The sequence below is a fragment of the Diabrotica virgifera genome, chromosome 9 (genome assembly GCF_917563875.1).
Source record: "Diabrotica virgifera virgifera chromosome 9, PGI_DIABVI_V3a".
In the NCBI taxonomy this organism is placed as follows: domain Eukaryota; kingdom Metazoa; phylum Arthropoda; class Insecta; order Coleoptera; family Chrysomelidae; genus Diabrotica; species Diabrotica virgifera.
This window is the reverse complement of record NC_065451.1, coordinates 118,181,610-118,253,698: the sequence shown is the minus strand read 5'-3', so window position 1 is coordinate 118,253,698 and position 72,089 is coordinate 118,181,610. Positions and strand designations below refer to the sequence as shown.

The window sequence follows — 72,089 nt, the reverse complement described above, 5'->3', positions numbered from 1 at the left end:
TGACTTCTGCATGCCGCTTTCGATTTTTAATCGATAGATAAATATTAATATTGAATAATTACAAAATCGGTAAAGTTTTGATTAATTTTATATGAATATAATTGCAAAATACTACAGAATTTCACTTTTTGGCATAAATTTTATTAATAATAACGTAAATTATGTACAATATTATTAATAATTAAAGTAAATAAATTTTAAGTTCACTCAAATACATAATCGATTCTTGCTATCGACCACTTACATTGAATCTCGGTTAATTTGATTAATCGCGGCAGGTAAAGTAAAATTCTTCTTTCAGTACAATAAAGTGTTACTTTACTGCCGCAAATGAGGGCAAATGAGTACAATAATGAGTGACTTTAGTGACGGTTGGCAATAAAATAATTTTATTAAATAAAAATAAATTTTTGGCGTAACAACATAAAATACTACAGATATAAGTAAACATAAAACACCTATTTTATAAAAAAATCACTTTTCACGTCTTCAATTCGGAAAATATTTTTTATGTCATACCGGTTTAATATTTTGTATATTTATTACTTAGTTACGAACCACATAGTCGTATCGAACCCGCACTGGCCCAAAGTATATGTCTCCAAAGTATGCCAGTAGTACGGTCTCATTTACGCATTCAGTATTATTTTCTGCCATCCATTGTTGAAATTTAGCGTATTCCTTGTCGTACGTTTCTTTGGATTTTTTCGTTGGCAGATTCTCAGTCGCCTTTTTGGTTTTTTTGAAAATGTCACATAGAAAAACTTTGTTTACGTTAATAACAAATTGCTAACCAACATCACTTTCCTAGAAACGGTACTAAATACCTGCTGCGATACAATATTACTTCTAATTAATATAAAATAAAATTAAAATTTTATTGAGGCAATGAACCGGTATGGCATAAAGTTTTTGTATGCACCACGTGCATTATCAGATGTTTATACCCTCGGGCGACATATAAACTCTCTGGCCAGAGACTCTCGACTTTATAAGCTTATCGCCCTTAGGGTATAAACATCTGTTTAATGCCCTTGATACATAAAAAATAACTATTATAATATGGTGAATATAAATTTCATTTAGTATTGACTAGTCTATAGAGATGATCGATAAACTTGTGAACCGCTCTTGACTGATGGCCGATCTTAAAATAATTATTTATAAATTTGAGTTTAGAAAAAGATCGTTCAGCAGTGGCATCAGGTATGGGTAGAGTGAGCGGAATGCGAAGAGCTATTGTTGGGTAAACTGCAGTAAATTCCTTTAAAAATATATATTTTAAAATGTTACAAACATCATTATTTGATTCTTTTAACAAAGGCTGAAGCTGTATAATTTCTTCAACCATCGTCTCCCACTATATCTAAATGATCATTAAATCTCTTTTTTTACAAATTTCTACACAAAAGTTTTAATTGTCAGTTTTCTGTACTATCGTTCAAATTATATAAAAATTGGAAAGAATCAACATGTTTTTCCAATATGTAAAGTCTTTAATTTACTGCAATTAATGCTTGGTCGTGAACACAATACAAGAAATTAACCTTGTATGACATTCACAAGGAAGAAGTTTTCCTGTGAAATTTTAAGATCCAAAATCGGTTTGTCTTTATGTTCGTAATCGAACTGTCTGCTTTTAGGAACAGTTTATCTGCAGTTTCATTTGCTGTAGTAATAACATCATCAAATTTGCTATCTGCCCCAAACTCGAGCAAGAATTGTTTTAACTTTTGGAAAGCATTTAAGGCCAGCTCAATATTCATTGTTATTGATTGAAAAATTTTGCTAACTTTCATCAGAAGTTCATACCATGTGTGGACTGAGCATATGAATGTAATTGTTGCTATTTGAAGAGCAGACATTCAATTCGCACTTTGTCCATTTTTACATTTTTCAGGAAATAATTTAAAAAAACATACACAATATGAAAACATGTACTTATTTATTATTAGTTTGCCCTATTTATTTATGTCATCAACAAGGTTATAAGTTTTTCAAAAAAAAAATTTATGGACAAAATGCCATGTGATTGTCTTTAAAGAAAAAAATATAGTTTGATTGTCCCTAAATGATTAAAATAGAAATATGAACTAAAGATGCATTTTCTGTGTGTTTGGAAAGCAGTACAGGAAATTAAAAAAAATCATATGTCATGTATGTTGTCTTTCAGAAGGCAAATGTAAAGATTGTTACTTCATTCCTGCTGACCTTTTGCCCTTTAGTGTCGATAGAATAGTATCTACCCATTGTTCTACTAAGATTTTTTTAAATCATAAACGTTTTCAGTCTGGGCGTGGATGATGGAATCTGCTTTGTTTGTAATACGGTATATGATATAATGGAATATGGTTACTGGAACCTATTGGGAAGCTTCCTTTAGAACCTAAGAGAATGTACTCTTAAGCATCCTTTCTTTTTCTTTCTCTATAGTTGAGTTGCCCTTGTTTTGAGTATGTCCTGTTAAATATTCATGGTAGATTGTTGAAATTGGTAATACATTAACAGCATATAAGTTTATAGCACAAACATATATTTTTTGATTCTGTCTACAGCAGTTATCAGAATAAAATATTGGTGTTTCTTACTCTACACAATGGTCTTTTAGGTAACTTAATACAAAACTACCAATATCATTCGAACCACCGTTAGCTTCATGCCACATACATAGTTTCTTTATTCGTAATATTGTAAACGATCAAATTAAAAGTACTTAGCTTACTTTTATAATAAAACGCTGAAGACTTTCCTGAAGGAGTTGGTAATACAACTTCTATACAATATAACAATTTTTTTTTCTGGATTTTTTCTTGATTGTTCTACATCATTCTGTTCAGTCCTTGCGTGTTCTTTGTGTCTAATGTGAGCTTTATATTCCTCATCCATTAAATTTTTTTCTTGTGGAGAGCAATTTTCATATTTCTGGCTAATATTACATTGATCTTCTGTTGGTTTGAATAGACCAATGTTGTACTCGGTATTAAATGCTTTTACATAAATAGGCTGTTAAATAATAAAATAAGCACGATGATAATATTTCATTTGCTCGTTTGTGATACTCATTTTCAGTCCAAATAAAGGAGGTCGCGTTTTGGGCCCCCATTTTTGATTTAGAATGACCAGTAACTGCACAGAAATTGTTCAAATAAATCTGTCTGCTGTCGTGAGTAGCTTGGTCAAGAATTTTGAAAAGAAGTTGATTCTTCTGACAGTTAAAAGAGAGAATCAGTAAATCATTTACGTTTTTTCAGCAATTCATAGAATGCTTTTAACCTTAATTAATGCTTTCTCTTTTTTCAACCATTAAATTATTTTTTTGAACAGTAAAAACTTTGATCCTTTCGGTCAATTCAAGACAAGTAGAGCAAACGTCTACATGGGGTGAACCAAAACTCAAATTGTAATTTCTGTTAAAATGGTAATGGAAATAACATTATTTAACTTCCATGTCTTCAACCATGTCTTTTAATATATCATGTTTTGCCTGCATCATTCTATTCTGGTTTTGCCTGCTAAAGGACACTTCACCTCTACACAACATTTGTTGTTTACTATTCCATCAATACTTACACCCAACCATGAAACACTTGATGGTACAATAATTCCAATACGTGCAACTTTGTTGACTGATTGTTGCTGATAGGCGTTTAAAACATCTCCTTCAAATTTTTTTCCATTGCGAGTTGCAAGGTTGCCCTTGAAGCGAGTGTCCAATAGTGACTTTACTTTCAAAACCCAGTTCGGATTTTTATTTTTATAATATGTCTACACACTGTAGCAAGTAGTACCAGTAATCCTTATTCTTCGAGCATCCCGCCGCATTTCACCAGACTGAGGATACCAGACTCAGAGTACCAGCCTACGTAACTTTATGCCATTGTCATGACCAACAAATATTTCTTTATTATAAAACTGTACCAAATCATTATTCAGTTCTATTGTGAAATTTAAAATGTTTTCAAACATGGGCAATAGCTTATTGTTTCTAAAAATGTCTTGTAACATGGCTAATTGTAATAAATTATCACTTTCGGACACTTCCACTACTTTAAGATTTTCACTTTCTGACAAACTTAATTGCAGTTCTGATCCTTCTGCACCAGAAAGTAGAATGTCTAAAACACTGGCCTCGGCATTACTATCGAGACGACTTTCTAGTGCTTCTTGAGACTCAGTTTTCCCCATGTGGCAGAAACCATTTATAGGAATTGCTTTTTCATATACGGTGTTCTCTTTCTTCAATTTTCCCCATTGTTGCGTCGTATCCGTGCTAATTAAGTCTTACAAGTTCTGAATGGAGCATATATAACAAAAATAACATGTATTGTCAATTCTTACAAAAATAAATATGTATTTTTACCGAAAAACAAAGAGCAAAACAGAAACAATGTGTTTACAATTCCCAGAGGCTCCAGCTTTACAGGAACACTTGCAATCGAAAGTATTTTTCGAATCGTTGAATTTATTATGATTTGTATTTGATGGGGTAATCTCTTCAGATTGCTGGTTTGCAAACAAAACATAAGTTTAACCTCAGATTCACTTTTTGATAATACTCCGCACATTATTATGTGGTTGGCATCGAGAACTGCTTGTCCTTCTATTAATGGTCTTTTTGAATCACCCACAATATTAATTATATCCACAAAAGATATCTCAATTATATCCGCCATATTGATACAACTGCAGTGGCCCCTATAGTCGATTGAGTTCACGAATACCAAATGTGCATTCAATAGCTCCCCTTGCAAAAGATAATCTATAATTAAAAATCCTCTTTGTTCTATTAAGGGATCTTCTTGAAAATGGATTCATAAAATGCTTACTTAAGCGGAATGCTTCATAACTAATTAATACATATGGTATGGACTGACCATTTTCTTCAATAGGAGAATTATCGGGTAGCTCTATTTGATTTCTGTTGAATAACTGTTCAAATGCGCTTTTTCAAAAATTCCCCCATCACTATTGCGTCCCATAGAACCCACATCTACAACTACAAATTTATAATCCACATCCACTACACTGAATAAAACTACAGAATGATATAATTTGTAGTTAAAATATAGTGAACTACGATTACTTGGTTTTCGAATTCGGATATGTTTTCCATCTACAGCACCTATACAGTTAGTAAAATATTTTTTCATTCTAAATCCTTCTACAATAGTACACCAATCTTCTTTTTTTGGGGAATTTTAAATATATATCTTTGAGAGACTCATATATGAGTTTTAACATTTTGTCAATTATAATTGTATTTGGACTTAAAAATCGATATGTGGCCGACGAAAATGACCCCCCTGTTGCCAAAAATTTAAAAGAAAAATAAATTGATGACGTATAAATATACCTGTATAAAATTTTATGAATTATATTGTGATTTTGTATTTACTGATTTTAGATACTAACATTATAGTAACAGTAATACGTTTTAAAAAGCCAATAGTTTTCCTACAGTTTGTATATCCAAAACAAAAATTAGGTTCTACCAATAGGGCTTTTCATTCACAGTCATTTGTTTCGAGCTTCTGTCATGTGTCACATAATACTAATATATCTACGTCATACGTTATTGGTAATAACAATGATAGAAACCAAAGACGTATGGCGTAGATATATTAATATTATGTGACACATGACAGAAGCTCGAAACAAATGACAATCGATGAAAAGCCCTATTCTACAAGTTTTTGGAAACAGGGCTTGCCCATGCGATAATTTTGAAATTTTACAGAATCATTTAATAGAATGGGATGTAACACAAAGAATTCTCCTTGTTGGTGTCTTTTTAAAAAAATATCAAGCACTTAAACTGTCCTACGCCTACGAGGACGTCTACATATCAAATAAGGGATAAACACTTTATCATTAGAATTATTGCTGCTAATTATATCCATAATTCAATTGTCTACAATAAGCCCCCTAAAATGAAACTACAAAAATGTGGTTATGTTGCTAGGTTACTACACCCTCCTGACATGACGGTCGGTCGATCAATGTGAGTTTAAAAAATAAAATACAAAAGTGGGTTGTTCGCCGTCGAACGGTTGGTCGTGGTCGGTCGGGCAGTTTGATGCCTACCTATTTCTTGATCCCGTGTTTCTCAGTGACGTCATCATGTCGCGTAGCATAATATAAGGTTTGTTCTAGCAAACAGTCAAACTAGTCAGAAACCGTCAGCAAACAGTTGGTCAGTGAGAGAACATAATAAAGTCACCAGTGCTATCCCCTCTACTCGCGCTGGTCGACTATTCGCCGATGGTTTCAAACCGTTTTAAACTGATGCTAGAACAAACCTAATGTTTTCACATGTTAAGCCAGTAAAAATGAGTAAACGCTTTTCGGAGAGAGAGCAATTGCCAATTTTATCTGTTAATTCTTTATCTATATCAACCCTCAAGTGCTAAAGAAGCTTTGTCACCTCTGATTTTTGAATTGAACTGTAGTATGTATGTACTTGAAGATTATCTTTTTCATCCTTAAACAAGCGTTTTTTATCAAATGGATAGAATAACACCGGTTGCCATAAGGAAGAAATGTTTTCCTGGCTATAAAGACTTATTTGCGAGCATTAGATGGTATATTGACAATATTAGTTGATTTGCCACATAAAAAGGAATATTTATGTGTCGAAATGGGACGAGGAAATGTCAATTCTATACACTACTCTTCTTCTTTTTTAAGACGCTCTTCATGTGCGAACTCTGATACATTACTAGAAGATTGTGACAAAGTTGTCGGTCCTGAACCTTGACTATGGGATGGTGTACTTTCTGTACATTGTTCTTGTTGCGAAGAACCCTCTTTTTCCTTTAGTTTTGGATTTAAAAATTAAGACGTTGTATAGCAAGATTTGCAGATATAATCACCGAGTGCCCTATTTAGATTCAAAACTACGAGACATTCTCGTACTTATTGGAAATACCTTTTCCTATTTGGATTGCTATGTTTCTCACCACAACTTTCATCGAACTCGATTTGAATCATAAGAAATGTTGGTGGGAACTATAAGGTAACTATTATGAGAAATTATTAAAAAATAATTTTTATTTTATTTCTTCTTTAATCTATTGACTTTTTTTGAAACCAGACTACTATTTATTTATACAGTAATGGTGGCATATATGGTATATATCTTCGACGTTTGGTTAATACTTTAGCCCGTTAAAACTACATTTGGTTTGGTTCAATAAGTTGAGTTCTTGGATGATAAGTAAACGCGCCTTTATAAACTCAAGTTTATTGGTTTGAATACATAAAAATCAGTCACAAATTGAAATAGTTTTCACATCCGCATTTGTGATGCTAGTTATAGCGTCTTCGTGACCAGTCTCATTGTCGCGAGGCCGTGTCTTCCTCCTGGGGTGGAACGGCTCCCGTCGCTCCGTCAACGTTCGACGTCGACCTAGTATTGTGTGTGGATTCTGATTTCTTACTTTTATTAGTCATTCTTTTATATATTTATTATTATGAATTTTATTGAAACGGGACCATAAAATGACGATATTAATTATAGAAATAGCGGTAAATACCTGGGAATATGTACCCAACACAAAAAGTGCCCTTACATAGACGTGCCCCGTGAGCAGTGGTCGAGGGACTGGCTGGTTTCGAGCGACATACGTTAGCTGGTCGCCCAAAAGGCAGTCCAGAACCAAAGCCTCTATCACAGCGTCTCGAGAGAAGGGTCACTTTACCAAAAATATCAGTTTAAAAATAATATCAAAAATATAAGTGTATGGAATTAATTATATCGAAGTTTCAAAAAATGCATAAAAATGTGCCAATGGTGCAGAATAGAGTATAGTATGTTGAAATCAGAATTCAGTTAAAATATTTGGCCCTTTGGACCAGCAGATAAAAAGTTATCAAAAATAAAGTAAATACACAAGTATAAGTATGTCATCAATAGGGGTTAAAGCTACTAAATTCACCCTAGCCCGCTATTGTGCTCTGTAGCTGGATGTGCGGTTAGACGCAGGGAATCCAGCTACTTTTCTATGTCCTTTCAGTAGGATGTTGGTGCTTTCGAAGATGAGAAGCGTTTGGCTGGTTCTGATAAGAACACAGCCAAAGCTCTCGCTTTCTTACATTATCAAATCTTGATGTTTTCTTACATTTTGAAGACAGAAGTAGTAGAAATAATAACAACACAGTTTAGTTGTAGAAACAGAACTGCAGCACAGAGTTCTTGTTGAAGGGCAACACGTGCCCGCTAAGTAGGCCACATGGCCGCCACGGCGTAGGCCGAAGCCCCACGAGAGGCTCAAGTGCTCGTGAGAGTCGAAGAAGTAAGAGAGGCCCTCGGCTCACTCACTCACACTCGCTGATCATCCCAACCCCTAGGAACATGTGTGTACCGCTGCTAGTCAGCGGGACCCACATGTCCGAAAATCAGACCGGTCACGCTCCAAAAGAGCGAGTCATTTTGGATCGGTACCTATCTGACCCCCAGGTTTTTCCTCCACCCCTCCCCAACGTGTGACATACGCTTGGAGGCTATGATCTTTACGTCGGGTGATTTGAGAAAAAGAAACACCCTCAGTTTTAGCATGGTTGTGGTTAGGCCACCTCACTGTAGGGGTAGCTTTGTAGCTTTTCTCCCTATTTACATTACTGATTCTACTTTGGTGTTGACATGATTTTGGACTGAAGTCCCTAAGAGTGTGTCTCCCCTCGGAGAGACACCAACCTAGGTTGGTATCCCTCCGCGAGGAGCCGTGTGGTGAGCTCGGTCACTCAGCTGCCGAATTGGTAAAATGTAATTTTGTTCTCCTCAGCACCTGGGCACCCGATAAGTCTGGCCATCGAGCCCATGGCCAACGCCCATGACCTCGATGCTCAGAGTTTCGCGACGACTAGGTCTCTCATTCGACCTGCCTTAGGGGCCTGAAGCCTAAGTGGCTTGTACAAGGTGACCTGAGGGGTCCCTTGTACCATTAATATTGAGTATGAGCCGTGTGGGCACGGTCAGTGTTCACTAATCTTCAAGGAATAATTAATATTGACGTGGTTGCAAGAATAAAGGGTATTTTGTTAGTTTTATAGATTTTTTTGGGGGTTAGTATATTTTTATGTATTTTTTTGGTGAGCACGATCTGGCGTCCAATCATCTAACATCGATTGGGCCCCAGAGCATGATCTTTTTTTTTCTACCTTTATTGCGCGGTGGGGTTTGACTACTCTGTAACCATCTCAGACATCATCTTCTTCTGCTGGGACTTGTCTATATCCCTGTAATTGCTGTTCAGGCCGTCTATGTACCGTTCTAACGTTTTCGTCATAATTCGTTAGTTCCCTTAGCCACCTGTTGGGGTGATAATATAATAATAATAATTTATTCAACAATAATAGGTACAATCTTTTTAGATATTTACAGCTAAAGTGAATAAATTAACCCGAAGGTCTCCGAGAGGTGTTTCGGTACACCTGTTTCGGTAAATAGGATATAAAATAATAAATAATAACATATTAACGTAAATAACTTATATGATTTCTTATACTGGTGAAGATGTCATACGCTTTTTCGTCCATGGTCCTTAGGATTTTTTTCTGGTTTGTGTCCCGGTATATGTACCGCAGTGGTACATATTTGGGCACGTTTAGGGCTTCTCTGATTATATGGTTTTGGCTGACTTGTAATTTCTTCCTGTTGGACTTGTACGTATGTCCCCAGGCTGCTGATGCGTATGTTAGGGTGGGCAGGATTATGCTGTTGGCTGTTTTGTTTTGATGTTTAACTTGCTTTTCCTTCCAATTATTGGGGCTAATTGCTTCCTTAATACTTTTGCTTTATTTACCGTTAGCTTTATGTGTTGTGTGAATGTTAATTTTCTGTCTAGCGTTACGCCTAGATATTTGGCTTCGTTTTCCCATTCTATTTGGTTATTGTCCATGCTTAACTCTGTGTTCGGTGTTCCCCATCTTTTACGGAACATGACGGCCTGAGTTTTATCTGGATTTAGTGCAATCTTCCATTTTATGCACCATCGTAATAATCGGTTTAGTTCTCCTTGTACATGTCTTGCGGCCAGGTCTGGGTTTCTGCTGCATGCTGCTATAGCAGTGTCATCTGCATATAGGCTTAGGATCGTTCTGTTACTTTTAGGTGTGTCTGCAGTGTATATGGTGTATAGGTATGGCGACAGCACGGATCCCTGCGGCACACCCGCCTCAGGGGTTCCGACCCCGGACAGAGTGTCCCCTATCCGAACTCTGAACCTCCTATTGGCCAAGTATGAAGCCAGAAGACATGTCATCGCCCCACTATACCCATAATCGTTCATTTTGTAGATTAGTCCTTCGTGCCAGACTCTGTCAAATGCCTTACTGACGTCGAGAAATGCAGCTGCTGTGTACATTTTCTCGTTGAAGCCTTTCGTGATGTATTCTGTCAGTCTTAGTACTTGGAGTTCGCAAGAATGTTCTGTTCCAAATTCCAGTTTCTCCGTGTAGAGGTGGAATCGGTTTTCTGTCGTTTCTAAGTACTGCTGATACTTTCCAGAATGCAGATTTATTTGGATTTAAGCTTTGGATATATTGGTCCCAGCAATCACTTCGGTGCTCTTGTAACTGTTTTTTGACCTCCCTGTCTAATTCATTTGCAATTCTTTTGTCTTCTCTGTTTCGAGTTCGTTGTGCTCTTCTTCTTCTTCTGTTCTTCTCTTTTATTAATTCTTTTAATTCGTTTGATATTTCTCTGAATCTTCCTCTTTGTGTAGCTATGTTTTCGGTTCTGGTGCTGACTTCCATTGCATTTTGTATTGTTTGTTCTAGTTTTATTATGCTTTCGTCCAATTCGTTTATGTCATTTATTGTGGGTATTGCTCCTATGTTCTCACTCACCACTCTTCTGAAATTTTGCCAATTTATTGTCTTCTTTTTACGTGATTCTACTTGGTTCAAATCTATTGCCCCAAGTGTCATAACTATTACGTTATGTGTGGAGTCCCCTTCGTTTGCCGATATTATCTCGTGTTGTAGTCCCACATGGTGAAGAATTGCAATGTCTAAGTATGATGGGATATCTCCATGAAAGCTTGTTGGGTCTGTGGGTCCAGTTACAATAGTGTTATGTTTGTTCTCGAGATAGTTACAGAGCCGTCTGCCATTACAATTAGTTAGTCTGTCGAACCAGTTGGGCGACCTCGCGTTTAAATCACCGATAATCACAGTGGGCTCGTCTGAGTCCAGGATGAGATCAAGATCCTCTCCCAGTACTGGCTCAAGCGGCCTCACATACACCGAAGCAATTTTCAGCGTCTGGTTGGCCGCAGTGATCCGCACTAGGGTAGCCTCCATGGTGACCAGGCCATCTGGTGTTGGAACTTGGTGGTGTTCAATTCCTTTTTTCACCATAATGGCCGTGCAACCGGATCTCCCTGTCCGGTCAGTTCTATAGGTGTCATAGCCCGGGAATTTGGTTTTCACTCTCTCGGTGAGTTTAGTTTCCTGCAGTGCCATGACATCTATTTCGAGTCTGTTGGAAAACTCCTCTAAAATGTTAATTTTCGAACGTAGCCCGCCCGAATTCCATGACCCAATTTTATGTTCGTCCAACTGGTTGTCCAACATTACTGGGTGTTAGAGTGTTTGAGCGCATCGAGGGCAACAGTCATTGTTTGGAACATGTTAGCGAAATTCTCCATAGCGGCATGAATTACGCTTACAAGTTCCTGTTGATTTGGGTTATGCGGGGCGCTTGTGGGCGCTCTGGTGTTTGGAGTTTTAGCTTGTGTTAATGTGCACCGCGAACTACAATGACAAGACCTAGAGCCGTGGTAGAAGTTCTGACAATTATAACATTGCAGTACATCTTTTTTAGTGCGAAATGCATCTTCGATGGTGACCTTCATGAAGAGAGGCCCTCGGTAGAGATTCGCCGCTTTTTATAGCTTAGAATCGCTACCGAAAACAATGAAGTTTGTGGGTGGAGCCTAAGCCGTGTAGAAACGCGTGCCATTGGTGACAAGTATTTCTATCACTTGGATAGGATAAGTATCAATCAGAATATAGTATGTATATAGAAATACGTAGGTATCAATGCATTATCAGACCTAGGTATCGTAAAAAGCTAAATACAACTAAAAGCAAAGAAATAAAATAGATTATTGTACCTAGGGAGAGAGAAGCGATTAATACTACAGTTTAACAAACAGCCATCGTGTTTCTGTGTGGACAGAACACGCTGACAAGTAGTGCCTGAAAGTAAGTGAATAAATATTTAATACAGTTAGATGCAAAAAGGTCAGAAGTCGAACATTCGACTTCTGAAGTGTGCCATAGAGTTTGGCTAGTAGCTTCGCCATCTTTGATGAGTGGCTAAAGTGTTGCATTAGCCTCTCGAAGAAAACTTGATGATGCAATTTTGGGGTTGCATGGTGGTCAGCCCAGGCGGCTGCATATCAGGCCCTGCTCCAATATGAACGCCGTCCAGTAACGTTCATCGAGACCCATTTCTAAGAGATGATCGGTCGCCAGTTCTTGAAATTTCTCGGAGCTCTGGTGCTCTTCGCCCGAAAATTTTTGCAAAGCTGGCCTCCATTTGGGAGGCTGTTTTGTTGAGCAATTAGCTTTTGTAATATTTCGCAACGGGTATGGCACCCGTTAAGGTTCCATTGTATTATAGATCTGAATTTTAAGTATTTAAGGATTCTTGAGAGGATAAGAGTTCGTTGTCCATCGGTGTCGGTTTATCGGTTTATTCAACTTTTTTAGCATTAAGGGTATATAGTGTCAATATCATTATATTGTATCCTGTATATGCATTTTGTGGAGCTGCTTCAAAGAAATTTAAAGTTTGGTTTAAGTTCAGTGTAAAATTGTTTTTGTTGTCTTCAAACATTTGTTGTAATGGATGCATTTCATCGTGAATGGATTTGACCGGTTTTATTTTCTTCGCTTTGAGTTTTTGAAATGTGGGTTGTTTTCCAGGTCTTCGTGCGTCGGTGTGGATTCTGACATTTTTCGTTTAATAGAAACCGTTGGGGTTTTTTGGGATACCGTTTCAGATGTTTTCATTGATTCAGTATTCTCTTTGTTTTGCTCTTTGGAATGTCCACTGACATCTTGATTACCTGGAGTTGTGCTTATGTTTTGGTAAGATTTATCATTAAACACAAGAGTATTGGTGGCTTCTGTGCATTGGGTGAAATTCTCTACTGAAGTTGGCTCATAATGTGGTAGAAGTGGGCATATTGCAGCTAAGTGACCTGTGTGTGTACAAGAAAAACATTCGAGGTTGTCAGTTGCTAAGAAAATTATGTATGATGTATTATCAAAATTTATGATAAACGAAGCTGATAATGTTGCAATATTTTCTAATGGAGTAATATAAATTTGTTCGCAAAAAATTAAGAATATGACTAAATTCTGGATGAGAGGCATTTATTTTAAAAAAGTTTTATAGGAGTTAACAGATTTAGGCCTAGCTTTATCAGCTCTGCTTCTCAAAATAGAATGTGGCATGCTAGGGCATACATTGGATAAAGGAATTCTCTGACGTGGAGTGATTAGTTTGCGGCAAGTGAGGATTTGATTGTTAATTTTAATTGAACCATAATTTTTTGAAAAGTTATCTACAACTTCTTTTGAAAAGTAAATGCATATTCTATTTTGCGAAATTCGTGAAGCGAAGCTAATATCTTTAGGATTCACAATATTGCCCAAGGCTATTAGATAATCTTCAATTTTTACGTCGTCAATGGAAGTAAATAAGATGGCTTGTTGTTTATCAGGGAATTTTGATGATGTTTGATTTTTTGTTGTAATTGATGCGTATTATTGGGAATTTTGTTGGGTTGGGTGTGGTATGAAGATATTTAGATGGGGATTAGGGACATAGTCCCCTTGTTTTTCGTTATCCATTATTTAAAATCCACATTTATAATTAAAGTTTTGGGTTAGTGCGGTCCTGTCCCTTGAACAACTTGATATTTCAACTTATAATAGTTGAGTTTCGGCAGTAATTGTTTAAATATATGTAAACAAACTTTGTTTACTTACAGCTTTTGTAGAATTAAACGTTGATCTGGATGAACTTGATTAAATCACTGTTTTTATTCACTACAATAAGTTTTACTTTTGCGGTAAAAACTTTAATCTTTATCAAAATGGGTTTTAATTATCACCGTAAGTATAGCTATGCTATCGATACGATGTTTACTTGACGGAGGTCAGAACGAGAATCCTTGGTGCTTTTTGATTTCAATATAAAAGCCATGTTAATACATGATTGGTTGATTGGTTATCTTTATACACACCTACATTATACATATCTTTAAAAATCTCTTCCAACGTCTGACTAAAGAACAAACTTTCTGTGGCACATGAAGATGATGCCATATATTTAGCTTTTGCACTAGATAGTGACATTACATTTTGCTTCTTAGTTGTCCAAGAAATAACATTAGTGTTAAGCTTTATAGCATAACCACTAATACTTTTTCTGTCGATTTGATTGTTTGCAAAATCGGCAACAACATAGGATACTATCTTTAATTCTACCTTTAACAAATCGTAAGACATAATTTTCGGTAGATTTCAAAACATTTTTCAAGTTTGACTAAAATATGGCATTTTTGAACCTGTGTTGAAGTTCCCTTCTTTTGATATGTATTTTTCAATGTTCCTATCATCCCTTTTGCTGAGGTAATTGATTTAATCATTTCCAGTACATTGTCATGCAAACATTGCACAGTTAGATTACGGGATTTGACATCGTTTTTCTTATACATTTCTCGAGCGATATCATCTGCGGGTTCATTTTGGTATAGTACAGCTAAGACAACACCCTATTTCAGTAACAATTTTATTCTGAATAGCCAGTTGGAGAAATTATTTCCATCAAAGGATTTGATGTTTACAAAATTGTTTCCGCCATTTTTGTCGTTAAGTACCGTACCATGTTTTGTCACTACTTTTGTTTTCTGATTACCACTATATAAGCTTCTTAAATTTCCACAATTCTGGGCCCATATTCTTTAGGGATGCGTGGTGGAAAAAGTCTGCTTATAGATGAAATACTAAGGAAACGATACGTTGACAAAATAAACGTTTTTATATACATTGCTGGTTACAAAGTTCTCATAGGTTCTGTTTGTTGACATTGACACTTGTCACTTATGTCACCAACCTAACAGGAGGTGCCAACACTTAACAGATAAAAATATACAATATAGAATTGTACTACCAACAGTACATTGATCCAATGAAATATTTATTGGTAGTATCAATGACTTTTTCATAATACCAATGAATTATTTAGTGATTCTATGAATAAATTCATGTGATTAATATCTTGTACGCTGGACGAGTTGTAATGTTTCTAGTCATTGAATTTGCATTGAATTTAATTTTTGGTTCAGTGTAGCAAGGGCGAGGGATGGGTGGGGGATCAATTACTAGTGTATGGGCACACAAGTCAGGGAACCTTTGATCTAAATTATTCACATATTCAAGAAACATAACATTTTTATACTATACGCCGATGATATTAACATTAGCGAAAAATGAAAATGCAAACTGCGTTTTCTTTTTTATATGTTACACTCAAACTCCGAATTTGGACAAAATTTTTTTGGTCCGAAATTTTTACTCACTTCGCCATGTGGACAACGTGAATTACTCACGTCGCGAAGTGAGCATTTTATACGGACATTGGCCGAAGCGAAATACCCAGAACGATTTGTGGGTAAACGAAATTACTCAATTGCCGAAATAAACACGTTCACCGGAGATTGAGCAAGACCATAATACACATAACCCGACGTGGGTAATCTATTTATCCGTGTCGGGTTGTGGGTATTTGTAATTTACGCAAACTCCAAAAATCAAATTTTTCCTGAAATCCCATTTATTTTGATTTAAAAAAAAAACTAAACGGTAAAATACAACAAGTATATTATTGTTGAAAATAGAAAAAAGTATTAAATCTTTCCATACATATACGTCTTTTATATGTGTCTTTTTCGTACATGTACCACTTTCAACGTTTATTAGTTTTTTTCAGAAAATATTCACTGTACTTGTTAGCACAAGAAGGGCTACCGTGACATTTAGAATTGCATTTTATGTTTGACTGTACACATTTGCAAGATTTCCCCGAACAGTTCTTGCGTCCACATCTGATGAAACCTTCTTTAGACCCGGATGACATCATTACTTCTGTATGGACTATTCCCCGGGTACATCGATGTTATTAATAAATTTATTAGGAGCTACCTGGAACTCGCTTCTAGAAAACTGTTTGTCAAGAACTCCATGCTTTGTATCAAAGGTATAGGAATTATCTTTCTTATTTATTACAACAGCCGTCACATTTCTTGGAGCTTGCCCCGGTCGACATCAGGAATTGTAACGTTACAAACGTCACATCTTTGTTATTTTATTTTAAAATAATTATTTTACTTTATTTTCAAATAATTATTTTACTTTATTTTCTTTAATATTTCATTACTAATTATTTTCTTCTATTTGTTTTACCAGTTTTCTTCGTTAAAAACTCGTTGGCGCCCACTTTTATTATCTTCTATTTAATATATATATCTTTTCATCTAAAATCTAAATCATCGTAATGAACGTACCCCGTATATTCTTACTCTGTAAGTAACTGTCTTTCAATACGGAACATGCCTGCTACTTTATACGTACTTGGTCGTAATTTCAAATGTCGTTTTCAATGACAGTGTCACTTCATCCCTACTCCCTGACACGTTGCTGAGAATGGAAGGGAAGAATTATTCCTTAAAAAGGCATTTAATTTGAAAATTAGACTTATTTTCCATCAACACTTATTCTCTTGGGTTTTTGAATATAAATCACATTTCTCCCTTCGGGAGCCACCTGCCTTCATCACCGGTGATGCTACTCTTCAGGCAAAGACGACAGGATGCATCACAACTAGACTGCAGCGACCAACACCACCAGTAAACTAGAGCTGCACTGACCTGAGGCCGTCCATCTAGCCCAGGTCAAGAGAAGTCAACAGCAGTACCATTCGACATCAAGAAGTTACCATCGAACCAGATACCAAAGCCACAAGTATAATCTACAGATTGTTAGTTTTTGGCAAGAATTTTAACATAATTGTTAATGCACGTAATAAGTCATATTTTTATTAATCTTTATTGAACAATAAACATGATTAGTTAAAAATACTGTTTTGTTTGCTTTCATTCCCAATTTACATAGTTCATATCTAAGATTAGGACAAGACGAACACACACCTCAGAGACTGAGCTAAGCTGAGGGTGTAGCGATAGCTATCTTGGATGACTGAGGTAATATTTTCGAATATTAGCTGGGGTAGTCCATCGTCTTTTTTCGTTTCAGAATGTTTACCAAAACGTTATCGCCGACTGAAACTTCGCTACTTGAAACTTCATCATGTATGTGCTTACCATATTCAAAACAGCTGTTTGCTTTGTCACAATTAATATCACAGAGGGTTAAGTTATCGCTGGACATAATATGTAGTTTTATTCTCCGCGTTGTTTGATTTCTACAGTCCTTGTCAAAATCTCCGAAGCATCTTTATACACAGTATTTATTTCTTCGTTATATTCTTAAGTAAAACCTCTTTCAAGCTTAGAGATCTCTCCTTCTAGTTCTTTCTCAGTAGTTAATTTTTTTACGACGTCGGCTGTCAAAGGGGAATCTAATAATCCATTTTTCTGCGGTGAACCAAACATTGGCTCATGCTCTCTCATTTTGGCATAAATTGGTGCCACACCTAGACTTCCCCTAATATACTCATTTTTAATTTTATCCTTTTTTGTCACTCCACTCATCCATCTAAGGATTCTCATTTCTGCCACATGCATTCGTTGTTCCTCTTTCTTTTTCACTGCCCAACATTCAGTACCGTACATCATAGCCGGTCTTATGGTTGTTTTATAGAATTTTCCCTTCAACTTCATTGGAATTTTCCTGTCACACAGCACACCACTCGCTTCCTTCCACTTCATCCATCCAGCCCTAATTCTACTGCATGCATCTCCATCTATTTCTCCATTATTCTGTAATACCGATCCCAGGTACTTAAAACTATTGCTTTTTATAATCAGTTCACCATCCAAATATACCATGTTATTTGTAGTAACGCCATCTTTAAATGAACATTGCAAATACTCTGTCTTTGTCCTACTAAGTGGTTTAAACCACTGTTCCAGTTTTTGTCTCTTTCACTATTTCCTACTAACACGGCATCATCAGCATACATTAAGCACCATGGAATGATACCCCGGAGTTTCGCTGTTATCTGCTCCAAAACTAATGACATAAATACGGACTAAGCACCGAGCCTTGGTGCAATCCTACTTTCACATGAAATTTTTCAGTCTCTCCCACACCTGTCCTAACACTAGTCGTTACTCCCTCATACATATCCCTCACAATCTTTACATGTTCATCAGGGACTCCTTTCTTATTGAGTGCCCACCACAGAATCTCTCGACGAACTCTATCATATGCTTTCTCAAGATCAATGAATAGGTGTACCGTCAAAAGGACGCGGAGGAAATAAGGACGCGCGACAAAAGCTGCTCTAGTACTTCTAAGAGCTGCTCTAGTACTAATGTAATCATCGTTTATATTTATTATTCAGTTAGGTACTTATTTCGAATTGTCATTTTAGAGTCACATAGTTTCACTTGTCGTAACTCAGAGGTTGTCAAAAATCTACGTAGTTATATTTAATAAATATTTATTTGTTTTGTATATCAATTTTTTTCCCTCATTTTTGAATTTAGTGATTTAATATATTGAATATTCTACAGCAGTGTAAGATACCTGAGAAAGTGATCGAAGATCATTTCCTGGCGTCCATGATTTGTTAGTTTTATTTAATTTGTTCTTCTTTAGCAATTATTCTCCTTTATTCATTTTCAGAACATTATTCTTATTTTAGTATTTACCTTTTTTAGTCATCATTATCTACTTTGAGCTACTGCTCTTCGACAGGCATGCAAATGAGCCGTATCCATCCTTGAGTGTCAAGTTGTCGTTATCTTGCATCCCTTGCTAGCCAGCTCTATTTCGTGTGCCTCTGTATTCATACTTTTATTATCAGTTCATCCCACTTCCACTTACTCCTTTCATCTTATTTTCTTTCTACAAATACTACTGCAAAGTAGTACTTTTGTTACAGTAGATCAAATGTTGCATATACAAAAGTATTATCTTGCAGAAATCTTTCTTTATCTGCTTGTTTTGCAGAGAAGCACTCATCTCTCCTTTGTAAATGACACTGCAGTGTCTCATTATCTAGGTTATCCGCTGTAAATGGCTTATGCGTTATAATTATAATTTCGGCCAAATATTCGTTTGTACGTTACCAGTGACACTGTTGGTTTTCCTTTCTCCTCCAGTTCCCCCGTTTTGCTTTTTTTCTGTATACAACTGATACATTTTGGATATAGACAAATTGCTATCCAAATACTGCCTTTTAGTGTCTCGTCGGGAGTAATGCGATTCCATTGTGGGAAAACTTTCTATGTGGCGTTTTATCTCGGCGATAACTTTAGGCTTAGTTTTATTGACAGGAGATGATATCCCCTTTTGTCATTACCAACAAAATTTCCAGATGAACTTCTATGTTTAAAAGCATTTAGAACAACGCAGTTACCAATAAGTGTTTTTAAGAAGAAAAGCTGGCATATACGACGTTTGGTTTTATTCTTCTGAAAATGATATTGTTTACAATTTTGACGAATAACTAAGTCATCATTTTTGCGTCGTCTTCTTTCTGGACTTTTTACGGTAACATTACTTAAAATAAAATCTTTCTGTCGGACAAAATCAAGATCCCAGCATGCTAAACACATCACGTTTCTGTCTTCTTCTGTGAAGTCCTCGTGACATTTAAAGCGACAATTTTGACAATCAACTGGTTGTGGTGTCTTAGCTGGTCATTTTTTTCTTAATTTGATAATCTAAACCCTGACTTCGCCTTTTCCTGGCAACATTACATTTCCAAGTTTTAGGATTGGTTTCTTTCTAGTATAAGAGCTGTGAGACATTTTTGAGTAGGTATTTTAGGCAACCTGAAAATTTTTCAGGTGACTTTTCTATGATAGCCTAATACAAAAATGCCGGTCTGGCTGGAGGGTAGCGGTTATTTTCCCCAAAAATCCCCCCCAAAGTTAAAAAAAGGGCAAAAATTGATATTACAAAAAATACCATTGACGTGACTTTAAAGTAAATTTAAATATTCAAATATAAAGAAAATAAACAGACCAGGCGATTTGAGGGCGATTTTAACTCTGCAAGATACTTGCATGGGCGTCCCAGGATTATTTTCAGGGGATGCATCTGAACTTCACAAGATTTCATCTGAATCTGTACATACTATTAACGAGTATAAAATATACAACTATACATGCATAGCTATGTACACTCCTTCCGGGCAGGGAGGTGCAATTGTTATTTTGACAGGGTATTTTTTAATATTAAAAATAAATATTCTAAAAAAGACAGGTTTTTTTTTGGTGAAATTTTCCAACTGCCATGTGATCAAACAAATTACGGGTGCATATAAATGAAAAGCGCTATAGGTAAGCACCAGTGTGAGAAAGAGCGTATACCGATAGCTGTTTGCGTCCTCTGTTCTAACTGAGCGAGTCCGTTCGCTCGAGAAAAATCACGTGACCTAGCGATAACCATGTTGTTGTAACTTTTTCTTAATTAAAGGAAAATAATACGTACTATACAATACAGTGATGAGCAAGCTAATAACCGGCAAAATAGCTCAAAAGGTTGAAAACATAACACATTGCGAAACAAAAAGAGTTTCATCTCTTTTTGTTTCGAGATGTATTATGTTTTCCATCTTTTGAGCTGTTTTGCCGGTTATTAGCGCGCTCATCACTGTAGATTTTGCAAATATGATAGAAAAAAAAAACAAATGTATTATTATAAATATATAGGTAGAAAAGTATTAAACTATAGACTAAATTAATTCTGTGTCTTGTACTTCTTCTTCAAACTCCTCATCTGAGCTTAAATATTCATTCTCTTCTTCTTTGTTAGACTCCCCTCAAGACTCAGATTCGTCTTCTACCTAATCTGTAAATAGTTATAATATGTATTTAGAGTTAATTAAAAGATTATTAGTGATTAATTAATTGAGTTGCTACGTATTCTTTCTTTTAAAACCAATACTTAATACTTTTCCTTATATAACCAATCACATCAGGTTTTTTATTTCTTAGTATATGACCAAAGTAGCTCATTTTTTTCCTTCATAGTGTTGAGTATTTCTTGTCTAATTTTCATCTTTCTTAATGTTTCCGCGTTTGTTACGTGTTGTGTACATTATTTTTTTACATTATTCGATAACACCACATCTCAACAATGGCAAGTCTTTCTTCAGATGCGCCCGTGGTTGTGCAGGCTTCGACTCCGTACAAAATGACAGAGAATACGTAGCAAATCAATTAATTAATCAGTAATTAATTTTTAATAAATTCTAAATGCATATTACAACTATCTACAGTTCATGTAGAAGAAGAATCTGAGTCTCGAGGGGAGTCTGACGAAGAAGAAAAGAATGAATATTTAAGCTCAGATGAGGAGTTTGAAGAAGAAGTACAAGATTCGGACACAGAATAGAATTTATTTAGTTTATAGTTTTATAATTTTCTACCTATATATTTATAATAATAAATTTGTCATTTCCTATCATATTTGCAAAATCTATTGTATAGTACGTATTATTTTCCTTTAATTAAGGAAAAGTTACTTAAAAAACTATAATATATAACAATTACTCTAACGTTTCGAGGCACAACAACATGGGTATCACCAGGTCACGTGATTTTTCTCGAGCGAACGGACTCACTTCGCTAGAACAGAGGACGCAAACAGCTATCGGTATACGCTCTTTCTCACACTGCTGCTTACCTATAGCGCTTTTCATTTATATGAACCCGTAATTTGTTTGATCACATGGCAGTTGGAAAATTTCACCAAAAAGCTGCCTTTTTTAGAATATTTATTTTTAATATTAAAAAATACCCTGTCAAAATAACAATTGTACCTCCCTGTCCAGAAGGAATATACATAGCTATGCATGTATAGTTGTATATTTTATACTTGTTAATAGTATGTACAGATTCAGATAAAATCTTCTGAAGTTAATATGCATCCCCTGAAAATAATCCTGGGACGCCCATGCAAGTATCTTGCAGAGCTAAAATCGCCCTCAAATCGCCTGGCTTGTTTATTTTCCTAATATTTGAATATTTAAATTTACTTTAAAGTCACGTCAATGATATTTTTTGTAATAACAATTTTTACCCTTTTTTAACCTTGGGGGGGATTTTTGGGGAAAATAACCGCTACCCTCCAGCCAGACCGGCATTTTTGTATTAGGCTATTATGGAAGAGTCACCTGAAAAATTTTCAGCTTGCCTAAAATACCTACTCAAAAATGTCTCACAGCTCTTGGACCATTCCACCTATTTAGTTTTTTGATTGGACTCTTACTTTTTTCAGAGCTGCTCGGCTTAGACAGAGATAAATCACTATTATACGTTGGATCGTTGACGGAATCATTAAATGGATCTACAACAAACACTAAAATTAGCGAATTGTACTTGAAAGCTATCTAAGTTTTATACCGGACAGTGGAGTTGTAGGTCTACATATTGGCATAGATTGTGGTTCCTCCTGAACAGCATTGATTGCGATTTCTTTAGAGCAGGTACCATTTTGTTCCAGTTCTAAACAAAAACAACAGTATTGTTAATAATCGAATAATTTTAATAATAAAATAATTACACAAACAACAAATAAAGTGAATACTAACCTCGGTCTGTATTTTGTGCCTTCTCAGCATTGTCTACCATTTTACACAATAATTTTCTGCGAGCATTGCTTTCTTTCCGCCTATTTAACTTTTTGATTGGCTTCTTAGTGTTTTCCGAGCTGCTCGGTTCAGACAGGGATGAAACATTATTATACGTTGGATCGTTCACGGAATCATCACTAAATGGATCTACAACAAACACTAAAATTAACGAATTGTACTTGAAAGCTTTATAAGTTTTATACCGGACAGTGGAGTTGTAGTTCTACATATTGACACAGATTGTGGTTCTTCCTGAACAGCATTGATTGCGATTTCTTTAGAGCAAGTACCAATTTGTTCCAGTTCTAAACAAAAACAACAGTATTGTTAATAATCGTATTATTTTAATAATAAAATAATTACACAAACAACAAATAAAGTGAATACTAACCTCGATCTGGATTTTGTGCCTTCTCAGCATCCTCTACCATTTTACACAATAACTTTCCTCTGTTATACATTCTAAAGAATTTTATAAACTAACCACGAATACACGCTGCATCGACGTCCAAACACAATTAAAAGTGTTTAGCAAACATAACCGCACTATTTGGAGTTGATTCTCCTTGTCCCAGGTTCTACTATTGCAGCTTGTATAGGCAACTAAAATTACACTGTGTGCAGTTAGTTGATTTTTCCTATCAAGCTTAATCGTTTGTAAATAAGAATCAACTAAGTGCACTTAATTTATTTCTGCTGTACAAAAATTTCCGCTAAAGGAGTTAGACTAAATCATGGTTCAGATTTAAACCTGGTGGATGACGAATTTGAAGATATAGGGTTTTTCCTGTTAAAATATTGATGTTTCTGGATTTAATGGTAGGTAATAAAATGTCAAAATTGAAAAAATGGAGTTAGTGGATTTTCCCAGAACGCCCACGATATGAGCGATGGTTTCTTTACTCCTGTACTTTTCCATCAACTGCCTTATAATGAAAATTGCATCTGTTGTTGATCTGCCCTGCATAAAGCCAAATTGATTCTCGGATATTTCGGTCTCTTCACGTATCCGTCTATCAATTACTCTTTTTCATATTTTCATGGTGTCGCTAAGCAGTTTATAGCCCTGTAGTTGGTACATTGTTGTATATCTCCCTCGTTTTGTAGACAGGTACTCGTATACTGCTTTTCCATTCGTCTGGCATTTTTCCACCTTTCATAATTCTATTAAATAAACCTGCTAGCCACCTTGTTCCTGTCTCTCCCAATGCTCTCCATACTTCCCCAGTCTCCGTTGACTCTACAGGCTGTTTGTCAAAGTCTTCATTTAATAAGCTGTCAAAGTACTTTCTCCATCTCTTTTTGACATCCTTTTCATGAACTAGTATTTTATTATTTTCATCTCGGATACATCTAATCTGATTAAAATCTTTTGCTTTCTTTGCTCTCTGTTTGGCTATTTTATATATCTTCGTTTCGCCTTCCCTGGTATCAAGTTGATCGTATAGGTTTGAATACGCTTCTGCTTTGGCTTTTTCTACTGCTACTTTGGCTTCCTTTTTCGCCACCATATAGTTTTGAAGATTTGTGTCAGATCTGGTTTCTTGCCACTTTTTATATAATTTTCCCTTCTCTTTTATTTTTCCTTGTACTTCGTTTGAACACCACCAGTGTCTTTATCCTCAAACTTTTTTCCTGAAGTTTTCCCAAGTATTTCAATAGCAGTCTCTAATACTACTGGTCATTTTTCTCCAAATTGTATTAGGAATCCAACATATTTTCTCTACTATTCTTTCCCTAAATAGACCTTCTTTCTCATCTTTTAGCATCCACCACTTGATTTTTTGTGGTCCTCTCCGATATTCTGGTTTAGCTTCCCTTTTTTACTTCAATGTCCAGAACAAGCAGCTTATGTTGCTGGCTTACTGCCTCACTAACTATTATTATGTATTCACGTATGTCTTCTTTCCTTATCATGAAATAGTCTATTTGGGATTGATGTTGTCCACTTTTGTACGTAATAAGATGAGTTTCTCTCTTTTTAAAGAATGTATTAACAATCGCCATATCTAGTGCTGTTGCTAATTCAAGCATATCATCTCCAGCTTCATTTGTAGTTCCAAAGCCTAATCCCCCATGTATTGCTTCGTACCCTGCCTTGGCTTGGCCCGCATGTACATTGAAATCACCTACTATTATAACTTTCTCCTCTGACGGAATATCACTCAGGTCGTCTCCTAATTGGTCATAGAAAGCTCTTCTTTCACTGTCACCCAGACCTGTTTGAGGAGCATACACACACACAACATTCAATACCTCTTTATCAATTACAAATTTCACTGACATTCTATCACTCGTTCTTACAACTTCCACTACGTTATCTTTCATTTCACTATCTGCAATTATACCAACTCCATTTCTAGTGTTACTACTACCTGCATACCACAATTTGTAACCTTCACCTAGTTCTTTCGCCCTTTGTCCTTTCCACCGAGTTTCTTGAATACAAGCAATTTGAACTCACCTTCGTTTGAGCGCATCCACTAACTCCAGACTCTTACCTGTAAGACTACCAAGATTACACGACCCTATCCTGATTTTTCTAACCTGCAATGGTGTTCCCCCTGAGATAGTCCTCACCCGTAAATCCGAACGGAGGCTCATTTTACTTCCGGCATATTTTACCTCAGGAGATGCCATCATTTCAGAATAAGTTTTTATATCATTGGAGAATGTATTTTCATTATTATTGCCTGAAAAGATTTTGTTTGGATATTTGATGCCTGAATGCCTTTTCTGTCAGCACCATACCCTGCCCTGCACGTTTAGCCAATACACCACCAATGCAACGAAAGTGCAGTATTACCCCACAAACGCCTGCATTTTTCTGTATGGGCCAGGATCCCTACTGTAGGGACTGCCCTATAAGCCAATGTATTGTTGCCTGTATCCCGCCACTAGGAGGCACGTACTTTATTCGGGATACGGGGGGATTTAATGTATATTATTTAGTTACTAAGTTATTATTTATGTCTTATATGTGGTTTGGGTTTATCTTGTCTTTTTTTGGTTGGTGTTTCATTGGATTTTTAGAAGTCCCCCCCCCCCTTAAGGCAAAGGCCAATGTCTAGATCCGCCACTGGTCTACCTAATGTTATAAAAATTGCTTTTAACCCAATCATTTAATTGGTTCTTTATTCTAATCAAATTGTAAAAAGGTTCTAAATCCAGGTGAGACCTTGTCTATAACCTTATCGTGAAAACTTTAACCCTAGTTTTTCATTAAACTCCACCGAGATATCACTTTCATAAAAGCTAGCAAGTTTCTTATGGGAAGTTTAATGATTTCTCCTAGGTCAAAGGTGCCACTGTATATAGGGTGAGGCAGATAACTGGCCTATTAGAAATATATCGAGAACTAAAGGCAACAGAATTATGAAAATTTGAGTGAAGGGGTTTTAAATAGTGATCTATTTAATGAAAATATTTTCATCTATTTTATACTTCCGGTTATACCGGAAGTTGCTTATAATTTCGTTTTTTAAATGGGATACCCTGTATATTTTTACATTTTTGGATTCTCCTCGATGTCTTCTTTCATAAAATATGAGGTTTTGTAATATTATATAGGGTAGTATAAAAGATAATTACGTTTTTTTCTAAATTTCGTAGCAAAATTCACACCCTGTAAAATTGTAGCAGTTTGACAACAAAAACTAATGGTTTTTAGTATACTGCCGTGTTAACTCAAAAGGGCGTAACTGCAATTTTTATTAAAAACGAGTTTGATGTCCCACGCGTTAGTTAGTAATCTTTTCTACAAATCTACCTGAGTTTCGTAGCCATATCTGCAATAAAACCGGATATATACTGCTTAAATTAATAGCCGTATCTGAATTTTCTACTAAAATGTTAGCTTTAAAAGCCGCAACTGTAAATGTTAACACAAAAAGCCGTAACCAAAAAGTTTTCGGCAGATACGGCCTATTCACTTAACATTTCAAGATATTATTATGTTGGTACGAAAAGTAGTAAACTGTCAATTTACTTTATTTCTAACCTTACTTTTTCGTGTTTTCATAGAATGTGTTTAGTTTGTTGTTCATAATAAATATGGATAATAATTTTGCAGAAACAACTAGTAAGTATATTTTCTACTAATTTATATAAAAAGTTAAACAAATACAAATTGTTACCTTGTACCTATGTGTCAAAGTATATATTTTTGGTTCTGAAGTTATTGTAAATTGATTATCTCGAAAATAAGGTTATGTCACTTTGGTTTTCACACCAAATAGGTATTTATATTATGTATGTTCTATTAAAAACTATAAAAATAATTATTGCTTTGTCAAATTACTTGATGAAAAAATTTGTTTCAGCAGAATTTAGAGGACGAGGTAAAATGTTGGTGGACCTGGCTTTAAATTCCGCAGAAACAAATAACGAGCTGTCGAATATAGCTCAGTCAGATGTTGAATCTGACGTGTCTGATGACAGAGATAGAGACTACCTTCCTTCAACATCTTCCTCAAGTGAAGAATTTTGGGACACAGATAATAACGTTAGCGACCAAAATATACATATTATTAGCAATATCCTATTACAACCTGCTTCAACAACGAGCTCATCAGCTATTTCGGAATTAAATTTAAACAACTTATTGACAGATACGGAAGAACATCGTACTACCAATAATTATAACTATTTTAATAATTTAATTCACAGTATTATACAAAGCGCAATAGACAAATCAGAGAGCAAAAAATACACTAAAAAGGGACAGTTAAGAAAACGGAAAAAAATAGAAGCAAGTTTAAGTGAACGACGTTCAATAAAAATGCAAAAGTTAGTCAATAAACACAAAATATCTGGAAGCTGTTTGGCTACTTGCAAGAAAAATTGCAGTAATAAAGTTTCAACTCTTCGACGGCAAGATATAAATAGGCAGTTTTGGAATCTTTCCTCCGAGGAACAGAAAGCTTTTTATTCAAGTTCCATTTTAAAGATTCCCAAAAAAAGATGCGCAACTAGAAATTCAGATAGTTCTCGGCGCTCTTTTACATTTATCTACCAGTTAAAAGATGAAGAAGGAATACCTCAAAATATTTGTAAAGTATTTTATCTGACAACTTTAGGACATCATGAAAAAAATGATAAGCCAGTTAGAACAGCTTTAAAGAGTTCCCAATTATCGCTTAAACCTAACAAAGATAAACGAGGAGGCAGCTTAAAAAAATTTGACAGAGATTTAATCATTAGTCATATACAGTCCTTTAATCCTACGACATCGCATTATAGACGAGCACATGCTCCGAACCGTTTATACTTGCCTAGCGACATAACTATAAAACTAATGTATGAATCATTTAAAGCAAAGTACAATATTCAATGTTCGTATTATTTATATCGTCAAATCGTTAGTGAGCTTAATATTTCATTTGCAAAGCTTGGAAACGAAGAGTGTTTTACTTGTGAAAAATACGAGATTCATAAAAAAGAAAGCTCACACGTGTTAGATGACGGTCTAGTTTGTCCTGAATGCGAAACATATAAAAATCATCGAGAAAAATTTATAAAGGCCCGAGAGATGTACTACGCTGATTCCAGATCGTCGGGCGATTCTAGAGTTTATACAGCTGATCTGCAGAAGGTATGAATTTTATTTTGAATAATATCTGTTATATTTGACCTTACACAATTTTTTGTAGGTGATTATGCTCCCAAGATGCGATACTTTCAAAGAAATTATATTTACTCCTAGACTGATAGCCTTTAATGAGAGCTTTGTTCCAGTTGGTACTTCTAAAACTTCTACAGTTGCTGTTCTATGGCATGAAGCTATTTCTGGAAGAAAAAAGGCTGATATTGTTAGCACATTTTATGCATTTTTAAACAAAATTAGGGATTCCGAAGAAGTTGTTATTTGGCTGGATAATTGTTCCGGTCAGAACAAAAATTGGTGCTTGTACACATTTTTTGTGTATGCTGTAAGCTCATTAGAATTGAACATTAGGAAAATAACCCTAAGATATTTTGAGTCAGGTCATACATTTATGGCAGCTGACTCATTTCACCATAGAGTCGAGCAATCATTAAATCGAAAAGGTAAAGTTTATGACTTCGTTGATTTTGTAGATGCGGTTAAAACGTCAACACGTAATGTCGAAGTTATCGACATGGCTTTTAATGATTTTTACAACTGGAAAGACGAATCATCTCAATATAAAATAACAAGGTTGGTCCCTCGTCCGTACCTTCAACAAATGGTGGAAGTTCAGTTCATCAGAGGTTTCCATACATTTGGTTATAAAACTAGTTTTGAAGGAGAAATCATAAGTGCCAATTTTTTAAAGGCTAATATCCAAAAAAATGGCATTGCAAAACCACTCTCTATCTCTCAACCACGAGGTATTACCATGGAAAGAAAACAGAATATAATCACTAAAATTGGTCAAATAATGCCCCCAAATCGCATTGCATTTTGGAAAAATATTTTTGTCAGCGAAAATGTGGACACAATTGATGATTAATATAATATAATAACTAGTTCGGAGTAGAAAATTAAGTATTAATCATTAATATTTGTTTGACTGAGTATGATATTTTAGTTAGTCTGTATTATTGTTGTTTACTTTTTTAACTTTTCCTAATTATTAAGAATAACTTACGAAATTAATACATTAATATTGTAACGTTCATTTGTTTAATGCAATAAATATTTTCAAAAAATCATGTAGTTACGTTCTTAATTATATACCTCATGTTAAGTGAAAAAGGCGTATCTGTCAAAATCTGTCAAAAGTGTTGTTTTCCCAAGTTAATACTCTACCAAAATTTGTCACATGATAGTATAGACCTATTTGTTAACTTCTATATGGTACAAGTCACAACTTTTTAAAAAATCACGATTGCCTAATCAAAACCACTAAAACTGATTTTTCTCGCAAACTAGTTTAAAGCAGATACGCCCTTTTGAGTTAACACGGCAGTATAGTCTAATTTTGTTAAGAATTGTTAGTATAGCTAATTTTTTAATTTTAGTATACAGGGTTGGTCGAAACTCGGAAAGAGTATTTTCTGAGTTTTCTTAAATGGAACACCCTATATTTTAGTATTGTACTGAAATGATATTTTATGATACTTTTTTATTTCTTAAGCATTCCCTATACCTAACTTCTTTTATTTGTGCTTAATTTTTAATTGAACCAACAATCTTCATTACGTAGTTATTTTGATAGCTCAACCATTATTGCTAATTTTAAGGATCAGTCTAGATTAATATGTATTCATTTCCGAAAAATTATTTGTGACTGAATATTTTCACGACCAACCTAATAAAATTTCACGTATTTTTTGTTACAATTAATATTTGGCTTGAATCACCCATAACTCACAATTTAAAGCAGTTAGGTATAGGGAATGCTTAAGAAATAAAAAAGTACCATAAAATAGCATTCCCTTACAATACTAAAATACAGGGTGTTTCATTTAAGAAAACTCAGAAAAAACTTATTCCGAGTTTCGACCAACCCTGTATACTAAAATAAAAAAATTAGCTATACTATCAATTAATAACAATAATAGACTATATTAAAAACCATTTGAACATAAATAGAGTTTTCGATGTTAAACTAATACAATTCTACAGGGTGTGAATGTTGCTACGAAATTAAGAAAAAAAACGTAATTATCTTTTAAACTACCCTGTGTAATATTACAAAACCTAATAATTTAAGAAAGAAGACATCGAGGAGAATCCAAAAATGTAAAAATATACAGGGTGTCCTATTTAAAAAAACGAAGTTATAAGCAAGTTCCAGTATAACCGGAAGTAGCAACCCCTTTATTCCGATTTTCATAATCCTGTTACCTTTAGTTCTCGAGATATTTCTAATAGGACTTTTATCTGCCTCACCCTGTATAGCTCATTACTCATTAATAATATCCCATTCTTGATTTACTTTTTATAACGATGTGTGGAGGAGGGCTATCTCATAGGGCGTCTATAGCTGTTATTGTTCATCGTATTATCATGTAATAAATCCATTATAACATGTCTTGTTTGATATCCCGCATTTTTCTGAGTCCAACGGGCTGGTATTAAAGTAGTTCTTACTCTCTTAGTACTATCTACTGATTCTACTGTTTTGTATTTCTACTATTCAGGTTTACTTCCTTATTCCTCTTCACTCCTTAGGAGCATACTCTCTGCCTCCATTCTGTCCTATCCTTTGCACTGATCTTTCTTTCTGCCCGGGTTGTCCCAATGGCATCAATTTCTTTCTCGATATTTCTTTTCCACGTTTCTACCTGGTCTTCTCTTTTCATGTGGTGTGTATTCTCGGGCTTGCCTCGCTATGTCTGTGACAGGTCTCCTTGGTGTGTAGCCCATCCAACTCAATGTCTACGACATTATTTACTGCAGTACACAAACCATAGTTTTTTCGTCTCCTGCTAAAAACGTTGTCAAATATTAAATATTTGACAACGCAAAAGTATTCTTTCGCAAACATGGATATCTTTCACAATGGCTTCCCGTTTTATTTTCACATAACAGACAGTGCAGTCTCGAAAACCATCCTCATTCTCGAGTTTTCTAAACCTTATTCGTTGTACAGGAACCAAAGTAACCAATGCCGCAAAATTAAGTTTATTTCGTCATTATTTTTTAAAGAGTTCATAGTTTTTATAATACATTGTGTTTTATGTTCAGAGATTAAATCAAAACATTTATTAGCACATTTACAAGCTTCGCCAGTTGTATGAGACTGTAACTTTAGTTTCTTCGAAATATCCTCTCAAAGTTTTTCCTTTTCTTAGAGTTTTTTCTACAAGCAAAAGGTAATTGATCACCCGAACACTCAACCGTATCTACCATGATTATTTTAATTATCCGATAAAAGTATCAGACGTCGTAAATAATCATTTTCACTTTAAAATAAAACAAAGTAAGCACTAACCACTTTTAAAACACAGAAACTGTAGAAATCAGGTTACCCAATGGCGCATGCTATTGTTGCCAACTACTAGGATTGCCTGGACTTATCATTGTTTTCTCCTGTTTGGAATGGTTGTATCTTTTGGCTTATCAAGTTATTACTCTGTGTTGTGTTACTCTTAGAAACTATGTAATTAAAACTACAAAGTGGTGTTAAAAACGAGAAATGTCAAAAATTGGACTTATCAAGTTCTTTACCTTTTTTTTGGGGAGGTGAGAATCTTCAAAAGACCGTCTGGGAAGGTGTCCCACGTGTGTCGGATTCGGTCTGTCACAGACTAAAAAACAAGACAAAAAGTAAACAAAACAATACAAAGGCGGTCAGCATGGGTCAGATGTAAGAAGTCCTCCCCCTGCTGACTACCGCTTACAACACACTTGAGTAATAAAATTTATTTAAAATGATAAATATTAAAAGAAGATATATAAATATTATATAAATAAGATCGAAGAAGTAAATAAAGAGATAAAACAAGATAATAAATAAATAAAACTAGTTAAAGTAAGACAGACAGCGCAGGTTGGATGTAAAGGATCCTCCCCCCACTGGCTGCCATCATTACCAGCTTTTATAGAACTCGTGATGGGAACACGCATGCGACGTATGCGGTAGCTGGGAATTCCAAAGCCTCGACGGGTGGAGCCTCTGACTCGCGTCAGAGTAGAGAAGGCGGGGCGATGCACATCGAGAACGTAGGCCTCGATGACATCGCCCTCCTTTGGAAGACTCTGTGGCTGTAATAAAATTTATTAAAAATTTAAGATTTAAGAAAAATTTTATAGAAATTTAAAAATACATGTAAAATATAAAATAATAAAGAATTATAAAATAAAAGAAAAAATGTCTAAGTTGCACACAAACCACTTACGTGGTTCTTGGGGTAGCCGATGGTCTGGACTCGTCTCGTTCTCCTGCGTCTCCATCGTCCGTCAGTGCACCAGCTCCCTCGGAATACATCCTTCCTCCGGCTTTCCGATTCTCCCAGCAGCTACTTCCCGGCGGCTGAGAGAGCACGCATCTTGGCAGTGACTGTCTGCTCCGGGATATCCTATCTGAGGGCAGCTACTGGATTCTTCCAGACAGAGAAGTCTGGTTCGTCGGTGATTTGGCACACCTAAGAATCCACAGCCACCAGGTTCTGCAGGAGCCCTCGATGAGGCGGAATGTTAGATTGACGGAACCAGCCCCAGTTCCGTCTAGGCAACTCTAACATGGCCTCCCCGCTGTCTTCTTTGAGTCCACCTCTTGGTGAACTCAGGCTTGTGTGGCTCTTAATCTCAGGGTGGGTGGTGGGTTCATTCACTAGTTGGGCGACATGTCCTCAATAGGGGAAATAAGTCGGAGTCGTAAGTCCCCCGGAAGGGCCTCCGACTTACAACACGCAAGGGGTTGCTCAGTTCACCCCCGGCCTATTGGGTCCTCGTCCATATTCCTCGTGAACGGCATCAACTGGGCCCTAACCCTCCTGGGTTAGGCATCCTGCCATGGGGAATGCGCACCACGCCTTGAAAGCAAAGGCGAGTGCAGTGTATCTAGTTCTAAAAAGAAACGAAAATACAAGTTTTCTTACATTAAACATAAACCTAAAATAAAATACTGCTACTACTGCTACGTTGAAGAGTTGTACTGAGTTCTGCCTAATTCAGAACTCAGTACAGTTCTCGCGGTCATCTCTTTCTTCTTTTTCTTCGATATCCATACGGTTCTTTCAGATAGGTAGTCATTTATTATGTTGGACACATACTCTGGATCCCCAAATTCGACTACTCGGTCTACTATGAGACCCGAGTTTGCTGAATTAAAAGCATTTTTTATGTTCAACAGAACAAGGACCACCCATCTTTTTTTACTTGCTTTAGCCGCGTCCCTTATCCAGGTCGCGGTGTCGACTGTCGATTTACCTTTTCGAAATCCATATTGTTGATTTGATAACACTCTCTTATATTCCAACACGCCCTCCAGCCTCTTCTTGATAAGCCCTTCGTAGAACTTACCAAGGCAGTCCAAAATGCATATTGGCCGATAAGAAGCTGCTAAATCGGGGGGTTTCCCAGGCTTTAGGAGTAGAACTAAGTTCGCTTCCTTTAAGTCCCTGGGAATCTCTTGCTTCTGCAGTAGGTCGTTGTATTCTTCTGATCAAATTTGGTTTCTCCGTTGCTATTATTTTTATTGCCTCTGGTGGCAGCCCGTCAGGGCCGGGAGCTTTCCCTGTCTTCATCCCTGACCAGCGGTTCTTACTGCATCTTCCGTGAACTCCTCTACCATCGTTGGAAATATCTTGATGAAATTCTGATGATTCTTGGTAGGAAAGAGGAGCTCAGCTGATTCCATCCGCTGGTCTTCATCGAGTTTATATGGGGCGATTATTTTCAGCGTCTTCATAGTGATCTTGTACGCATCGCCCCATATATCTTCGTCCAATGCTTTTATCAGGGCCACTTTTCATTTTTCTCTTGTCTTATTTTTTTATTTAACGTTTTCTTAGATCCTTATATATTTCCATGAGCTAGAGGCTGCCCTGGCTTCTCGTATAATTCCTTCGAGCTCTGAGGCATCTCTCCCGTAGACCTTCTATCTCATCCGTCCACCAGTAGGGGGATTTTTTATTATTCTTTCTCTTCACGGTGGCCAACTTTGCTGCACTTTCTAGTGCTCTTCTCAGCTGGCCAAGGTCAGAAATCTGTTCTTCATTTATCTTCCTAACCTCCGATAGGTACGTGGTTTTGTTGAAATAAATTTCCGTGTGTCCTATCGGCCGCCTTATTCCCCCTTTAACCTTTATTTCGTATTGTATATACCGGTGGTAGGTAAATAACTGATCGTCAAGGACATCCCAGCCGTGCACTCTCCTGGATAGCCCTTCACTCGCGAACGTAATATCAATGTGTGTTCGGCTGACCCCCCTTACGAATGTTGGTTTGTTATTATTTAATACTTGGAGGCCAGCCTGAGCTATCCATTCATTCCATATTTCCCCCTTTCTGTCGTTTATGGGGGCACCCCACAACCTAGATTTCGTGTTAATGTCCCCGGCGATCAGCACTTCTTTTTCGTTCGTGGCGGCGCTCATTATTTCATCTACGATTGCTTTGTATCTTATCATAGGGATATTTGCGGACACGTAGCATGCCAGCAGGCTGAAATCCCTCAGTTTGATGAGGATATGATTTCCTTCCCTGAAAATACCACGCACCACCAAACCCTTATTTCTAAAGAGCACCGCCACATTCTTCCCATTATCCTGGACCCAACCACCGGCTGATGTTATTTTTTTGTTTGGTTCCGGGACGATCAGCAGGTCTATTTCTAGCTTGCAGGCTTTTGCGTGGACAAGGTCGTGTGCTCGGCGTGTCCTGCCCACGTTCACCTGCAATATCCGTGTACCAGGTTGATCCTTGAGGTCTACTTTGGTTCAGTTCCCAGATGCCGTTTCTGCGTCGGATTCACGTCTTTCGAAAAAGTTAAAAAGCATAAAAGGTTAAATAAATAAATTAATTAATATAAATAAAATAAATAGATACGGTATATGGATAAAATACAAGCCCTTATCCCTTGCCGTACTGCTCCCTCATAGGCCGATCAGATGCCCGCATATTCCAGTCTAAGCGCCAGATTCATATTTAGAATTTTATACTGACGCGTAAGCCTTTTTGTTTTTCCGATGGCCTGGCTGGGCTTGAACTCACATACCTCACGTCGAAGTGAAGTGCGGGTCAGCCGCTTGTCTCACTGAGCTATCCGATCGACTAATAGATAATAAAATAGATAAAATAGATAATAAAATAGATAAAATAAATAAAATAAATTTTGTAGATATAAAATAACACCTAGGCGGGCTCTATATGGGCCCACCTTCGTTTTTAAGGAGTCTATTTTATATTTGTTTGACGTTTTTTTAGGGGTTCCCCTCTCCTCCCCTGACATATACAAGGGCTCGGTAGGACGGACAGGCCATCCTGTCCATCCTATGCCCTTCTTCTTTACACACCGAGCAGTATGATTTATTACCGCAGTTTGCAACTGTATGTCCCGTTTGTAGGCAATTATAGCAGCACGCCGTCCTTATCTCTTCCTTACAGTCGTAGTTGTTGTGCCCGGACTTTAGGCACTTGAAACACCTAACTGGGATGTGTCTCTCCATTATTGGACACACGACCCATCCTATTTTTATTGAGCCGTACCTCCTCAACTGTTCTGCTGTGGAGGGGCGTACGGCTATCGTAGCGACCTGTTCCCCATAGCTGTTTGTTCGCAGAGCCTTCACTTCTATCTCTCCCTCAGGAACGCCTGTATAGCTCTTTATCATTTCCTTTAGACTTTCCTCACCAACCCCGGGGTCCAACCTCGTAATCGTGAAGAAAGTCTCTTTTCTTCTGATTGCCGTGTCCATCCCGTTCATTTTGCTGTTCAGTTCAGGCCTCAACTTCTCCGCAGTCCTCTTCCCTTTGACTGTACAAGTAGATCTCCCCCATTCGTTCTTTTTAACTTGTCCACTTGCAGACCGATCTTTCCAATGTCGATTTTTTCTCTCATTTCGCTATCTTTATAAGGAGGGCTTCTTCTTGTTCTGTCTTCTTCTCTGCCTCGAGTTCCTTCCATCTTATTATCATCTCCCATGAGATATTTTCCCTCCGCCCAACATATTTGAGGGCTTTCCTTATGGTCTCCTTGTTAAGGTCGTTACCAGCTACGACCCATACAACCTCTGGTGTTTCATCCATGTCTTTCTTAATTTTGGTTATAGCCTTTTCTGCTAGGTTGTATATATCGCCACCCCTTTCTTTTTATATTCCGGCGACGAACGTGTACCAAATTGTTTTTTTATTTTCTTCCCTCCTAAAGTTCTCAAGGAATTTGATTTCTCCCTCGTTCACTTCCCCTAGTGTTTCTGCCACGTCCTCTCCCACGTCCTTTATTATATTTTCTACCCCCTTGTCCCCACTTTGTTTTTGTATATGCTTTCTCCGCTAGTGTTGGCTAGTGAGTCGATGTTTCGAAACAATGAGTCGAGTCATGGAACTGTTTTAATGATTCGATACATTAAAAGTTTACTGTTTCGAAACATCGAGTCAATACGTGTCATTTATCAATATTACGATTGTATCTATCGATTCTCGGATCTCTCATATTGCTGGATGTATACTGTGTTGCATGATCAGGATGTGTTTGTTTATCAAGTAATCAAGTCGGAAAAATTTTAAAACGCGTCATTAACGACCGAGTCTATGTTTGAAACAGAAAGTACACACAGAAAACAGAAACAATCACAGCTATTTAAGTTCATGTAAATCACAGAGTTACTTGTTACTTCCAGTCTGTATGTCTGACACAAATTACAAATTGGCATGTTATATGTAATCATGTAAACAAGAATGTTTGACAAGCAAGAAATATTTGTTTTGTTTTAAGGAGATGGTTATTTTTTATACAATTTATTAATTTTAACACCTAGAGAAATCTCAAGAATCTAAAGGCTTTCTCTTGTTAAATATTGTGAGACGAAAATATACACCAAAATTTTTCGATTATGAACTAAGAGAACTCCAATGTTTAAAAACCGTGTTTAAAATATTATTTTCTTAGAATAATTGATCAAGTATTATCCAGATCCATATTAGCTTTAAAATTGTTTTCATTGCCTTACTCGTCAAATTCTCTTGATATTCTTCCATATTTGAAAATAATCTAACTTTATCTTTACCAAATGTCAATATTTCATTTTTCAAAGAATTGTCCTCACTTTACGTGTAACAAACCTCAAATAATTAAAAAAATTTTGAGGTCTACTATGATACAGTAAAACTTATCTGATTTTGGTTTGGCAATATTAAATATTAACTACTTATATAGCAAGAGCTCGTCAATAAAATCGACTTTGAAGATATTATAAAAAAAATTTCTGCAGTCAAATCTAGAAAAACACCAACTAAATTTAATTCAAGGTATCCATTTCTAGATTTTAGATTTAACTAATATACTTATTAATGTTATAAGTATTTGTTATTTTGCTATGATCAGTAAATCAGTTACAAGAACAAAGTAATTTGAGTTCTTGCAATTTCTGTTGTACGAGTACAAAGTAAAAAATTATATATTTATTTCATAATATAATTAGATATATAGTAGATTTAATCTAAAGAGCTCTAAAATATTTCCCATGCTCGGGCGCTACTCAGCTTTGCGGGAGCCCTAAGTAATATAAGGGTATATGTTTTTTTGTAGTTTCATCTTTTATTTTATTACGTTGGACTATTGTGTGTGTTTTATTATTATTCAGAGGTAATGTTTAGTGCACGGTGATGAAGAATACAAATTGGTAAGTAACTAAAATACATTTATTATTATTATTTTGATGTAATCCAAAATGTATGTAAAAAACCAAATAGGTACTTAAGATATAAAAAGACCTACACCTACGCTGCAATTCAAAAAAATGCAACAAAAATGTGCTAGGAAATTGCGGGTACGGTTTGTAGCGTGTCCATTTTTGCAATATAGAGATATTAGAGATATAGTGTCTTCATTATTCAGTGTTATTTTCAATTCTTTTTTAAAAATCTTCATACTATATAAAAATTCCCATGTTTAGTCTACCATGAGAAAGTAGTTACCACTTAATCCTGAAAGCATAAAGACGTCTTTATTATACCACTTATAATTCATCCCAAGTAATTAAAAAAAATCTCAGGGAATTATCTGTACTAAGGACCCACTTTACATAACGTTTTCGAGTAGTTTTCAAGTATTCGAATACGACCTTATAAAAGTACAAACGCGCGTTATTTGGGATAGTCTTCTGGTGTTCGTTGTACACATTTGTTCAGTAAAAAGTTATACAGTTTTTTTGGTGTGATTTTTGTGCATTTCATAGTTTATAGTGGTAAGTTTATTTAATTTTTTTTTTATTTTATTTCAACAGTAACAAAGAACGACTTTTTCAAAAATGAATAACCATTTTCAATTTTTTTTTAAGATTTTTCCTTTTAAAATAGGTCTTTTGGTACCTACGGCGAAATTCGAGCCATTTTTTTACGAGCCGCCTTCTTTGACAAGCTGTGCTGTTCGCAAACTACTTGAGATTAGGAAAAAGGGCCGACGCGTGGCATTTTAAAAGGTTCGTATAATTTATAGTTTTAAGTTCAAGGTACTATTATCTAGTGGTATTTTTTTAGCTACTTTTGAGTGATAAAACATGAGATTGAGATTAGTAAAAGTGGCCGACACGTGTCATTTTAAGAAGTTGGTATAATTTATCATTTATCCTTTTAAGGTCAATGTACTATGTATATGTATTGGTAGTTTGAATAATTTTTTACCTAATTTTGAGTATGTGGACCATAATTATATATAATACGTTAAAATTAAAATCGAATATTTTTAGTGCATGTGCAAAAGAAGATTTTTCTATCTATTTTTCTTTTTTTTATTTTTATATATTTATAATCTGTATCCCTTCTACCCTGAGGTGTAGGAATCTGTTTCTGATTCTTTCATTCTTTTTTGTTCTTCGCAAATTTCTTCCATATCTTTCTGTTCTCTGTTAGTTTTTTGGCATCGTTCCATGTTGTTCCCCTCTTTTTCAAAATATCTATTATTACTGCATTCCATTGTTTTCTTGGTCTACCACGTTTTTTCCTTTCTATATTTCTACTTTCCAAGATTCTTTTAACAGGAACATTATCACTCATTCTTTGAAGGTGTCCCCACCAACCCAGCTGTCTTTCTTCTATATAAGTTTCTAATTTCAAAAAATTTAAAAATATATGTTCTAATGTAAAAAACATGATCTTTTGTATTTGTTTAAAAAAATTGTTTAAACAATTTCTGCCCAAAAATTCCGCCCGGCATCCTTCTGATTTGTTTAAAAGGGGACATTTTTTAATAGGAATCCACAAAGAAACCGAATCAGAATTTTTTTAGACTGGAGCGGTCTCACCACATGGACTAGTATATTGGTAAGTGGAATAAAATATTGCACCTATGCTGCAATTCAAAAAAATGCAAAAAAATACTCACATGCAGTGCAGTTACCTACTAACGTTTCATCGTGTTAGTCGGTTAGTTTAGTTGGGACGTGTGTAGAGCTGACCCTGAGAAGAATGATAGTCGGGGAGTCCTTCCGTGTCAAGTGGTTAGGTAGGGACGTGTATAGGCCCTTTTAACACGCTGAACTTAATGCTTCTATAGCTGTCTATTTTGTACACTTTTTATAAAAATGCGATTTGCTTTAGATATTTTGTTTTTATTTTTTTTATTTTAGGATTTTGTAAGGAGTTCAGTTTAAGCATGTCCACTAAAAGAAGTGCCGTTTGGGATTATTTCACTCAAAATTCCAGGGGCACTAGTAAAGTTAAGTGTAATTTATGTTTTTCACAGTTAGCTTGTAAGAATGGATCAACGCCTAACATGACGCGACATTTGAAATTAAAGCACCCTACAATAAATATAAAGGATAGAAGAAAGACATTCAATATAGAAGAACAAGAGGTGGAATTAGATGCCGATGATATAAATACGCCGGGTACTAGTACACAACGATTAAACGTTATTGATAAAACAAATACGCCGGGTACTAGTACACAAGGATTAAACGTTATCGATGATTTAAATACGCCCGGTACTAGTACACAACGATTAAACTTCGATGAAATAAATGTCCCCGGTTCTAGTACCAGCGATTTGACAAGTACCAGCGAATTGACTACAACTAGAAATGTGTCAAAAACAAAACAACTCGCTATTAGTGGATTCATTAAAAAACCAATAGGACTTTCGAGAAGACACGCACTTGATAGGCAATTGTTAAAATTCATCGTTACTGATTACCAACCATTCAATATTGTAGAAAGTCGTAATTTCAAAAAGTTCGTTCGAATGTTAAACCTCAATTATGAACTTCCCAGCCGAAAAGGTATTTAAAATAGTCTATTAAATGCATGTTACGATGAATGTATAACTCAATTAAGAACAATAGTAGAAAAAACACCATATTTTGCTATTACAACCGATGGCTGGACATCAATTAGTAACGAAGGATTTTACGCAATAACTGCCCACTTTATAGATGAAAATTATACAATCAAATCGGGATTATTGTCAACCTTTAAATCTGTAGGGCCAAGTACTTCAGAGAATATTACCGAACAAATTAAAAAAATATTGTTAGAATGGCAGGTTGACCAGAAAATAGTGGCATGTGTAACGAATAATGCTGCGAATATGGTCAAAGCAGTACAGATTGCAAGTTGGCGACATGTACCTTGTTTTGCCCATTCCCTTAATCGAATAGTGCAGTCCAGTTTGCCAACAATCGCAGATACAGTAGACAAAGTCAAGTCAGTGGTGGAATTTTTCAAGAGGAGCTCATCAGCAACTGAGAAATTAAAACTTAGTCAAAAGCGGATGGGATGTAAAGTCCTTAAACTAAAACAAGATTGTCCTACTCGATGGAACTCAACATATGAAATGTTAAGCAGGTTTCATCAAAATAAGGAATCTTTACAGTACCTTTACAGTATCTTTAAGTATAATGGGGATTTTAAATAATCCTACACTTCCTACTTTATCACCGGAGGACTGGTACATAATAGAAAATTGCGTCGACATTTTGTATATATTTAACGAAATGACCGTTGAACTTAGTGCGGAAAAAAAATGTAACGCTTTCAAAAATCGCAGTATTAAGCAAAAACCTAATAAATTATTGTTTCCGCTTAAAAAACGAAAATTTTGAAAGTGATTCTGTGAGTAATCTAGTCGATAAATTGTATGAGGAAGTTACAAGCAGATTTAAAAGAAAATATCGAAATATAGATTTAATATGGGAGGCAAAATTTTTAGATCCACGATTTAAACAACATGGATTTCACGACGATGACAGTTTTAAACGAATTAAAGAAATTATAATTAATAAATGTTGTCAGATAAAAGAGGGGGATAAAGTTACTAAACCAACTGATGACTCTTTGGCAATACCTACTTCTTCGACATCTTCAAAACGATCACGTTTTGGTGACATGTGGTCTGAATTTGATTCGACTGTGGACACTATATTAAAAAAGTCTGCTAACTCGCGTGCCGCTGCCATTATTGAGGTTGATAAATATTTACACATGCCACTAATTTCTCGCAAAGATGATCCACTTTTGTGGTGGAAAGGAAATAAGAGTTTGTTTCCCAGTCTATTTGAACTGATGCAAAGAAGACTTTGCATTCCAGCTACATCTGTACCTTCTGAAAGAATATTTTCTAAAACAGGACAGATCATAACTGAGAGACGAAATCGTTTAAGTGTTGAAAAGTCCACAAAAATTATATTTCTAAACAGCTATTTTAATAACTATGATTGTAACTAATAATGTGTATAATATCTGATTAAAAATCATGATTATTAAAACAGCTGTTACATAATCGGTACACTTTGTTATGTTTTATTTAATAAGTTTTTATTTAATGTTTTATTAAGTAAGTCTAGTAGTTTAGGTATATGTATATTATCTATGGCTATCCGAAGATGAGCTGATTTAATTTTTATTTTGTATCAAAATATGTATATTATAAACCGTTTTTGGTGCTACTATAGTATGCGGTATCTTATAATATCCTGTATTATATTACAGATTACAGTGCCAGTCAAAAATTTTACAAATTAATACTTTCTCATATCAATTTACTATTTTAATTGGGAATTGATATGACAAAGTATGAATTTGGAAAATTAAAATAATAATTCCTCTGATTTATGCGTCTATTCGCTTTGTAAAGAATTTCATTGTTGTGTGCAAACTTTTCTGAGAAAAGCTGTGTTTAGAGCCGCACAGGTATAATACAGTGTGACAGTGTCAGCAAAAATCTTTTCAAAGTGAATAAAACACAAAGCAGAAGAATTATTATTTTAATTTTACAAATTAGCACTTTGTCATATCAATTTACTATTTTAGTTGAAAATAATCCACACAAAATTGGCTTATTCTGCACACTAGGTATAATAAGGCACAGGTAGACCGCATTCCATAGCAGCACACAAATACTATAGTAGTCTTTAGTATTTATTGTTTTATTGGTGTAACATTATTTTATTTTGTTTTGTTTATTTTTTTTTGTTTTCTGTTTGTGTGACAATAAACATTTCTATTATCTAAAAGTTTTATTTCTCTAACATTAATTTTAGTTGAAAAACCAAAAACAATTGTTTAAAATTTAATCGAAGAACTGAGAATATTTGACATACATATTCATATATAGTACCTCTAATAGTAATTCGACTAGGTATCTTACCAGAAATAAGTTTCTACACAAATTAAAAATTAAATTAAGGTCCATTTTAATGTATCTATAGCCGCGAAACTATATTATAATATTTTATAATAGTTACTGTTATTTATTTTGCCTCTACATTCTACATGCTTAGAAATTTGAACCACTGCTGATTTTAAATATTTCAGTTGCCAATCTTAATTTAATTTTTAATTTAAAAGTTACAAAGGTGTAGAAACTTATTTCTGGTAAAATACTCGAATTTTATTGATTAGGTACCTATGAGTTATAATATAGGTACGACACGACCACAAGGTACTTTGTTATCAAATGCTATCAGTTCTTCGATTAAATTTTAAACAATTGCTTTTGGTAAACGAAACAATGTTTAAAATGTTTCTTATGATACACTGAAACAATAATCTATGTCTCAAATTTCTATTTTCCAGTCTTAATCTCCCTGTATAATGCAACAATTAAATGTCATTTTTATTTCACAGTATAAACAATACCTATTTCCGTTTTGCTATTCATTTAAGAAATGGTCATGAAATCCATACTACCCAGAAAAAACCTAATTAAATAAAATCAGACTAAACACACTTAACCTACAACTATAAAATATAAATTTATATTTATATAAAACAAAAACAATAAATTTATGTCTAACAAGCTCAAATTCCTGACCTCACAACGTGTCATGGTCATGTGCCTTATATTTATATTTATGTATTAGGTAATACACACTAATACACAGAGTTCCAGAATCAGAATACAAATCGACACGAAATGTTTCAAATGTATCGTTCTCGTTGCAATGTATCTTTGCATAGCGACCCACAATTGATTATGAAGTTCCAGAATCGGGTAGAATTACATGTGTGTCAATTGTTTCAATGTTTCGAATCACTGTTTCGAAACATTATAGTGAGTTGATTCAAATGATTCGAAACATTCAAATGAGTCATTTCGCCCACCACTATTCTCCGCCCATTTGCTATTACTTATACTCATAAAGGTTTTTTTTCCTCTCCCTCAGGTTTAGAGCTATTTTTTCTTGCTATTCTCTCTGTCTTTCTTGTTCCACTTTTAGCTTGCAGTAGTTGCATTTTACTTCTTGTTCTGGTTTTTCGGTTATACTCTCGTCTTCTTTTTTGTTGTTGGTGGATTTTATGACTCCTAACAGTTTTTTTTAATTCCGTGTCCATCTCTACCTTTTCCCCCTTTTCTTCGCTTAGGTTAGTAAATATCTCTATTAATTTTATATTTAACTCTTCGAGTTTCCTGTTTATTTTTTGTTGTTTGTTTCGTTGGGAAACTTAATACTCTCTTCGAGTCTCTCCCTCTTCAGATCATTTATTCTCTCTCAACTGTCCTCTTTCCTTTTCTTCTTATTCATGGTTTCATCATCAAGCAGGAAAGAGGCTAACACCCTCTCCTGAATATTTTGCCATCGTTTTTCTATTTTTTCCGCTTCCTCTTGGGATTTTTCCTCCCCTATCTCATCGTCATCATTTTAACTGTTTTCCAGTATTTCATCTCCTACTGTTCATCTTCTGTTTTCTTTTATGCGTATTTATGAGCTCTCTCTCAAATTTGTTCATTTCTTCTTCCCATTCCAGGTCGTCAGGTGACTGTTTTTTCCTATTCTTATTTTCCGTATCCGTTTCATTGTCCGTGTCTCGCCGATGGTCGTCTTCGCTCACCCTAGTCTGTTTAGTATTTTTTATTTATTTATTTATTTATAAAAATCCAAACAGGTCCTAAAACCTTTTTACATGGACAGTTATAATCATAAACTTTATATAACAAATATAACTAATATATACAGTCATTAGCACAACTATTGATAGGCAGATATAGAAGACTTTAACACAAAAACAGCTAGACTAACGATATCTATTATCCATCTACTAGTTTAAAGTGCTCTTGCACTGTACGTCTATAGCAACCAACTGACATTGTAAAATCAATGTTTTTACTAAATTTATATTGTTCGCTAGTTTCAACATGGCCTCTAGAGGAGAGCAAACAGATGTTCTTATTTTTCCAAACAACAACTGATATCTCGTTGCTTTTCGAGGAACATTAAATGGTATCCGCATTCGTAAATCAATTGTACCTGAAATATTATTAATTATTTTATATAAAATCATTGCCATTACAAATTTGCGCCTACTAGTCAAAGACAAAACTTCAAATTCTTCCCTTAGCATGGTTGATCTTATGGTTCCATAATCAGGCCATCGATGATGTTTTTTGAAATACAAATAACAAAGAAACTTATTCTGAACTTTTTCTAGTGCCTCTAAATGTACTTGAGGTTGTTGTCCCCAAATAATAGAACCAAATTCTAATATTGGTCTAACTAAAGTATTATATAATATTTTTATACCCTTAATACTAGTAAATCGCAAGTTTGTCGACATATAAAACCCAGCATACGGTTCGCTCGTTTTGCAGCTTTACCAATATGTGTAGCAAATGACAGTTGATTATTATAAATCAAACCCAAATCCTTGACCTCACTGGTCCTTTTTAAAACATTCAGTCCTATTAAATAATCAAATACTATTGGTTCTCTTTTACGGGTAATAGACATAACGTAGCACTTATTTATATTGAATTTGATCTTATTATTGTCACCCCATAATAAAATGTTCTCAATATCCCTTTGAATCATTACGCAATCCCGAACAGTTTGAATTATTTTGAATAACTTAAAATCATCTGCAAATAATAAGTAATCTGAATACTGGATGACGTTTGCTAAATCATTTATAAACATTAAGAACAAAAGTGGTCCAAGATTAGACCCTTGTGGTACTCCCGAGTTAGCCTTAAATTTACCAGAAGTATTTCCATTGTGTTTTACAACAAAACTCCTATTCTGCAAATAACTTTTAAATAACTTTATTAGATTATCAGATAAGCCAAAATTACATAACTTTCTTAAAAGAACATCGTGTTTTACTTTATCAAAGGCTTTTTCGAAATCCGTATACACTACATCCAATTGCAATTATTTTTCTAACGCATTGTTTGCAGACTCGGTGAATGAAATAAAACTTGTGTTTATCGAGCGACCCGACATAAAACCATGTTGATGATCATTAATACTATTTTTGACGTGATTATATACATGAGCATGCAATATTTGTTCGAAAATTTTTGATGGAGCACACATAATAGCGACTCCTCTATAATTTTCAATATATCTTTTGTTACCCGCCTTAAATATTGGAGTAATTGAAGATAGTTTCCATTTTTCTGGAAATTTTGAATAAGTTATTATTAGATTAAAAATATGTAATAATGGTAACTTTAACCACTCTTGGCATGCCTTTAAAATATACGGGGGGATGCCATCTATACCGGCAGCTTTCTTTGGTTTCAGCTTTTTGACTGCATTATCATAATCTACGCTTGTTATTGATGGTAAATTCAAAACATTGTTATTACTAATAATATTTGTAAAATTAGTGTTATAGCTGGAAATGTCGGTAGAATAAACAGATTCAAAATATTTCGCAAACTCATTAGCAGTATCACTCTGATTTATTTATTTACCCCCAAAATAAAATATTTCTGTTTGATTAGACTTAGAATTCTTATTATTAATGAAATTCCAGAAATTGTTAAACTCATTTTCTATATTTTCCTCAATTTGCCGTATATATTTCCTGTGCTCTATGTTAATTAATGATTTCAGTTTTTTTCTGGTCTCTATAAATTGATTGTTAAAATAAATTGAAACATGTCTTAACTTTCTAAAATTATTTTTTTGTTTGAGCAACTTTTTGATATCAGGCGTAAACCATTTCGGAAAATTAGAATAATTCTTGTAAATATTATATTGTGGTACAGATCCTTCAAATATATTAAGTACTTTTGAGTAAAAGATATCTAGAGCTTTATCTGCCTCTATTTCCTCTGTTACAGCTTCCCACGTCATATTTCTCATCAAATCACACATCAAATCAAAATTTGCTTTTTAAAAATTAAATCTATTACCAACTAACTTATCTGTTTGTCTAAAACTTGATACTGTAAAGGAAAGTTGAATATCCAGAGATGGATGTAATCTATCTTCCTTTACTAACGGTAACTGCTCTTGACATACCTTACAACTATTTATATTATCTGCAGATACTACTACTTAATCTAAAGTTTTGCCCTGCCAGTTTTTTACATTGTTATAAAGCAAAAATGAATTAAAATTTAAAAACTCAATCATACTTTTAAACTTAGCACTTCCATTAGTAAAATCTAGATTTTCGGTTCCTTTAATTTCTGCAATATTGAAGTCGCCAAAAATAAACGTGTTATTAATATCAGTAATATGTGTTTGTAACAATTCGAAGCAATTCGCATAGTCATGTAATTTACAATCTGGTGGGATATACACTCCAATTAATTTTATACTTAATTTGTTATTAATTTTTAAATCCGCAACCAAAATTTCAAAAGATGAACAATGTTGTGTTACTTTTAAAATCTTATGCTCCTTTTTTATTACCATTAATACTCCTCCTCCCTTAGTTTTGCCAGAAATCTCCTGGTTTCTGTCAGATCTCAATAAGTTAAATACATTTATATCAATTAGTTCTCCATCAACCATATCCTCCCGAAGCCATGTTTCTACAGCTACTACTACATCATAATTACCTTCCAAGCAATTTTTATAGAATTCCGCAGTTTTCGTGTTCAGTCCCCTACAATTCTGAAAGTTTATGTGAATCCGTGTCATGAATTGAGTTGTCCCCTGATATCAAATCCTAATCATATTATATTTATTATTTAATATATATTTTTTTACACCTATTTTATTTCTACTATACCGTAGTAAATTCTTTTCATAAATTTTTGACAAACCAAATAACTTAAAACAATAATTCAAATAATTTAAAACATCCAGTTTTTCTATAAGTAACTCATTAACAACATCAATATTTTTATCCTCTTATACACTACAAACCAAAATCAACGAATTTAAGTTCCAAATTAATATATCTAAATTACTATCAACAAAAACTTATCAGTCACTAATATACACATTACAGAAACTTTGAGTATAAAGTAGCCCACACACGTTAATTGTCAAGATCCGATTCGCAAGTAATCACTTTAATTTCATCATTCTTCTTTATAAATACTCTACCATCGTAACTCCATGCCTCAGTCTTCCCGAACTTACTCCTTGCCTTCTTCAATAATGAATACCTATGTTTCGTTAGGTCTTCATTCACAAATATTTTTGTTTCTCTTAATTGTCTTCTAGCACTTAGAATTTCCTTTTTCTTCAAATAAGAACTAAAGTCTACCACCACTGTTCTCGATTTATTAGTTTGCAAGTTTAATTTACCTTGTCTGTATAAATTAGAAATTTCGCTGGAATTGCATTTTATTTTCAATGTGTTGTTTATAATATTTATGACAACGGACATCAAATTTTCATTATTAGTTTCATTAATGCCATCAAAACGCAGGGTCCTTTTCTTTTGAAGTGCCTCTATGTCATCAATTGTTTTTGCTATGTTGCTAATTTCTGTTGTGTGTGTTTCTATGTTTGTTTTCATATTTAATATTTGTTGTGATACATCATTAAGTGTATCCTGAACTGCATCAAATTTTTTCTCCAAATCATCAACTTTTTTCTCCAAATTATCTAAATTCTGGTCCAGTTTTGTCATAAACTTTTGACATACTTTTGATATTATGACTTCTAAACTGTTTTCGTCCAAAGAAGCACCACTTGATAAGATTCCGCTTCTAGTTTTGTTGCCATTATACGTGTATGGATCCCTTTAGCAGTTATTAATTTAATATTCACCAATACACTGTATTACTGTAATTGCTCAAATTTCTCTATTAATTAGTATATTTCTTACTTACTTGGACCTTCACTAAGTACTGCAACATCAGTTGTCACCACTCAACAAAGATGAGAACTTTATTACTGAAACGAATTACTACTTATTTTAAAAATTTCGGGAGCACTCATACACACGACTATTCAAAACGAGTGGCCATGACTTATTATATTGGTACTCATAAATTCCCACAAGTTGGGACGTACTATACGTCTAGCGCGGCAGTGCGCCCTTACCACGCCAAGGCTTGGTTACTATGGGAAGTCGCCAGGTATCCCGAAGGGATCGTTGTGATGGTCTAACGCTCGCATATCTCATATCTTTGGCACGATGCCTTCCACCGTGATAGTGGGGATTGTTTTATTGACGCCTCTAGGCTTTTTTTCACGGTTGCCTCCGGATGCAGTGGCAGTCTGTATGCACAGGCTACCTGGAGTTTCCGCGTAACTGCTGCCTCCCCTCTTACGCGGGATTTGGAATGGATGTGTGGTGGGAAAGGTACATTGGTGGGGTAAGAGATGACGGCTACTCGCAGTGGGTACGTCGAAGAAGTTTTCGAATAGAATAGAAATTTGTGATCGGAGGCCGACGGCGGAGCCCCCCGCATAGTAGTGCTTTGGGGTCCCCTATCGACCCCCGGCCACAATGCTGAGGTGGACGAGATTAACTTTTAGGGATTAGAGTAGCCGTAGGGAAGTTGGAAGTTGCTGAAGGCGAAGGCGTCGCAACTGCTCGCCTCAGTTGCGACGCCTTTTAGCGTCCAGCGGCGGAGTCCGGCGCTCACCCGGTGCACAGTCGCTGGACGCTGGGACTGTTATTGGTTTCACCGGTCGTGCTCCCCTCACAATTTTAGGGACCACGATCGGTTACTCGGCGCTCCCACCGTCGTCGAGGTAGAATTACAATCCCAGGGAGAGTTCTTTACCTGTGGTCTTCATTTGTTGTCATTTTTGACGAATTGTTTTACTCACAAAAATGTACAGGATGACCAAAATTCAATTGAAATTAAACGACTTCATGAATTTATTTTTATTAATTTTATTATGTTATACAAATAATATCTCGTAGACTTTTGCGATGTATCTATATTAGGACTTGTATATATAATCTGCGGTCTTCCTCATGTTTTATGTCGAACTGGCGTTTGTTTGTTTTTTTTTTGAGAATACATTTCTAGATATTATTTTAGATATATTCTTTTTAATTTTATTTCTCAAGATGTATTTTTTATATTTGAATTTAAAATAAGTGAAAGTTTTTCACTCGCTATACTTAGACAACTTCAGCAAGTATGTCGACTAAATACAAGCAGTTACCCTCCCTTTAAATAAGTGTTTATTTGACAAACCCTTCCTTACCAAAATAATTACACATTTAATTTAACTTTAATGAATCTTTTTAACCACCTTATATAATAAAAACAAAAGCAGAAATTATTCACAATTTAGAATTTATAATTTTTCATGTCAATAATATATAATTATATAAGTTATACATATATGATTTCTCCCATTGCTGAGATTGCGCTTTCCTTAATTAATTGATCTATACGTACAGGTTTTAAACGTGCTAATGTACAGTTATAAACATCTTTGGTAAATGGCATGAAATCGAAGCCATGATTAACATTTAATGGCCGCATTACTTTTACTAATTATTTTAATACCTTTAAAACTTCAGCAGTGATTTTATAAAAAGCATCGCCACCATCACTTATAATAGCAGGTACCAAAGTGCCAATACACGGGCAAAAACATGAGTTTCGTGAGTATTTAATAGAAAATAAATAAATGATAATGCTTTAGACTTGTATTTTCTATCAACATCGGCATCAGTTAGACAGTCCATTATGCAAGGCATTAGGTCCTCAAGATGTGTATTTAATGCGCCTGGAAGAGTTATACACAATTCTTTAAGCAAATCTAAGCAACTCTCTTTAGCTATAATGTTTGTTTTATACAATTCAGCCTGTACACCCTTAATAGGTATTTCTACCTGCTGTTGAAAACGTACCATAGTAACCTATTCCCCATTATCCTTTGCTGTAGCAACTAGATATATGGTTTTTCTTACTATGGGTTTTGTGCTTCAGAAGAGACATATACGCATGGAAAATATTATGTTGCACGTTTTTGTTTCGATCTAAAAAGAAAAAGAAAAATAATTTCGCCCTGAAACAAAAACAAGAAACGTATTATATTTCAGTTCGTTCAAAGAGCGCCATAAACACACAAAGAGAATATATATATATATATATATATATATATATATATATATATATATATATATATATATATATATATATATATATATATAATTAACTTCGAAGACTCCGTGTATAGGTCTTAAAAAAGATTTATTTCAACAAATCTACAAAGTACGTATTTATTTTCAGAGAACAGATTCTAAACTGAGTTAAAAAATGAAATAATTACGTATCTTACACCTAACATCGTAACAAACTAAGAAATACAATATTGCTGAAAATGCTGAAACTGTATACGCTTCCTGGCCAACGTCCTCTAACCTTGTACATACACTGCTGTTCCTTCACTATAACTCCTCCCCTGTTAGAATGAGGCTCCGCCAGGAATCGCCAGGAATCTGAATTTGATTTTCTCCTTGTTCCAAAGTTTTCTTTGGTTTTCTCTGTTGTTTCTTTTGGAAATAAAATATAATAAGGATAGGATAATACCAAAATACAATGGAATGATCTTCCTTTAAATGTTCTAACATTGAATTTATACGTTCTTCATCATCTGAATGTAAATATAATATAATTTTATTTCGTCATTATTTTTAAAAGAGTTCATGATTTTTATAATACATTGTCTTTTATGTTCAGAGATTAAATCAAAACATTTATTAGCACATTTACAAGCTTCGCCAGTTGTATGAGACTGTAACTTTAGTTTCTTTGAAATATCTTGCATCCTCCCAAAGCTTTTCTTTTTCTTAGAGTTTTTCCTACAAGCAAAAGGTAATTGATCACTCGAACACTCAACCGTATCTACCATGATTATTTTGATTATCCGATAAAAGTATCAGACGTTGTAAATAATCACTTTCACTTTAAAATAAAACAAAGTAGGCACTAACATAACTTTTAAAACACAGAAACTGTAGAAATCAGGTTACCCAATGGCGCATGCTATTGTTGCCAACTACTAGGATTACCTGGACTTATCAATGTTTTCCCCTGTTTGGAATGGTTATATCTTTAGACTTATCAAGTTATTACTCTGTATTGTGTTACTCTTAGAAACTATGTAATTAAAACTACAAAGTGCTATTACAAACGAGAAATGTCAAAAATTGGACTTACCAAGTTCTTTACCTGTGGTCTTCATTTGTTGCCACTTTTGACGAATTGTTTTACTCGCAAAAATGTACAGGATGATCAACTGTACAAATTCAATTGAAATTAAACGACTTCATGAATTTATATTTATTAATTTTATTATGTTATACAAATAATATCTCTAGACTTTTGCGATGTATGTATATTAGGACTTGCATATATAATCTGCGGTCTTCCTCATGTTTTATGTCGAACTTGCGTTTGTTTGTTTTTTTTTAGAATACATTCTTCAATACTTTTCTAGATATTATTTTAGATATATTCTTTTTAATTTTATTTCTCAAGATGCATTTTTTTATATTTTAATTTAAAATAAGCGAAAGTTTTTCACTCACCATTCTTAGACAACTTCACCAAGTATGTCGACTGAGTACAAGCAGTTACCCTCCTTTTAAATTTCAAATTTCAAAATTATTCAAAAATATGTGTGTACAACATTTTACATTTAGATCCTATACTATTAGTGTCGACTGACTCAGCACCATGCCTCGGCAAGAGTTGCCTGTTTTGCACTGTACTATGTCAATCGAAACTGTATCAATTGTACATAAAAGTACTATTAAGGTTGGAACTAAGAAGTAACATACCTAACTATCGAAGAGATAATGCAAGAGAACAAGACGGACGGTAAACCTCTCTAGCTGCTAAATACTTTGTTAATTATAATACCAATATACACCCAAATTTTACTCTGATTATGCTGTCGTTCATACATTAAGACATTGCGTCCTAAAATAATTGTAAGTGGGTTTTTAGATAGGTTTTTATGTATTTTTTAAATTTAAATAATTTAGGTTCTTGTTTGATATGTATAGGAATTATGTTATAAAATTTAGGTCCAAAGAACATTAGGGATCTTTGTGTTACTGATTTTTTGAACTGCTGAATACTAATATCCATATTTGTTACTGATAGAGTTAATCGGTTGTTTTGAAATTTAAATTTGTTTGAGTTTATAAACATTTAAAACACAGTTGTAGATGTAGAAGGATTTAACACTAAATATCTTGGATTCATCATATAATTTTTTTGTTGGATACAGTTTTCTTTTTTTTTAAATGATTTTTAATAGAGTATTTTGAACTGTTTCTAAAATGTTAAGAGTTTTGTTAAACGCGCCACCCCCATGCTACAATACAATATCTTAAGACTGATTCTGCAAGCGAGTTATAAACCATGATTAATTTTTTCCTGGGTAGAATATCTCTCAAGATATAAAATTTATGCATTAGAGCCCTTATTCGTTTACTGACATGAGTGATATGGTCTGACCAACGTAAATGTTGATCTATGAAGACACCTAAATACTTTATAGAGAAAACTTTTTCTATTGGAGAATAGTCACAATTTTGTCCTTGACATTTTGCGTTATGCAATTTTATATGAAAATTTGTAGTTTGGTCAACAATTGTTGGGCTAAAGGCGATATATTTTGTTTTATTATTATTTAATGTCAGTTTGTTAAATTTTAGCCATAAGTTTAGATGTTTTAGGTTCATTTCAGAGCTGGTTTTAACCTCCTCCCATGTTTTCCCCATAAATAATATTGCCGTGTCATCGGCATAACAAACAATGTGGCCGTTGAAACTATTAATTCTTGTGATATTGTTCAGATAAATATTAAATAAAAGTGGTCCTAATACTGTTCCTTGTGGTACTACGAATTTTATGTATAGATTCAGAACGCAATTCTGGGCCAATTTTTACTCGTTGAGCTCTTTCCGACAAATAATCTGCTATTAGATTTAGTGTAATTCCCCTAACCCCATAATTACTTAGTTTATCTAAGAGAATTTTATGAGAGACCGTGTCAAACGCCTTAGCTAAATCAAGGAAAACCACTAAGCATTTCAATTATTCATCCACAGCTCCTATCACTTTCTCCAATAGGTCAACTACAGCCCTTTCTGTACTTGATTTTTTTTACAAAACCAAATTGCTTATCTGAAATAACCTTATTTATATCAAAAAATTCAAGCAACTTTTCGTTTAGGGCCATTTCAAATATTTTAAAAGGAAAGGAACAAAAAAGAGAATTTTCAACTACCGATTGAGTAGATCTAGGAGGGTCGTTGAAAATGCTTTTGGAATCATATCGTCAGTTTTTCGGTGTTTACGCAAGCCACTACTTCTTGAACCAGAGAAAGCAAGCAAAATTGTACTTGCCTGCATATGTTTGCACAATTTCTTGCGAAACACTACCACATCTAAACGCAGCTACACTCCACCAGGAACTTTTGATTCGGAAGATAAAGATACAGGAGAAGTATTGCCAGGTCAGTGGAGACTAAATAATACTAATAAATCGGAAACATCGTTTCTTCCTCTCTCAAAAATAGCAAGAAAGCCTACATCGGATGCTCAAACAATTAGGAATGAATTTAGTGACTACTTCAAATGAAGGAAAACTATCTTGGCAGGGAGACTATTAAAATATATTAATAATAAAAATATATTTTGATTTGAAGGGAATATAAACATTCTGCCTCTTTTAAGGCAAAACATCGCGATGCAATGAACCCACCTTTTGAGACGCAAATCAGCGACATCTCTCGTATTACGAGGAAAACAACGAAAAGCCCCAGATACAAAGTTTACTACTTTTTAAACAATTAGAATAATTGAAATAAAAATATAATAAACAATATTTTAAATCTAAGACTTTTCGTTAATAAACTGCTTTCTGGCTGCATCCCATATCTCCGGATTTTACAATATATAATCACGTAGAGACGACGAAAATAGGAGAAAGCAAATATTAAAATATTGTTTATTATATTTTTATTTCAATTATTCTAATTGTTTAAAAAGTAGTAAACTTCGTATCTGGGGCTTTTCGTTGTTTTCCTCGTAATACGAGAGATGTCGCTGATTTGCGTCTCAAAAGGTGGGTTCATTGCATCGCGATGTTTTGCCTTAAAAGAGGCAGAATGTTTATATTCCCTTCAGAGTTGTGACTGCATAATCTTCACTGATGATGCATAAGGATGCTGAAATAGTTGCTATATGGAGATGGTAGTCCAACTCTGAATCGAATATAAACAAAACCTGCCTTGAACCATTTTTAATCTTTTTCATTTTACTCAATTTTTGAGTATTTAGAAACTGTCTTTCGGTCCTTTTCCTAGACGAAGAGAAGGTAAATGCGTGGCCTAAGTGTCCTCTATTTGCTTTCTCCTATTTTCGTCGTCTCTACGTGATTATATATTGTAAAATCCGGAGATATGGGATGCAGCCAGAAAGCAGTTTATTAACGAAAAGTCTTAGATTTAAAATATTGTTTATTATATTTTTATTTCAATTATCCCCCCGGGTGGGGGGGGGAGAGAAATTTTTTAAAAATTAGGGTTAAAATGGTGAGTTTTAAGGCAATTTTTACACACTTTGAGTGCCATAAAGACATTCAAAACATCGTTATTAAAGTATTTTTGTTTGAAACTAAAAACATTTTAACTACAAATATTTAAATTTATATGTTTTTAAACTCTCGGGGGCCCCCTTTCTGGATCCGCGCTTGTACCACATACTTATAATTAAATTTTGTAATTTCTTACCTTAACTCCACCTTCAAGAGTGGGACGCGGGTTGTTCTTATCCTTTAAAAACATCAAACTTTTAAATGCAAACCACTTGCTCACGTAAATGTCATCAATCCTGAATGTGATTTAGTTTTCTTTACTTCCCTCTGAAACTGTCCTATTAAGCTTTTCCTTTTTTTTTTCTGCTGCATCTTTTTCTATTTCCATTGTTGTTGCTATCTTGGTAAATGCATCACTTTTAATTTGACGATTTTTATAATCTTTTATGGCGGCCTTTGTGGCGGCAATCCCACAACACGCTATTGTCTCTAAAAAAATCTATTAAATGTATAGTCGCTTCTTTTGACCACTCAATTTTTCTAAATATATTCTTATACAAACATACGAAATCAAACAAATAAATACCGTCTTGACTCTTACCCGGTCTATACACCACTGAGAAACATATCCAAAAACATTAAGTGTGGACGCAGAGCAAACATGTGGAAAAACTTTGTTGCCAACATCCTTTCATCTTTACCGCTCAGCGACGGGTAACAAATAACTTGTTGAAATAACAAATAACTTGGTGATAACAGTGTTATGTTGCAAGTGAGGACGGGCCTTTAGACTTGTATTTTCTATCAACATTCGCATCAGTTAGGCAGTCCATTATGCAAGGCATTAGGTCCTCAAGATGTGTATTTAATGCGCCTGGAAGAGTTATACACAATTCTTTAAGCAGATATAAGCAATTCTCTTTAGCTGTAATGTTTGTATTATACAATTCAGCCTATACACCCTTAATAAGCATTTCTACCTGCTCTTGAAAACGTACCATAGTAACCTGTTCCCCATTATCCGTTGCTGTAGCAACTAGATATATGGTTTTTATTACTATGGGTTTTTTTGCCTTAGAAGAGACATATACGCATGGAAAATATTATGTTGCACGTTTTTGTTTCGCTCTAAAAAGAAAAAAAAAAGAAAAATAATTTCGCCCTGAAACAAAAACAAGAAACGTATTATTTAAGTGTAATAAATTTATCCCGATTTAGCCATACGGCTCACACTCCCTCTAAGGGGAAAATTTACTCATCCCAGATACCTACGCTATCAAAAGGTTTGAGCTCTGGTGGGACTCTTTCCGTGTTATCGAGCCCTAGGTGACTTGGTATGCAGGTGTATCTCCCAAAAATTTTCGTACACATCTGGCCGTTGCGAGTAGTACAGCTTTCTGCCTTTTCTTGTATAGATGTTCATTTAGACCCAGCCTTTTTAGATGTTCATTTAGACCCCATGCTTTCGAGGAGGTTCTTCGGAATCACTCCAGTAGTAGATATAATAATAGGTATCGTCTGGGTACTTTGCATTCTCCATTGTCATCGTATTTGAATTTCCAGATGTCTGTAATTGGCGATCTTTTCAGTAAATTTACTACGTAGATTATTGTTGTTAGGTATCGCCACATGTTTGTCTTGTTAATTTATTAACTAGTACGAGATCTGGTCTATTATGTGCCACTGTTTGGTCTGAGAGCACAGTGCGGTCCCAGTATAGTTTGTAGTTGCCATCCTCAAGCATACTCTCAGGGACGTATTGATAATGGGCGCGTTCATCAGATGCAAACGTTGGCAATCAGTTTGCGCTTTATGCTTCTGAACGACTTGCTAACGTCAAACATGTTTGGAAAGCAGTCGCCATTTTTGCAAACATAAAATATTTAAAAGAAAAAGACTAAGTTTTTCAACCTAATAAAAATATTTGAAAATTAAATATTTTTAAAAGATTTTTAATTGAAAAACTTTATTGGCCCATTTCCTGGTGACAACCTCCAAGGCTTCTACAATATGCAAGCACATGGATGCTGCAGTGACGACTAAGGGCAAGGAATTCTACACTATGCAATTCACAACCCCCGTCTGCAGCGTGGTAAAGTTCCAGCGGAAAATGGACCTAGTTACTCTATAGGAGTAATACTAATAAAAATAAAAATGTATACCATTTTTATTCATTCAGTTGCGGTGCGAAACCAAAACTGTCTTAATTTTTACTCAGATCAGAGAGTGCAGCCAGCACTCTTATCGACGATTTCACCTCTTTTTAGAGGTTCATCAGAGACTGCATAGGCTGCTTTTCTCTGGCCCAGGTAAAAATCTTCGACATATCCATCTCCCACCGCAACTGACGAGATGGTAGTAGGTGCCTAGCGGCATCTGCTAAATAAAAGACTAAGTTTTTCAACCTAATAAAAATATTTGAAAATTAAATATTTTTAAAAGATTTTTAATTGAAAAACTTTATTGGCCCATTTCCTGGTGACAACCTCCAAGGCTTCTACAATATGCAAGCACATGGATGCTGCAGTGAAGACTAAGGGGAAGGAATTCTACACTATGCAATTCACAACCCCCGTCTGCAGCGTGGTAAAGTTCCAGCGGAAAATGGACCTAGTTACTCTATAGGAGTAATACTAATAAAAATAAAAATGTATACCATTTTTATTCATTCAGTTGCGGTGCGAAATGGGCCAATAAAGTTTTTCAATTAAAAATCTTTTAAAAATATTTAATTTTCAAATATTTTTATTAGGTTGAAAAACTTAGTCTTTTATTTAGCAGATGCCGCTAGGCACCTACTACCATCTCGTCAGTTGCGGTGGGAGATGGATATGTCGAAGATTTTTACCTGGGCCAGAGAAAAGCAGCCTATGCAGTCTCTGATGAACCTCTTAAAAGAGGTGAAACCGTCGATAAGAGTGCTGGCTGCACTCTCTGATCTGAGTAAAAATTAAGACAGTTTTGGTTTCGCACCGCAACTGAATGAATAAAAATGGTATACATTTTTATTTTTATTAGTATTACTCCTATAGAGTAACTAGGTCCATTTTGCGCTGGAACTTTACCACGCTGCAGACGGGGGTTGTGAATTGCATAGTGTAGAATTCCTTCCCCTTAGTCTTCACTGCAGCATCCATGTGCTTGCATATTGTAGAAGCCTTGGAGGTTGTCACCAGAAAATGGGCCAATAAAGTTTTTCAATTAAAAATCTTTTAAAAATATTTAATTTTCAAATATTTTTATTAGGTTGAAAAACTTAGTCTTTTATTTAGCAGATGCCGCTAGGCACCTACTACCATCTCGTCAGTTGCGGTGGGAGATGGATATGTCGAAGATTTTTACCTGGGCCAGAGAAAAGCAGCCTATGCAGTCTCTGATGAACCTCTAAAAAGAGGTGAAATCGTCGATAAGAGTGCTGGCTGCACTCTCTGATCTGAGTAAAAATTAAGACAGTTTTGGTTTCGCACCGCAACTGAATGAATAAAAATGGTATACATTTTTATAAAATATTTAAGTTGAACTTTGCAAACGTGTTGAATATTGAAAAAATATGGCGCGAATTTAAATTGTATATATTGTACAATATATTTATCAGGGTTTTATATATAAAATAACGGCTACTGAAGACATTCTGCTACGTTATTATCTATTAAATAAATTTTCTTTTTTTCTTTAATACACAAAATAATTTCAAAAACTTATTTATTGAGAAAATTTATTTTAGGTTACGTTCAAACCAAGCAAGCAAAATGTCAAATTTTAGGCAGTGGATAGGTAGCCGGTACCGGTGACTTCTTCCGTAGCCGGTAGTTGCCCTTTATTGGTTAAGCGATTAAGTGGGCGGAGGCGGAACTACCGGTCAATAATGATTTGGTTGCCGGTACCGGTAATTGATGTGATATTATGTAGCTCTCTTGCATATCACTGTGTGATAGCTACTATTACTTAAGAAAATTATACAAAACAGCTGCTTTTACATTATACACTTTCAATAATTGTGTGAAATAATTGCATTTAATTTTAAATAATTATTTTCAAGCAGGGTGCTTTTTTATAAAAAAGTAATAAAACAGGTCACAATTAACTACTCAAAGATCAAGTAGGTAAAGGTTTATTAAAAAAAATTAAACAGTAACAATAGTTATGATTATATTATTGCACTGACTGATGTAGTCCTGAAGGCAATAAATGTTACTCTGCTTTTCTTTATGAACAAAATATCCTGTATAGATTTTCATGTTTCACAAGTTACCATGGTTTTAAAATTGATACCGAAACAAGATTAGAACAGATAAGAAACTATTTGTTTTTTAAATTCAACTTGGCATATGGGATGGGCTTTTCATTTTCTTTTTTTGTAAACCAATTACGTGTACATCTTGTCCTTTTGGTCTTTTAACCCACTATATAAACAAAATCAACACACGAGCATACGAAGCAAACATAACCTAAATTAAACTAAACATGCAAACATAGATCTTGATTTAGACCAATAATAAGCAACTACCGGCTACAGAAGACGTCACCGGTACCGGCTACCTATCCACTACCCAAATTTTAACCTAAACAACCAACCGTTCAGCTCGCTGTCAACAAGTTTAGAATCAAAGCGCAAACATTTGTGAACATGTTTGCATCTGGTGAACCCAGTCAATATGGGAGATGGTCCGTTTGGAGAAGTCCCAGCTTGATAGCTATCTTTTGATGAAGGATTTTTCCCACTGCGTCATGCCGTTCCTTGTATTCAGTTGCAGCAAATGCCTGGCAGCCCCCTGTAATATGTTGGATGGATTCTTGGGCTTGACATCCATATCGGCATCTGTCGTTTAGAACCTGAGGGTCTTTGACGATATATTTCGGGTAATTTCTGGTTGGTATAACCTGATTCTGAATGGCTAGTAATGAACCTTCTGTTTCAGGGAACATCTTTCCCGATGTCAACCAATAGTTCGACGCTGTATTGTTGACATAGTCTTGGCTGACCTCATTCGGATGTCGCCCGTGCAGAGGTTTGCCCATCCAGGCGCGCAGTTTTTCGTCCTTAGTAAGGTGGTTTATGCGCATTTCTGGTTTCCTCAGTTTAATCGGTGTTGTGTCATCTACTGCGCAAATAGAGCGGTGTAGAGTAGATGTCTCAGCCTGCATCTGAAAATAGGTTCTTAAATTAGCAATATGTTTATCTAATTGCTCACTTATATCCATAAGTCCTCTTCCTCCTAAATACCGCGGTAATGTCGTTCTGTCTACTGCACCTTTGTGACGTGTGTTCGTACTTTTCGCTGAAGATTTTCTATATCCGTTTTTGTCCACTTAACAATACCAAATGAAGCGCGGAACATGCGTAGGTGTTTAGTGCCTTAAACAAATTTTTACTGTTAAGGTGTGAACGAAGCAGCTGTTTTACCTTTCGTATAAACTCAGTAGTTATCTCAGTTTTCATTTGCTTATGGTCAATTTTCCGCGCCTGCTTTACTCCAAGATATTTGTACATATCGTTTTCGCCCATGGCCTCGATGTTCTGGCCATTCTGCATATCGAATCCACCGGGCTGTACCGTTCCTATGACTATATTCAAAACACGGCACTTGTCTAGACCGAACTGCATACTAATATCATTAGAGAATGTTTCTACAGTTTTTAGCATCTGTTCTAGGTGTTCTCGAGTGGAAGCCATTAACTTCAAATCATCCATATACAACAGATGATTGAGCTTCGCTACCACAGTATTATTGTTTTTAATGCTTAAACCTGAGTCCGTGGAGTTTAATAGCTGGGAAAGGGGGTTAACAGCTAAACAGAACCACAATGGACTCGACGAGTCTCCTTGAAACAGGCCCCGGTTGATTGCTATATTTTCGGTTTCGATATTGTTTTCACCAGGTATTTGGAGGTGAATTTTAGTCTTCCAATCTCTCATTATATGCATTAAAAAGGTCACTAACTCCGCCTGGAGTGGTGATGCTGGGTGAATCGAGTAGCTCAGAAGTCACCATCACTGCCGGTCCCAAGCCCGGGTAAAGGGGGAGGGTTGAAGAGCAAGGCTAGCGACCTACCCTTCGTAAAAAAAAACAATGCTCAAAGAACTGGAACAGTAGCCTCGGATACTGGATGGAATAACGATGACGACCTAGCGAGAAAACGGAAAAAACGAATGTGGAAAAAAAACCTGAAGAGAAATATTCTACAATTCGCATGCTGGAACACTACATCGTGGAACGCTAAAGACCAAAAAGTTATATTAGAAGTAGAAAAGCACAAAATAGACATATGTACAGTCTCAGAGACAAAGAAAAAGGGTAAAGGTAACACAGTATATAGAAATCATATATTCTTCTACTGCGGAGTAGACAAGAACATCAGAGCACAAGCAGGTGTTGGCATATTAGTAAACAGAAAATTTGAAAATAACATCGAAGAGGTTAATTACACCAACCAGCATATAATGGATATTTCAATGAAGTTAGCTAATGAAAAAATCCATATTGTTAGCATTTATGCACCAGATGTAAACAAACCAAAGAACGAGAGAGACGAATTTTTCGAAAAACTTCAAGAGACCCTAGATAGATTGCCACAAACAGAAAAAAATATTCTTGTTGGGAGATTTCAACTCAAGAATAGGAAATACACCCATCCAAGGAATAATGCACAAGTTCAACGAAGCACCAACAAATGATAACGGAGATTCACTAATAGAGATATGTGCACACAACGAGTTGCGTATCAACAATACATACGTTGACCACAAAGAACAACATAAATATACATTCACTAACACAAGGGGCCACAGATCGATGATTGACTATGTAATAACCAACAGAAAAGTTCACCCACGGGAAGTACTTGACGTACGCACAATGACGTCTGCGAATGTGGGAACGCAACACGGAGTGGTTATATGTAAGTACCGTCACGCGTACATAATAGAGAGAAAGAAACCACCTAACTACATCACCAAGTTCAACATAGAATCCCTACAAGACGAAAGTACTAAGGATCTCTACCAAAAAAGACTTTAAGGAAAAGATCAATATTAGCCCTATTGAAATCACAGACAATATAAACGAAGCATGGGAAAAAATAAAAAATCATATAACTAGTAGTGCAAAAGAAGCCATTGGAGAAAGAACAATTGACTTAAACAGCGGCAGAAACCAAAAACCATGGTTCACACAGGAAGTCAAAGATTTAGCAAAAGAGAAGAAAGATGCATACGTAAGATATATTAACAATAGGACCCCAGAAGAGTATCAAAGATATAAATCAGAAAGAAATAAAACAACTAACAGAATCAAAGATCTAAAACAAATATATTGGGAAAAATTCTCAAATGACATGGAACATGATTTACGAGGAGGTCAAAGGAAGGTATGGAACATGTTGAGGAATAGGAAGAAGCCGGTTACCGAAGAATTACAAATTAACGCAATAAAACCAGAAGAATGGGTAACTCATTTCGAGAATCTATACAAAGACGATAACGACGATAATAATGAAGTACAAAGAAATGACCTACAAAACATTCACCAAGAAGAAACAGAGAATGACAACATCACCCAAGAAGAAGTAAACGAAGCAATCAAAAGATCAAAAAATAGAAAATCACCAGGTCCGGATAATATACCAAATGAATTAATTAAATACGGAGGTACAAAAATAATAGAAGAGATAACAACATTATTCCAAAAAATTGTAAACAACATGACAGTACCAGAGGAATGGAGAGAGAGTATAACAATACCCATCTACAAGAAAGGCGTAAAGACAGATCCTACGAACTACCGAGGAATTACACTACTCAATTCTACATCAAAATTATTGACAAAAATTCTATCCCAAAAATATATAAGAAAGCCGGTGTATCGGAAGAACAACAGGGTTTTCGCCCAAACAGATCTACAATAGACGCTATTTTCATAATGCGACAATTAGTTGAGAAATCAATAGAATTCGACAAGCCCATGTTCACATGCTTTGTAGATCTGAAACAAGCATTCGACAGAGTACGATTAAAGGACGTGCTCACTATCCTTGAAAAGAAAAACATAGGTCAGAGGTATAGAAACATAATCAAAGAGCTCAATAGATCCAACAAAACACGAATTAAAACCACACACGGGCTCACGGAAGAAATCAAAATCAATGCAGGCATTAGACAAGGGGACAGCCTCAGTCCATGCCTATTTAATTTAATAATGGATGAAGTTAAAGGTAGTGTTAACATAATGAATCAGGGATACAAAATGGGTAACCGAACCATGAGAATACTTTGCTACGCAGATGATGCAATCTTAATAGCCGAAAACGAAGATGACTTACAACGCCTACTACAAAAATTCAAAATAACCGCCGAAAAGTATAACCTGACACTATCCAAAGAGAAAACCCAATCGATGGTAATATCCAGGAACCCAATTAGATGTAAGTTAGTAGTGGACGACCATATAATCCAACAGGTAATGGATTGCAGATACTTAGGTGTGGAAATATCTAGCGACAGGCATCTGTGGCAAGAATCAAAACAGCAGGCAATGAAAGCAGCGAGAATATCTGGTTTCCTGAGGGATATAATCTGGCGGAATAAATATATGAGCACCGAAAGCAAAGTCCGCATTTATCAGACATGTGTTAGACCCGTACTGACATACGCAGCTGAGACAAGGGCCGAGACAACAAAGACCAAACAGATAATGAGAACAACAGAGATGAAAACCCTAAGATCCATAAGAGGTATCACACTCAGAGATAGAGTACGAAACGAAGACACATTGAGAGAGCTAGGCGTTCAGGACGTAGTGAGATGGACAAGAGCGCGACGACGCATGTGGAGGGACCACGTAGATCGGATGGACCCTGAACGTATGGCGCATTGGGCGAAAACACAGAAGCCCAACACCAAGCGACCCATAGGAAGACGCTGGTAAGGAAAAGAAAAACGATGGTACGAGAGTTGGAGCTCCGGATCGCAGCAAAGACTGTAACAGAAGAAACAGGACATAGTCCTATTACAAGAAGAAGAAGAAGAAGAAGAAGAAAAAGGTCACTATGTTGTCATCGACTTTGTATATTCTCAATATATTTATAAGCCATTCATGCGGTACTGAATCAAAGGCCTTTTTGTAGTCAATAAAGGCAGTAAAAAGGTTCCTTTTTTTAGTGAATGCCTGGTTAGAAATGACTGAGTCGATGATAAGTTGTTCTTTACAACCCATGGAACCCTTAGCGCATCCTTTCTGTTGGGCTCTATGATATTGTTTAGAGCACAGTGTTGATAGATACGCCGGGTTACACAGGATGTGACCAATTTATACAAAGTTGGAAGACATGTAATTGGGCGGTACTTGGATGGATCTTGGGTGTTATTTTGATTGTTTGGTATTAAATAAGTAGTTCCTTGACTTAGAAATGATGGTATTTCCTGCGGATTAGAAATAACATGAATAATTAATGCTGATAAGCACTCATGAATATCCACAAGAAAGAACTTCCTGTGGAATACTCCAAATGCACTCCAAATCCACTCATGAATACTCCAAAACTTTTTAAACCAGAAGTTCTGAACTCCGTCTGGTCCAGGAGCTTTCCAGTTATGAAGCTCTTTGATGACATTTGAGACCTCTTCAGTCGTAAATGGTTCGTAGTTATCAGTGACGTAGTGGTGACAGTTATGCGTCGTATCTTCTATCCAGCCAGCATTGTTGTTAAATGCAGCTGGTGTGGAAAGTTGATTTCCCCAAAACTCATGAATTTCTTCTTGGCTTGGGTAAGACTTGTCGACACTTTCTACGGTGCAATTGAGTTTTCGGTACAACGCCTTCTCGGAATTCTCAAAAAGTGCGTTGTCACATTTTCGGTTATTACTAACTTTGTACCTCGTTAGTCGCCCTGAATAGACGGAGAGTTTTTGTTTTAATGTATCCAGACACTGTTGGGCTGTGATATTTTCTGGATCATATCTCGAGTGTCTTGCAGTGCTCCGCACTATTTCTTCAGTTCTCCTAATGACTTTTCTAGTTGTTACACCTCTTATATATTCAGTTACTTGACCAATATCCCTACGTAGTAATTCAATCTTCCCTAGCAATCTTTTTTCCCAGGGTGCAATTCTGTTACCAGTCCTTCCGCTATTAGTACCTCGTCGTGTTTTGATCTTAACGCCCATTACATTAGCAATTGCTGTTGCTGCACAGTAGATGAGCATATGCAAATATTCCAATGTGTGAGCTTCTACGACGAAATTGGGTAGGACTTCAGTATTCACAATTTGGTAACAGCGCACCTAGTTTCTTACAAGAGTTTATTCTTGGTAGCGGTGGTCTGCTAAGTGGGTTTGTTCCTTTAAACTCTTGTACGGCGCGAGCCATTTTGTGTACTAGGCTATCACGTAACTCGTTGTTTTCCTGCGGTGTATTATCAGGTTGAGTTTCTGGTATGGGAAGCCCAGGAATCTGCTCATCAGGAATTTCATTAGGGACTTGATCTAAAACAAGCCCTTGGTTGTTAATCTCCCGTTCGACTTCGCTTTTGATGGCACCGCGTCTAGTCTCTGGGATAAGAATATTTCTTATGATTACCCGGTATTGATCTGATACTCTTTGCTCCGATACTTGAATATCTGGGTAATCCCTGCAAAATTCGGCATACAGCTGTTGTCTGTAGCGGATCGTTTCTTGACCGAGGTTTGTCACCTTATAATAGAAGCGCAAAATGCTCTCGTTAATGGACACAGTCCATTTCATGCGCTGCTTCGGTCGTCCCGCTTGAGTGAGTGCCGGATGATGTTCCAGCGCAGCACCTTCAGCGAGTGGAGCTCTTGCTGTTGTTTGGCTCGCTTGTGGTTGTTGTTGTTGTTGTTATGCTGTAGCTGATTGTGTGACAGGGGCCCGCCTCCTCAACACCCTGCCACCGACGTCCCGCATGCTGTCACGTCCAGCGTCGGCTGCAGACGTGCCCAGGCGATCCCCAGGCAGTGGCCCTAAACATAAATTACGATTATCCACTATTTTCATGGGTATGCATTTTATACCTACTGCCAGGTGTCAGTTTTTGTTCCACGGCAAGTATCCCTGCTACCCTCTAGGTATTGGCGCTACGAATACCCAGAGAGCATCCCCCATTCGCAGGGGGCCGCGCCTGATAGAAGAACTGACAAAAAACTCCCACAGGTAAATTTTATTATTATTACGTATCTAAATGCGTTAGTTCAACCATTAATGCGCATACGTATATGTCAAAAAGATGCGTTACGTTTACGTATTTGTGTGCACAAAAACTCCCTAATCTTGCAGGGCAAGTTTTATTATTTTTATTCGAACCCATAACTTTTAGTTCTCTTTGTCGATTATTAGCTTTTATAACTGGAACATAGTAACCTGATCGATGGCAAATATATTTTGTGATTTTCTTATTCTTTAATTTTTTTAGGTTAATTTATTGAATGAAGATATGGTTGTTTTCTCAAAGTCCAATTTCCAATCATTAAACCTTTCTATGGCTTCGAACTGCTTAACTTCTTTCGATATAAAAATAATACACATCAAACAATTACGTGTATCCAATTCACTATAAGTAACGACTTTCTCTTCACATAATGGACATTTTTTAGCTGCCTTTATCACGTTACTAAAGACCTACCGTTTTTCGTGTGCCAATTTAAATTTGATTTTGTTGAAATCATCTTCCCACAGATTGTGCATTATGTATTTGATTGGATTCCTAAAAGAAACACTCCTATGTAAGTATGGACTTGTTAATTTACCTTTGGCCGATTAAAATATTTAAAAATCAGCGAGAAGGATTCATCAGAACTTACTGTTCAGATTCTCTCCCGATATCCACGTTTATATCTTGGTGAATATTGTTCTAAATGAACACCGGCTAAGAAAATATTAGTTAAAGTTTACAACCAAAAAATATTTACATCAATGCTTCATATGAAATATTCTAGGTTATGTAGAATCATCTGTTTATATTTGACTTTGACAGTTTAAATTCAATGACAAATGACATAAGTAGGTAAGGGAATAGATGTTAGTTTTTTGTGGTTAGCAATTATGGTTGGGAAGACTTCGTTGACCAGTTCATTTCGATGAGACAAAATTACAGAAATTTGGAGGAAATAAAATGAATCCGGTCGATTCGTCGACAGGAACTTGACCATTAGCAATCGTCAACAATTGCTCAGAGAAGTCTGCAGCATATGTCTCTTTCAGCAATGCAGCTCTTACGTTTGTTGTCAGCTTCAGATTCTTCACATACCGCCATATATTTGATGACTTGAGGCAAGCCTTTATTTCATCGGCCGCAGTTGATCTTGGAATTACTGTCAGTGTTTGGCGATAATCGCCAACAGTAAAATCATTGCTCCTCCAAAATATCTCTGAGTCATTACAAAATTTTTTCTTCATCATTTCATTAGTCAAGTTAAACAGTGAACTTATCCAAAATTTTCGTTCTTTTTGTGTATTATTCTTCAAATGTATGTACATTCATTGAAGTAATTAATTTTCTTGTTTTTGTCTGCAAGTCCAATCAATCTTTGATAATATTATTTCATCTATTGTGTATACTCCTTATAAAAAGCTACTAATTAAGCCAAAAAAAGTGCCAACTGATAAGAACTTAATTGAGGTGATAGGTTTATTAGTCCAGGAATATTAGCACCGATCTATTCGCATTATATTAGTCCAGTGAAATTGGCATTATGGCTGCAAATAAGTGTTCAAAATGCAATGAAGATATCAGTGATAAGTCAGTATGACAGCTGTCATATTATTCTTCATCCGACCGAAGGATGTACTGGCTTAAGTGCTTCTGAACTTCGAGCTGTTGTAATCCAGAAGAGAACGTTGTTCTACTTTTGTTCTGATTGCCGACTGTCATTCAAAAGTATGCCCAAAATTCTAAGGGAAGTTAAAAACCTGAAGTGCGAAGTTACCTTACTCAAATCTGAAATCCGGATGCTAAAAGATAACAAGAGTAACTATTCAATAACCGACGACATCATAAACGAGTTACACGAACGCCAAAAAGGGTCAAATAATTTACTTATCTTCAATCTCCCAGAACCACCAACTTTAACTGAGGATATTAATCAAATAAAAACACTTTTATCTGGAGCTAGTGAAGGTGCGATAAGTGTCAACAGTAAACATATCTTTCGTTTTGGGAAGAAGAATAAAAACGGACATCGACCAATTAAAGTCGTTCTTTCCTCGGCTCGCGAAGTGCATCAAATCTTAAGAAACAAAGTTAAATTAGGCCAGGCAAATAAAATATTTTTCCTATCTGATCAAACTCCCTATCAGAAAAAGCAACTTGATTCAGTGAAAAACGAACTTACAGTGCGTCAACAGGCAGGTGAGCAGAATTTAACTATTACATATTTCAACAATACACCGAAAATCTGTAAAAAAAACTAAAATCGGACAGCCCTTTACTTTATTACCAAAATGTTAGACGACTAAGAACTAAACTGTCTGACCTCAGCTTGAATGTCAGCAATTGTTCCTATGATATCATTATCTTCCGTCTATACAAACCAATCCTTACATCCGCATGTAACCCAGATTTCACCTTTGGTTAATGTGTCTAATTATCACATTGAAATTTCTCCACATCTTCAATAAGGCATTTCCTTTAATTCTTATTAAGCCAAAACATCGGAAACCTTGGGTTACGAAAGGTATTCGCATATCAGCTAAGAATATGCGTTCACTACTATACATCAAGAAATTTACTACCAATGTTGCTGTCACTGAATATATCTTGAAGTACAGGACAACATATCTAAAACTTGCCAGGTCAGCTAAAAAAGCCTATTATCAAAATCGTCCGGGAAGCTCTAAAAGTGTTGCAAAAGAAACTTGGTCTATAATAAACGATCTTCGAAATAAAACTCACACAACTCAATCATTTTCCTTTCCAAATCCTGAAAGTCTAAACGACTACTTCGTTAATGTGAGTAAAAATATAACATCAACAATTTTGCCGCAACAAGATCCCATTTCCTATCTTCCTAATTCAAGAAAGGTCTCGAATTCATTCTTTTTACGACCAGTCGATAACTCTGAACTGATCCAAACAATCAATAGTATCAAAAGCAAATCATCCTGTAGTACTTATGGACTATCTATAAAAATTTTCTCTAATCTCACAGAAAATGTGTTGGATATCCTCCTCTCACTAATTAATGATTCCTTCGAAAAAGGTAAATTTACAGAGTGCCTAAAGATAGCCATTAGTATTCCTCTTCATAAGGGTGGCTAAAAATCTGATGCCTGCAACTATAGACCTATTGCCTTACTACCGGTGCTCTCCAAAATTATTGAGACTCATTAAAACTCGACTTATGTCCTTTATCGTTGATAACAACATTTTATCACAAAATCAGTTCGGCTTTTTAACAAATAAATGTACCACTGATGCCATGTTTTCTGTACTACATGAGGTTTACCAAGCACTAAACAATAATCTTTATACTGCCACTGTTTTCTGCGACTATGCCAAAGCTTTTGATTGTGTAAATCACGACATCTTGATTACAAAACTAAATTTCTATGGAATTCGTGGTATTTCTTTGAATTGGTTCCAATCCTACTTGAATAATAGGAAACAACTAGTTAGAGCAAATGACACTGACTCTAGTCTCAAAAACATTGTATGTGGAGTACCACAAGGTTCAGTATTGGGTCCTCTACTGTTCCTTATCTTTATAAATGACATCACTAATTTAAAAATCAATGGGAAAATTTTTCTTTTTGCTGATGATACCAGTATCACTTGGAGCAACTCAACTATTGCATCTCTTCATGAAACTATAACTTCGGATCTACTGACGATAAAGACCTGGTCTGACTCTAATTTACTCTCTTTTAACGTAAATAAAACAGTAGCATTATCCTACAAAGGAGCTCTTCAACCTTTGCCTCTTAATAACAGCCAGATCAGTACCGTTGATTCTGTAAAATTTCTTGGTATTTTTTTAGACAGCAACCTCAAATGGTCCCTTCATATCGATTCGTTAAGTAAGAAACTCGCCTCAGCTTGCTATGCAATAAGAACTGTCTCAAGGGAACTCAATTTAGCATCTTCTAAAATAACATATTTTTCGTTGTTCGAGTCTCATCTTCGATATGGTCTTCCTTTTTGGGGTTCTAGTACAGCTGCTCAATTTGATGTCATTTTTAGATTGCAAAAGAGGGCAATAAGATATCTGTTTGGCCTCAGAAGATCTACACATTGCAGAAGTTACTTCTGAAGAGATCACGAAATTTTAACACTTCCATCTTTATATATTCTAGAAACGGTTTGTTTAATTCGTAAACACCTTCATGTCTTTCCATCAAGGCCCAATCATCTTTACTCCACCAGAAATTCAATCTTTGATATTTATTTACCGATTCCATCCACTGAGTTAGTAAATAAATCTATATTATATTCCGCAAAGAAACTGTACAATCATCTTCCGTTACAACTTAAATCTGCAACATCTTTCCCTAAGTTCCGTAAAATGACAAAAGCCTATTTATCCAAAAGACCATATTATTCAATAGAAGAATTTCTCAATGAATAACTAAGAAAATTGGGTTTCGTACGCAGTAGCATAAATTTGTCAGTTCCTTATGTTGTACCTATTTTATTTTATTTGTTGTATGTTCAATTTGCAATTTATATAAATTTTGCAATAAATTGTTTTTGTCTTGGCTTTTATATTTTATACTGTACATTATTGACGATTTATCTAATTTTAGTAAATTGTAGTTGTTATTTGTTATTTATATTGTTTTTCTTTTGACTGTATGTAAGCTTTGTCCATAAAATTGTAAAAATTTTCAGTGGCAATAAAGCATATTTCTATTCTATTCTATTCTATAAAAGTCTACGAAAAACTGCCTGAACTTAATACCAACAAAGGTCCTGGTCCTAATGGAATTCCCCCTACTTTCCTTAAAACATTCAGCTTCATTCTATCGCGCCCACTTTTTTATATATTTAATAAGTCTCTATTAACAGGGGAATTTCCAGACTACTGGAAAAACTCTTACGTCACTCCAATATATAAATCAGGTCGAAAATCGGATATAGGTAACTATCGTCCCATTCCTATTCTTAGTGCTATTTCTAAAGTTTTTGAGAGCATTATTTCCGATTATTTAAGTTATGACTGCTAGCCAATTATAAGGGCCCAACAATTTGGATTTACATCCAAAAAATCAGCAGAATTGGGTCTCATAACATATGTTGATTTTTTGACAGATGCTCTTGAGAGGGGTTTACAAGTTGACTCTGTGTATACTGACTTTTCCAAAGCTTTCGACAAAGATAATCATGAGCTCTTGATTCATAAACTTTATTTATACGGAATTTATGGCCTTATAGTGAAATGGCTCAAGAGCTATCTTACGCAAAGATCGCAAATTGTCAGGGTTAATCATTACTATTCTCA

General features: G+C 35.2%; 2 protein-coding genes across 2 annotated transcripts; both read left to right on the top strand.

The window, feature by feature from the left end:
• Positions 1–28,492: 28,492 nt before the first annotated feature.
• On the top strand, positions 28,493–29,778 carry LOC126892245 (uncharacterized). Its single transcript, XM_050661739.1, has one exon. It carries the CDS (start codon positions 28,510–28,512, stop codon positions 29,323–29,325), a length of 816 nt encoding a protein of 271 aa, XP_050517696.1. The 5' UTR covers positions 28,493–28,509; the 3' UTR covers positions 29,326–29,778.
• Positions 29,779–40,080: 10,302 nt separating this feature from the next.
• Positions 40,081–42,149, top strand: LOC126891254 (uncharacterized). The gene is made up of 3 exons (XM_050660435.1): positions 40,081–40,705; positions 41,084–41,297; positions 41,531–42,149. The coding sequence occupies exons 1-3, from the start codon at positions 40,081–40,083 to the stop codon at positions 42,147–42,149; spliced, it is 1,458 nt and encodes a 485-aa protein (XP_050516392.1).
• The last annotated feature ends 29,940 nt before the right edge of the window (positions 42,150–72,089 follow it).

Coding starts and splice junctions, on each gene's coding strand:
- LOC126891254 (XM_050660435.1), top strand. CDS start 40,081: ATGTCCACTAAAAGAAGTGCCGTTTGGGATTATTTCACTCAAAATTCC. Junction 40,706..41,083: donor TGAACTTCCCAGCCGAAAAG/GTATTTAAAATA, acceptor TTAATCGAATAG/TGCAGTCCAGTTTGCCAACA. Junction 41,298..41,530: donor CAAAATAAGGAATCTTTACA/GTACCTTTACAG, acceptor AAATTTTGAAAG/TGATTCTGTGAGTAATCTAG.
- LOC126892245 (XM_050661739.1), top strand. CDS start 28,510: ATGCTCCCAAGATGCGATACTTTCAAAGAAATTATATTTACTCCTAGA.